Genomic DNA, 56,073 nt, shown 5'->3' with positions numbered 1-56,073 from the left:
GCTGTTTAAAGACAAACTCAACTTAGTGTATACAAACTTCTGACCCACTGGAATTGTGATACAGTGAATTATAAGTGAAATAATCTGTCTGTAAACAATTGTTGGAAAAATTCCTTCTGTCATGCACAAAGTAAATATCCTAACCGACTTACCAAAACTACAGTTTGTTAACAAGAAGTTTGTGGATAGTTGAAAAACGAGTTTTAATGACTCTAACCTAAGTGTATGTAAACTTCCGACTTCAACTGTATACTTTTTTTTAACATGTTGGTTCGCACATAATCACGTTTCTACCCTTTTCAGCTTTAGTTAATACGACTGCTTCAATGACTGCTTCAATGACTGCTTCAATGACTGCTTCGTCCTTTCATCTTAATATCCTATTATAAATAAATACTCTATTCAGAGAAGGATTTCTTTGAAGTACCCACTTGAACATTTTATAAAAAGTACCCTAATATCAGTGATTGCCTCAATCTGTTCAGGACAGTCAGTTTGTGGATTTCTGGACAACCAGTTTGGTCCATCTATATTCTCAGGTTATGGGCTGTCTGTTCTCTGGCATAAAGTAAGACACAGGCACACAGTAAACAGGTTAGAGCTTTGTATGCCAATGAGTCAGTCTCATGCATCACCCAGCAAACTGAGACTTGAATAAGAGACAAGCAGCGATGCTGATGGGGACAGGCATCCATGTCCATCTCCATTCCACATCCTGTGACTGTCTTATTAGTGAACGAATAACATTATAATGGAAAGGCTTTTCATGGCGGTTTGCTGTACGGTGATGCTATTGATTGATATAAGTATAAGTTGCTGCTGTTATGTATCTGTTCAGTGACAAGTTGGTTCTCCTGTGTTCAGATGTTTGCCAGTTTTGAATGGCAAGTGGCAATATATTAGTAATTCATTTATGCAGATTTTAATGTCAACCATGCATTTAAAATGGGCATTTACTGTTTGCTAAATACAGTGCCTTGCGAAAGTATTCGACCCCCTTGAACTTTGCGACCTTTTGCCACATTTCAGGCTTCAAACAAAAAGATATAAAACTGTATTTTTTTGTGAAGAATCAACAACAAGTGGGACACAATCATGAAGTGGAACGACATTTATTGGATATTTCAAACTTTTTTAACAAATCAAAAACTGAAAAATTGGGCGTGCAAAATTATTCAGCCCCCTTTAGTTAATACTTTGTAGCGCCACCTTTTGCTGCGATTACAGCTGTAAGTCGCTTGGGGTATGTCTCCATCAGTTTTGCACATCGAGAGACTGACATTTTTTCCCATTCCTCCTCGCAAAACAGCTCAAGCTCAGTGAGGTTGGATGGAGAGCATTTGTGAACAGCAGTTTTCAGTTCTTTCCACAGATTCTCGATTGGATTCAGGTCTGGACTTTGACTTGGCCATTCTAACACCTGGATATGTTTATTTTTGAACCATTCCATTGTAGATTTTGCTTTATGTTTTGGATCATTGTCTTGTTGGAAGACAAATCTCTGTCCCAGTCTCAGGTCTTTTGCAGACTCCATCAGGTTCTTCCAGAATGGTCCTGTATTTGGCTCCATCCATCTTCCCATCAATTTTAACCATCTTCCCTGTCCCTGCTGAAGAAAAGCAGGCCCAAACCATGATGCTGCCACCACCATGTTTGACAGTGGGGATGGTGTGTTCAGGGTGATGAGCTGTGTTGCTTTTACGCCAAACATAACGTTTTGCATTGTTGCCAAAAAGTTCAATTTTGGTTTCATCTGACCAGAGCACCTTCTTCCACATGTTTGGTGTGTCTCCCAGGTGGCCTGTGGCAAACTTTAAACAACACTTTTTCTTTAAGAAATGGCTTTCTTCTTGCCACTCTTCCATAAAGGCCAGATTTGTGCAATATACGAATGATTGTCTCCAACCTCAGCTGTAGATCTTTGCAGTTCATCCAGAGTGATCATGGGCCTCTTGGCTGCATCTCTGATCAGTCTTCTCCTTGTATGAGCTGAAAGTTTAGAGGGACGGCCAGGTCTTGGTAGATTTGCAGTGGTCTGATACTCCTTCCATTTCAATATTATCGCTTGCACAGTGCTCCTTGGGATGTTTAAAGCTTGGGAAATCTTTTTGTATCCAAATCCGGCTTTAAACTTCTTCACAACAGTATCTCGGACCTGCCTGGTGTGTTCCTTGTTCTTCATGATGCTCTCTGCGCTTTTTGACGGACCTCTGAGACTATCACAGTGCAGGTGCATTTATACGGAGACTTGATTACACACAGGTGGATTGTATTTATCATCATTAGTCATTTAGGTCAACATTGGATCATTCAGAGATCCTCACTGAACTTCTGGAGAGAGTTTGCTGCACTGAAAGTAAAGGGGCTGAATAATTTTGCACGCCCAATTTTTCAGTTTTTGATTTGTTAAAAAAGTTTGAAATGTCCAATAAATGTCGTTCCACTTAATGATTGTGTCCCACTTGTTGATTCTTCACAAAAAAATACAGTTTTATATCTTTATGTTTGAAGCCTGAAATGTGGCAAAAGGTCGCAAAGTTCAAGGGGGCCGAATACTTTCGCAAGGCACTGTATAAGTATCTGTCTGATGGTGTCATTTTGAGGTGTTTAAAAAACAGGAAATGTTGATGCAAGTGAGCGAGATACAGTAGGGTTGTAAACAGACAGGAAAATATGCCGTCACACAGAGAGTGGGAGTAGTAAACAGATAGATGTAGAGGGACAGAGAGAGGGGGGTAGAATGATAGGGGGAAAGAGAGAGAGAGAAAGAGAGGGGGAAAGAGAGAGAGAGAAAGAGAGGGGAAAGAGAGAGAGGAGAGAGAGAGAGGGGGAGAGGGGGAAGAAGAGGGGGAGGGGGAAGAAGAGAGAAAGGGGGATGGAGAGAGTCAGATAAAGAGAGTGAGGGAGTCAGCAAGAACGAGAGGGAGAATGGGGAAGGGAGAGCGAGCGAGTGAGAGTTGTTTGGAGAAGGGGGAGAAAGAGAAAGGGGTAAGGGGACGGTGGTACTTTGTTTCATTCGTGACACTCAGAGCCTCCCAGTCAGTGTTATTCTGATTTCTCTCTCTCTGGTTCTCTGGTTGGATTGGCATCACCCTGGGCTTTTCTTCCTGGCTACACTACGAGGACCCACTGCATCTCCAAGGAAATGTGTGCAGGCAGATGCACTGTCTGTCTGTGTATGTATGTGTGAATGAGTGAGTGTGTGCCTGTCTCTGTTAATGCATTCCTGGCTGGATGTTTGCGCTGTGAGTGTTTATGTGTCAGACGAGGAAGAGGCAACAGGGCTACCGTTGGGGTTCTGCAGTGTGAGTGACCTAGCTAGGGTCCAGTGTCTCCCGTGTAGCCGGGTAGGAGCTCTGTCCTGCTCTTCTCTCCGCCTGGCCTCCATGAGTTTATCTGAGGACACACATCTCCTCCCTGGAAGGTAGGTTCCATAGAAAGGCACGGTGTGGGGCTGCATGGTGTGGGGCTTTAGGCAGGGTGTGGGGCTGGTTGCATGGCGGATCCTGTCGGTCTACTGTCAGTTCAGTGTTGGGGATTAGAGGATTACAATGCTGGTTCAGGGTATCACTGTTGCTGATGCAGCTCGCTCTCTCCATCTGTCTGTCTGTCTGTCTGTCTGTCTACCTTCTTGTGCTCTCTCAAAGATGTTATAGTTTAAGCAATAAAGCCCGAGGGGGTGTGGTATATGTTCAATATACCACAGCTCATGGCTGTTCTTAGGCACGATGCGAGGCGGAGTGCCTAGATACAGCCCTTAGCCGTGGTATATTGGCCATATACCATAAACCCTGTGGTGCCTTATTGATGTTAAAAACAGGTTACCAACGTAATTAGAACAGTAAACATGTAGTTTTGCATCATACCCGTCTCATATATCACGGCTTTCAGCCAATCAGCCTCCAGGGCTCGAATGACCCAGTTTATAATGGTTAGTTTGGTACTGCTATAATTAAGTGTTTGTGACATATCACCTGATGTAATATTGTTGTCAGGGGAACGGCTGAAAAAGCAGGATTCAAAAGTGTGTCAGCAGTGCTGTATGTGTCCATGCATAAGTTAATATAACTGGATGTTATCCAATAAGGTTGAAGCACTATCTGGAGTAGATTTAGATGTTCTGTGTTGTGGGTCTCTACTGATTAGATCAAGGCAACAATGGACTGTGTCTAGCTGGACTTTTGTAGATTGCATATTTCATAAATGAAAAACGTAATGGCAGATGTTAGTACTAGCTTTTAGATTTCATGGACAGTTGCATGCTCCAATCTTACATAATGTCTGCTCACAAACATGAATAAAACCATTACACGCTTATTGACTGTGAATGTGGATAACTAACTGTGAATGCTGCATAACACCTGCAGTCTCCCTGACTACAAAACAAAACATTACCTCTCCTCTCGGTAGAAAGAAAATCCACTCCTCACCTCTTCGGGACCTCAATATGGGTGATATTGCCAAAGATAAGTGGGGCACTGATTCAGTGAACCCCCAACATCTGACCTCTCCACTGTCCACTGGCAAAGGATTCAAGCAGAATAATAACCTGAAATTGCACGTGAAGATCCACATGGGAGAAACCATATCATTGCAATCTTTGTGACAACTTTTCCAGCACTAGCACCCAGTCATGACTGAGAGGCTTGAGAGACTCAGTGGTATGAGAGGAGGCTGTTTTTGAGATGAGGAGGAGGAGAGCATTTGTTAGATGAGAGGAGGAAGAGGAGGCCGTTTTTTTATGGCTGATAAGATAAGGTAGGCCCTACTACATCGTAAAGCCCATTCAAATCATGTGTTTATAATAATCTAACGTAAAAGAGACATCACACCACATGCATACTAGGCAACCAGAGGGTTGACCCACGCTCCGGGTCATATTTAGATTCATGACTATGACTAACGCGACTACATACAGTAACTGCATATATATTTTTCATATGCTGACAGACACCAATTTCCAGCTGAGTATAGGCTACATGCAGTCGCAGCATTTGCTGGCCTATAGCCAACACTCTAGTCAACAATAACCCCATCAATCATATTCAAAACCAGCCATCATAACTGGCTTTGACCTCCAAAATGCAATGATCCATTCTAATGCAAGTGAAAACAAAATGAAAGGCATCCAGATGGACCGTATCATATGATTACCGTCTGAGCTGTAGCTCTTTTATAACTACAGCCAAGATGGAGACACCGTTTGAAGGTCTTGGCAAGGTTTTTTTATGGATGCTCTGCAAGCATAATCGTGTCACCGCTCACATGCTCATTCATGCGGCGAATGCCTCACAACCAAAATTGCACTGTACACGGCCACCACCATGCTTCAACAGGCACTGATTCCCCAGTTATCTCTGCTGAGTCAAAACAATCACACTGTTTGAGCGACATTTCTCATTAAAGTGGAGTCTTACGTCAGACTGAATCAATTTACCTGAAGAGGAAAAGGGAACGTTTGACAGACATCCAGCCAACAGTAAGATGAGAGCATCAGACAGACATAATCAGACCCCAGTGTCTGGAGTCTGGACCTTCGTCTCCGGAAATCAAACTCAAGTGTTTTAGAGACAACAGTCACAGAGCAAAAGAGAAAGTCTGAGAGTCACTGAGAAATGCAGGCAGATGTGACCATTCAATCACAGGGTTCAGTGTCTCTGCAATTATCAGCATTACTGCCTGTGTTCAAACAGGTAGAGACTAGAGACACATATAGGGAGATACAGGAAGGCATAGATACATTATGAAAAACAACACAGTAGTGTGTCAATTGTAAATCATTGATTTTCAATATGTGTGCAGGCCAATCTAAGTTTGGTTTGGATGTCTAAACTGGCTCTGTGGCAACGTCTAAAATGATAACCCATTTCCTATATAGTGCACTACTTTTGACAAGGGCCCAGTAGTGCACTAAATAGGAAGTAGGGTGCCAATTGGGATGCAACTGTGTCAGTCACTATCCAGGGCAGCCAGTTAACTACAGCTGACCATTAGCTGTTGCACAGTTCAGCTGGCCCACACAACATCAGATCAGCCACAGTTGACCAGCGCTGCAATTCAGCTGGTCTACCAGTGGTCATTCAGCTTTCTAATGTGGTGACAAGCATGCATGCATGGATGCACACGCACACATACACACAATCACACTTGTGCTGTACTCATGTAACAAAGGTTGGTTATGATTCCACTTCCCACTGCAGAAATATATATGTGATGTTTATGTATTCCTATTGGTTGACTGAAATTACATATCAATAAGGTGTTTTGCCATTGGTCATGCTTGCAGATAGGGGGAGATCGCTAACGTTAATTCTTCCCGGTCTGATATTGACATGTACGAGATCACTATGTACATTTCCTGATATACAGTATATAGACATGTGCCTTCAGAAGTCTCCAGCGCCAGAGAAGATGGCTGACGTTTTACGTGCTCCAAACCGATTGTGATTTTATGATCATTTTTTTGCGTTGTTTCTTTTTTTACTTATTTTGTACGTAATGTTGCTGCTACCATCTCCTATAACCGAAAATAACTTCTGTACATCAGAACAACGATTATTCACCACAAACTGGCAGAAGTTTTTTTTCCTTTAACGAGTCCGAAGAGCCCGACGTGAACGACATACTGCTTTTCCCAGGAACAGGCCCAAATCTCTGTCATTTGCGTGAAGAGACGACGGAGAAAAGAGGAAGGAGGTCGTCGGGTTGCCGTCTGAGAATTCGTAGGTGATCGAATAAACCCCCCCTGCCTTCCATTCTACTAGCTAACGTGCAATCATTGGAAAATAAAATCGACAACCTACGAGGAAGATTAAACTACCAACGGGACATTAAAAACTGTAATATCTTATGCTTCACGGAGTTGTGGCTGAACGACGACATTATCAACATACAGCTGGCTGGTTAAACGCTGTATCGGCAGGAGAGAACAGTGGCGTCTGGTAAGACAAGGGGTGGCTGACAATGCATATATGTAAACAACCGCTGGTGCATGATATCTAAGGAAGTCTCGAGGATTTGCTCACCTGAGGTAGAGTATCTCATGATAAGCTGTAGACCACACTATCTACCTAGAGAGTTTTCATTTGTATTTTTCGTAGCTGTCTACATACCACCACAGTCCAATGCTGGCACTAAGAACGCACTCAATGAGCTGTATTCCACCATAAGCAAACAAGAAAACACTCATCCAGAGGCCGAACTCCTAACAGCCAGGGACTTTAATGCAGGGAAACTTAAATGTTTTACCAAATTTTTATCAGCATGACCACCTTTACTCCACACACAGAGACGTGTTCAAAGCTCTCCCTTGCCCTCCATTTGGCAAATCTGACCATCATTCAAGCCTTCTGATTCCTTCTTACAAGTAAAAATTAAAGCAGGAAGCACCAGTGACTCGGTCAATAAAAAAGTGGTCAGATGAAGCAGATGCTAAGCTACAGGACAGTTTTGCTAGCACAGACTGGATTTGTTCTGGGAATCTTCCTATGGCATTGAGGAGTACACCACATCAGTCATTGGATTCATCAATAAGTTAATCGATGACGTCGTCCCCACAGTGACTGTCGCTTTCAAGGAGCAGGACTCTAACCCGGAAGCTTATAAGAAATTTCGCTATGCCCTCCGACGAACCATCAAACAGGCAAAGTGTCAATACAAGACTAAGATCGAATCATACTACACTGGCTCCGACGCTCGTCGGATGTGGCAGAGCTTGCAAACTGTTACAGACTACAAAGGGAAGAACAGCCAAGAGCTGCCCAGTGACACAAGCTTACCAGACGAGCTAAACTACTTCAAATCAAATCAAATGTATTTATATAGCCCTTCGTTCATCAGCTGATCTCTCAAAGTGCTGTACAGAAACCCAGCCTAAAACCCCAAACAGCAAGCAATGCAGCTGTAGAAGCACAGTGGCTAGGAAAAACTCCCTAGAAAGGCCAAAACCTAGGAAGAAACCTAGAGAGGAACCAGGCTATGTGGGGTGGCCAGTCCTCTTCTGGCTGTGCCGGGTGGAGATTATAACAGAAAATGGTCAAGATGTTCAAATGTTCATAAATGACCAGCATGGTCAAATAATAATAATCACAGGCAGAACAGTTGAAACTGGAGCAGCAGCACGGCCAGGTGGACTGGGGACAGCAAGGAGTCATCATGTCAGGTAGTCCTGAGGCATGGCCCTAGGGCTCAGGTCCTCCGAGAGAGAGAAAGAAAGAGAGAAAGAGAGAAAGAGAGAATTAGAGAGAGCATACTTAAATTCACACAGGACACCGGATAGGACAGGAGAAGTACTCCAGATATAACAAACTGACCCTAGCCCCCCGACACATAAACTACTGCAGCATAAATACTGGAGGCTGAAACAGGAGGGGTCAGGAGACACTGTGGACCCATCCGATGACACCCCCGGACAGGGCCAAACAGGAAGCACAGCCCCCACACCACTAGAGGGATATCTTCAACCACCAACTTACCATCCTGAGACAAGGCCGAGTATAGCCCACAAAGATCTCCTCCACGGCACAACCCAAGGGGGGGCGTCAACCCAGACAGGAAGACCACATCAGTGACTCAACCCACTCAAGTGACGCACCACCTCCTAGGGAAGGTATGAAAGAGCCCTAGTAAGCCAGTGACTCAGCCCCTGTAATAGGGTTAGAGGCAGAGAATCCCAGTGGAAAGAGGGGAACCGGCCAGGCAGAGACAGCAAGGGTGGTCTCTACTTCTATGCTTGCTTCGAGGCAAATAACACTGAAACAGGCATTAGAGCACCAGCTGTTCTGGACGACTGTGTGATCACACTCTCCGCAGCCGATGTTAGTAATACCTTTAAACAGGTCAACATTCACAAGGCCGCAGAGCTAGACGGATTACTAGGATGTGTACCACGAGCATGCGCTGACCATCTGGCAAGTGTCTTCACTGACATTTTCAACCTCTCCCTGTCCGAGTCTGTAATATCAACATGTTTTAAGCAGACCACCGTAGTCCCTGTGCCCAAGAACACTAAGGTAACCTGCCTAAATTACTACCAACCTGTAGCACTCACATCTGTAGCCATGAAGTGCTTTGAAAGGCTGGTCATGACTCACATCAACACCATTATCCCAGAAACCTTAAACCCACTCCAATTTACATACCGCCCTAACAGATCCACAGATGATGCAATCTCTATTGCACTCCACACTGTCCTTTCCCACCTGGACAAAAGGAAAACCTATGTGAGAATGCTATTCATTGACTACAGCTCAGCATTCAACACCATAGTGCCCTCAAAACTCATCAATAAGCTAAGGACCCTGGGACTAAACACCCTCTGCAACTGGATCCGGGACTTCCTGACGGGCCGCCCCCAGGTAGTAAGGGTAGGCAACAACATATCCGCCACGGTGATCCTCAACACAGGCGCCCCTCAGGGGTGCGTGCTCTGTTCCCTCCTGTACTCCCTGTTCACTCATGACTGCACAGCCAGGCACGACTCCAACACCATCATTAAGTTTGCCGATGACACAACAGTAGTAGGCCTGATCACAGACAACGACGAGACAGCCTATAGGGAGGAGGTCAGAGACCTGGCTGTGTGGTGCCAGAACGTCAACCTCTCCCTCAACATGATCAAGACAAAGGAGATGATTGTGGACTACAGGAAAAGGAGGAAAATGAGGACCAAGCACGCCCCCATTCTCATCGATGGGGCTGCAGTGGAGCAGGTTGAGAGCTTCAAGTTCCTTGGTGTCCACATTACCAACATACTAACATGGTCCAATCACACCAAGACAGTTGTGAAGAGGGAACAACAAAGCCTATTCCCCCTCAGGAGACTGAAGAGATTATGGCATGGGTCCTCAGATCCTCAAAAGGATTTATACAGCTGCTCCATCGAGAGCCTCCTGACTGGTTGCATCACTGCCTGGTATGGAAACTGCTTGGCCTCTGACCGCAAGGCACTACAGAGGGTGGTGCGTACGGCCCAGTACATCACTGGGCCCAAGCTTCCTGCCATCCAGGACCTATATAGAAGGCGGTGTCAGAGGAATGCCCTAAAAAGACCCCAGCCACCCTAGTCATTGACTGTCCTCTCTGCTACTGCACGGCAAGCGGTACCGTAGCGCAAAGTCTAGGTCCAAGATGCTTCTAAACAGCTTCTACCCCCAATTCATAAGACTCCTGAACATCTAATCAAATGGCTACCCAGACTATTTGCATTGCCGCCCCCCCCCCCCCACACCCCCCACACCCCCTCTCTCTTTTACACCGCTGCTACTCGCTGTTATTATCTATGCATAGCCATAACTCTATCTACATGTATATATTACCTCAATTACCTCGACTGACCAGTGCCCCCGCACATTGGCTCTGTACCTGTACCCCTGTATATAGTCTAGCTATTGTAATTTTACTGCTTCTCTTTAACAAAATGTTACTTTTATTTCTTGCTCTTATTCGTATTTTTTCAACTGCATTGTTGGTTAGGGGCTTGTAAGTAAGCAGTCTACACCTGTTGTATTCGGCGCATGTGCCTAATAAAATTTGATTTGATTTGAGAAAGTATTCAGACCCCTTGACTTATTCCACATTTTGTTGTGTTATAGCCTGAATTCTAAATGGATGAAATCTTCTTTTTTTGTATCACCCATCTACACACAATACCCCATAATGAAAAAGTGTTTTTCAAAATCTTTGCACATTTATTGGTAATTAAATATAGAACGTAGCAATAACCACCAACCAACTTGCCAGAGCTTGAATCATTTTTTAAAGAATAATGTGCAAATATTGTACAATTCAAGTGTGCAAGCTCTTAGAGACTCACCCAGAAAGACTCATAGCAGTAATCGCTGCCAAATATCTATTGGTATTTCTGTATTGCTGCTATGAGTTTTGAAAGGGGTGACACACGTCACATTGGTCTGTAATGAAGCTTTCCAATCTACTGTATATTCAACATGTTAAAAAAGGACCGAGAGGTTTTGGTTGTTTGCCTTAAATTTAAAAAAAAAACAAGAGATGAAATATTCATGTCAGACGGCGCCTGGGATGAGACGTGAGTGAGAGGGTCTTTTTGAAGTAGCATCATGATGGAGTTCTTATTGGTGTCTTTGTTAGAGTAGCAAAGCCTGGCTGTCTCTGTCTTTGAAAGAACACCCTCAGTCTCCGTTGTATGTAACATTTGAATGTTATAAGTAGGCCAATGATGTGAACTCAATGATCTTGGTGCTTGGTGTGGTTTAAATAAAGAAAACCTTCTTGTGATGGTTAATAGTTATGGCACACATGGTTTAATTTACCCCTGGCTCAAGTACCCAAGTGAGTCACTAGATAAACACTAAACTGACTTGAGATGAAATTAAAGATATAGGTAGGTATGACTAAACATGTTTGTTTATATTCACATTTTTCACCCACAAATTCATAAAGGTGAAATATGACTGATACATTAAACATACACAGTGCGTTGTCATGACACGACCAGCAAATTCAGACAACCAACCCATTTGCTAATGGTCTGTCAAGCATCCGCGTAACATTATAGCCTACATGTACCTGAACATATCTCATAGGGTTGTTATGCAATCCTGTGGAACATAATGTCAGTCTATTGGAAATTGATATTCAGGTCAAGGGGAAATGTACTGAGTAATGAGTTGTGTAGTGTTCCTCCTACCAGACTCAATTTCTGAGAATCACTATGTTATTATAGCCTTCCTTATACGGCACCGATGTTGTAATACATTAGAAGCATTTCCTAGAGTTGTGGTGACGTAATTATGTCTTGCTGTGTAAGATATTAAAATACTGATTGGAGCATGGCAACACGTTCAAGGACGCTCCCTATACGATTGAAAGGTGACCTAAAGGTTTATTTTTAACACAGTTCCCTATTGACTCTGCTGTCTGTCAGACTGGGAATGTAGCACTTCATATTAGGGTGTACTTTATAAAGGGGTTATAAATAGCTTATAACCGGGTCAGTTCTTTATAGATAGTTAATAATCTGATAGGCAATAAACTTATCCTATCCTTTATTCAAGTTCAGTTACTATATATGCCCTAGAAAAGTAAGCACACTTGGTAACTTACATAACCTCAAACCCATAAGGAGGGATGCTTGGTAACCTACATAACCTCAAGCCCATAAGGAGGGATGCTTGGTAACCTACATAACCTCAAGCCCATAAGGAGGGATGCTTGGTAACCTACATAACCTCAAACCCATAAGGAGGGATGCTTGGTTAACCTACATGACATCAAACCCATAAGGAGGGATGCTTGATAACCTACATAACCTCAAACCCATAAGGCGGGATGTTTGGTAACCTACATAACCTCAAACCTCTAAGGAGCGATGCTTGGTACCTACATAACCTCAAACCAATAAGGAGGTATGCTGGAGGAAGACAGCAGAGGGAGCACGCCCCCATCCACATTGATGGGGCCACAGTGAAGAAGGTGAAAAGCTTCAAGTTCCTCAACGTACACATCACTGACAATCTGAAATGGTCCACCCACACAGACAGTGTGGTGAAGAAGGCGCAATAGTGCCTCTTCAACCTCAGAAGGCTGAAGAAATGAGGCTTGGCCCCTAAGACCCTCACAAACATTTATAGACGCATCATTGAGAGCATCCTGTCAGGCTGTATCACCGCCTGGTACAGCAACTGCATCACCCGCAACCGCAGGGCTCTCCAGAGGGTGGTGCAGTCAGCCCAACACATCAGCGGGGACACACTGCCTGCCCCCCCAGGACACGTATAGCACCCAATGTCACAGGAAGTTTGACCTGTTCACCCTGCTATCATCCAGAAGGCGAGGTCAGTACAGGTGCATCACAGCTAGGACCAAGAGACAAAAAAACAGCTTCTATCTCAAGGCCATAAGACTGTTAAATAGCCATTACTAGCTGGTATCCACCCAGTACCCTGCCCTGAACTTAGTCACTGTCACTAGCCAGCTAGAACCCGGTTACTCAACCCTGCACCTCAGAGGCTGCTGCCCTACGTACATAGACATAACATCACTGGTCACTTTAATAATGGAACACTGGTCACCTTAATAATGTTTACATACTGTTTTACTCATTTCATATGTACAGTTGAAATCGGAAGTTTACATACACTTAGGTTGGAGTCATTAAAACTCGTTTTTCAACTATCCACAAACTTCTTGTTAACAAACTGTAGTTTTGGCAAGTCGGTTAGGACATCTAGTTTGTGCATGACACAAGTCATTTTTCACACAATTGTTAACAGATTATTTCACTGTATCACAATTCCAGTGGGTCAGAAGTTTACATACACTAAGTTGACTTTGTCTTTAAACAGCTTGGAAAATTCCAGAAAATGATGTCATGGCTTTAGAAGCTGATAGGCAAATTGACATCATTTGAGTCAATTGGAGGTCTATCTGTGGATGTATTTGAAGGCCTACCTTCAAACTCAGTGCCTCTTTGCGTGAAATCATGGGAAAATCAAAAGAAATCAGCCAAGACCTCAGAAAAATAATTGTAGACCTCCACAAGTCTGATTCATCCTTGGGAGCAATTTCCAAACACCTGAAGGTACCACATTTATCTGTACAAACAATAGTATGCAAGTATAAACACCATGGGACCACGCAGCTGTCATACCGCTCAGGATGGAGATGCATTTTGTCTCCTAGAGAGGAAGTGCAAATATGTCCCAGAACAACATCAAAGGACCTTGTAAAGATGCTGGAGGAAACAGGTACAAAAGTATCTATATCCACAGTAAAACTAGTCCTATATCGACATAACCTGAAAGGCCACTCAGCAAGGAAGAAGCCACTGCTCCAAAACCGCCAAAAAAAGCCAGACTACGGTTTGCAACTGCTCATGGAGACAAAGATCGTACTTTATGGAGAAATGTTCTCTGGTCTGATGAAACAAAAATAGAACTGTTTGGCCATAACGACCATCATTATGTTTGGAGGAGAAAGGGGGACGCTTGCAAGCCGAAGAACACCATCCCAACCATGAATCACTGGGGTGGCAGCATCATGTAGTGTGGGTGCTTTGCTGCAGGAGGGACTGGTGCATTTCACAAAATAGATGGCATCATGAAATAGGAAAATTATGTGGATCTAATGAGGCAACATCTCAAGACATCAGTCAGGAAGTTATAGCTTGGTCGTCAATGGGTCTTCCAAGTGGACAATGACCCCAAGAATACTTGGCTTAACGTTAAATGGCTTAACGACAACAAAGTCAAGGTATTGGAGTGGCCATTACAAAACCCTGACCTCAATCCTATAGAAAATTTGTTGGCAGAACTGAAATAGCGTGCAAGGAGTGTGCATGCAAGGAGGCCTACAAACCTGACTCAGTTACACCAGCTCTGTCACGAGGAATGGGCCAAAATTCATCCAATTTATTGTAGGAAGCTTGTGGAAGGCTACCGAAACGTTTCACCAAAGTTAAACAATTTTAAGGCAATGCTACCAAATACTAATTGAGAGTATGTAAACTTCTGACCCTGTAGTAACCAAAAAAGTGTTAAACAAATCAAAATATATTTTAAACTTTAGATTCTTCAAAGTAGCCATCCTTTGCCTTGATGACAGCTTTGCACACTCTTTTCATTCTCTCAATCAGTTTCATCTGGAATGCTTTTCCAACAGTTTGAAAGAGTTCCCACATATGTTGAGAACTTGTTGGCTGATTTTCCTTCACTCTGCGGTCCAACTCATCCCAAACCATGTCAATTGCCAGGTCGCAGTTAAATAAAGGTGAAATAAAATAAAAAAATAAAAATTGGGTTGAGGTCTGGTGATTGTGGAGGGCAGGTCATCTGACGGAGCACTCTATCACTCTCCTTCTTGGTCAAATAGCCCTTACACCACAAATGATAGTCCCACTAAACGCAAACCAGATGGGAGTGTGTATCGCTGCAAAATGCTGTGGTAGCCATGCTGGTTAATTGTGCCTTGAATTCTAAATAAATCACAGACAGTGTCACCAGCAAAGCACCTCCACATCATCACACCTCCTTCTCCATGCTTCACAATGGGAACCATACATGCAGAGATCATCCGTTCACCTACTCTGCGTCTCACAAAGACGGTTGGAACCAAAAATCAGACCAAAGGACAGATTTCCACCAGTCTAATGCCCATTGTGTTTCTTGGCCCAAGCAAGTCTCTTCTTATTGGTGTCCTTTAGTAGTGCTTTCTTTGCAGCAATTCGACCATGAAGGCCTGACTCATGCAGTCTCCTCTGAACAGTTGATGTTGAGATGTGTGTCAGAACAGAAATTACAAGATTATGTTATAATGCTGTTATTGCATCAAATGGATGTTTTAAGAAACATAATAGGGGGTTCTTAGAACACTTTCATCGGTGTGTGTTCTCCTGAGGATGGCCCTCTGGGAGGCTTAAAACTGAGAAAAAAAACGGAAGATTTACGATGTCTTTGGATGATAAGCCTAACAAGACCACATTCCATAGCATGAGTTAATGTTTCTGTTCTATAAGGTACCAGAGAGAGATGACTCCGGGGCCATACCCTGGTCTCTACATAATGAGAACAGTTTTACAGCAGATACTGTCTGCTGTGAACTATAAGTATCTTTCATACAAATCTTAACCTTGTGACCCATTCCATACACCTGTTGTTTGTCATGTAGACTGAAGGGGGTGTATCTTTGCTATATAAGGCCATGGTATCTTTTGTCGTTGGGATCTCAACGAATCACTTACGGGTGGTTTGTTGACAAGCTCCAATACTGCAGTAACTAAATAATAACGTTTACTTGTTTGAATAATTCCAATAATTTCACAACATCATCAAATCAAATGTATTTATATTGCCCTTCTTACATCAGCTGATATCTCAAAGTGCTGTACAGAAACCCAGCCTAAAACCCCAAACAGCAAGGTGGCTAGGAAAAACTCTAGAAAGGCCAAAACCTAGGAAGAAACCTAGAGAGGAACCAGGCTATGAGGGGTGGCCAGTCCTCTTCTAGCTGTGCCGGGTGGAGATTATAACAGAACATGGACAAGATGTTCAAATGTTCATAAATGACCAGCATGGTCAAATAATAATAATCACAGTAGTTATCGAGGGTGCAACAAGTCAGCACCTCAGGAGTAAATGTCAGTTGGCTTTTCATAGCCGATCATTGAGAGTATCTCTACCGCTCCTGCTGTCTCTAGAGAGTTGAAAACAGCAGGTCTGGGACAGGTAGCACGTCCGGTGAACAGGTCAGGGTTCCATAGCCAGAAGGCAGAACAGGGTTCCATAGCTATAGGCAGAACAGTTGAAACTGCAGGAGCAGCACGGCCAGGTGGACTGGGGACAGCAAGGGGTCATCATGCCATAATGAGGCATGGTCCTAGGGCTCAGGTCCTCCGAGAGAGAGAAAGAAAGAAAGAAGGAAAGAGAGAATTAGAGAGAGCATACTTAAATTCACACAGGACACCGGATAAGACAGGAAAAATACTCCAGATATAACAGACTGAACCTAGCCCCCCGACACAAACTACTGCAGCATAAATACTGGAGGCTGAGACAGGAGGGGTCAGGAGACACTGTGGCCCCATCCAATGATACCCCCGGACAGGGCCAAACAGGCAGGATATAACACCACCCACTTTGCCAAAGCACAGCCCTCACACCACTAGAGGGATATCTTCAACCACCAACTTACCATCCTGAGACAAGGCAGAGTATAGCCCACAAAGATCTCCACCACGGCACAACCCAAGGGAGGGCGCCAACCCAGACAGGAAGACCACGTCAGTGACTCAACCCACTCAAATGACGCAACCCTCATAGGGACGGCATGGAAGAGCACCAGTAAGCCAGTGACTCAGCCCTTGTAATATGGTTAGAGGCAGAGAATCCCAGTGGAGAGTGGGAACCGGCCAGTGGGAACCGGCCAGGCAGAGACAGCAAGGGCGGTTCGTTGCTCCAGAGCCTTTCCGTTCACCTTCACACTCCTGGGCCAGACTACACTCAATCATATGACCTACTGAAGAGATGAGTCTTCAATAAAGACTTTAAGGTTGAGACAGAGTCTGCGTCTCTCACATGGGTAGGCAGACCATTCCATAAAAATGCTTAGAAATTCTAGGGACAACTAGGAGGCCTGCGTCTTGTGACCGTAGTGTACGTGTAGGTATGTACGGCAGGACCAAATCGGAAAGATAGGTAGGAGCCAGCCCATGTAATGCTTTGTAGGTTAGCAGTAAATCCTTGAAATCAGCCCTTGCCTTAACAGGAAGCCAGTGTAGGGAGGCTAGCACCGGAGTAATATGATCACATTTTTTGGTTCTAGTCAGGATTTTAGCAGCCGTATTTAGCACTAACTGAAGTTTATTTAGTGCTTTATCCGGGTATCCCGAAAGTAGAGCATTGCAGTAGTCTAACCTAGAAGTAACAAAAGCATGGATACATTTTTCTGCATCATTTTTGGACAGAAAGTTTCTGATTTTTGTAATGTTACGTAGATGGGAAAAAAGCTGTCCTTGAAACAGTCTTGATATGTTCGTCAAAAGAGAGATCAGGGTCCAGAGTAACGCCGAGGTCCTTCACAGTTTTATTTGAGACGACTGTACAACCATCAAGATTAATTGTCAGATTCAACAGAAGATCTCTTTGTTTCTTGGGACCTAGAACAAGCATCTCTGTTTTGTCCGAGTTTAAAAGTAGAACGTTTGCAGCCACCCACTTCCTTATGTCTGAAACACAAGCTTCTAGCGAGGGTGTGTCATCCGCATAGCAGGGAAAGTTAACATTATGTTTTCGAATGACATCCCCAAGAGGTAAAATATATATTAAACACAATAGTGGTCCTAAAACGGAACCTTGAGGAACACCGAAATTTACAGTTGATTTGTCAGAGGACAAACCATTCACAGAGACAAACTGATATCTTTCCGACAGATAAGATCTAAATCAGGCCAGAACTTGTCCGTGTAGACCAATTTGGGTTTCCAATCTCTCCAAAAGATTGTGGTGATCGATGGTATCAAAAGCAACACTAAGGTCTAGGAGCACGAGGACAGATGCAGAGCCTCGGTCTGATGCCATTAAAAGGTAATTTACCACCTTCACAAGTGCAGTCTCAGTGCTATGATGGGGTCTAAAACCAGACGGAAGCATTTCGTATACATTGTTTGTCTTCAGGAAGGCAGTGAGTTGCTGCGCAACAGCCTTTTCTAAAATGTTGGAGAGGAATGGAAGATTCGATATAGGCCGATAGCTTTTAATATTTTCTGGGTCAACGTTTGGCTTTTTCAAGAGAGGCTTTATTACTGCCACTTTTAGTGAGTTTGGTACACATCTGGTGGTAGAGAGCTGTTTATTATCTTCAACATAGGAGGGCCAAGCACAGGAAGCAGCTCTTTCAGTAGTTTAGTTGGAATAGGGTCCAGTATGCAGCTTGAAGGTTTAGAGGCCATGATTATTTTCATCATTGTGTCAAGTGATATACACTGCTCAAAAAAATAAACGGAACACTAAAATAACACATCCTACATCTGAATGAATGAAATATTCTTATTAAATACATTTTTCTTTACATAGTTGAATATGCTGACAACAAAATCACACAAAAATTATCAATGGAAATCAAATTTATCAACCCATGGAGGTCTGGATTTGGAGTCACACTCAAAATGAAAGTGTAATACAGGCTGATCCAACTTTGATGTAATGTCCTTAAAACAAGTCAAAATGAGGCTCAGTAGTGTGTGTGGCCTCCACGTGCCTGTATGACCTCCCTACAACGCCTGGGCATGCTCCTGATGAGGTGGCGGATGGTCTCCTGAGGGATCTCCTCCCAGACCTGGACTAAAGCATCCGCCAACTCCTGGACAGTCTGTGGTGCAACGTGGCGTTGGTGGATGGAGCGAGACATGATGTCCCAGATGTGCTCAATTGGATTCAGGTCTGGGGAACGGGCGGTCCAGTCCATAGCATCAATGCCTTCCTCTTGCAGGAACTGCTGACACACTCCAGCCACATGAGGTCTAGCATTGTCTTGCATTAGGAGGAACCCAGGGCCAACCGCACCAGCATATGGTCTCACAAGGGGTCTGGGGATCTCATCTCGGTACCTAATGGCAGTCAGGCTACCTCTGGCGAGCACATGGAGGGCTGTGCGGCCCCCCAAAGAAATGCCACCCCACACCATGACTGACCCACCGCCAAACCGGTCATGCTGGAGGATGTTGCAGGCAGCAGAATGTTCTCCTGAACCTGCTTTCATCTGTGAAGAGCACAGGGCGCCAGTGGCGAATTTGCCAATCTTGGTGTTCTCTGGCAAATGCCAAACGTCCTGCACGGTGCTGGGCTGTAAGCACAACCCCCACCTGTGGACGTCGGGCCCTCATACCACCCTCATGGAGTCTGTTTCTGACCGTTTGAGCAGACACATGCATATTTGTGGCCTGCTGGAGATCATTTTGCAGGGCTCTGGCAGTGCTCCTCCTTGCACAAAGGCTGAGGTAGCGGTCCTGCTGCTGGGTTGTTGCCCTCCTACGGCCTCCTCCACGTCTCCTGATGTACTGGCCTGTCTCCTGGTAGCGCCTCCATGCTCTGGACACTACGTGGACAGACACAGCAAACCTTCTTGCCACATCTCGCATTGATGTGCCATCCTGGATGAGCTGCACTACCTGAGCCACTTGTGTGGGTTGTAGACTCCGTCTCGTGCTACCACTAGAGTGAAAGCACCGCCAGCATTCAAAAGTGACCAAAACATCAGCCAGGAAGCATAGGAACTGAGAAGTGGTCTGTGGTCCCCACCTGCAGAACCACTCCTTTATTGGGGGTGTCTTGCTAAATGCCAATAATTTCCACCTGTTGTCTATTCCATTTGCACAATTGCCAGGTCGCAATTGTAAATGAGAACTTGTTCTCAACTTGCCTACCTGGTTAAATAAAGGTAAAATAAAAAATAAAATAAACAGCATGTGAAATTTATTGTCAATCAGTGTTGCTTCCTAAGTGGACAGTTTGATTTCACAGAAGTGTGATTGACTTGGAGTTACATTGTGTTGTTTAAGTGTTCCCTTTATTTTTTTGAGCAGTGTAGTACTAAAACACTTGAGTGTCTCTCTTGATCCTAGGTCCTGGTAGAGTTGTGCAGACTCAGGACAACTGAGCTTTGAAGGAATAAGCAGATTTAAAGAGTCCGTAGTTTGCTTTCTAATAATCATGATCTTTTCCTCAAAGAAGTTCATGAATGTATTACTGCTGAAGTGAAAGCCATCCTCACTTGGGGAATGCTGCTTTTTAGTTAGCTTTGCGACAGTATCAAAAATAAATTTCGGATTGTTCTTATTTTCCTCAATTAAGTTGGAAAAATAGGATGATCGAGCAGCAGTAAGGGCTCTTCGATACTGCACGGTACCGTCTTTCCAAGCTAGTCGGAAGACTTACAGTTTGGTGTGGCGCCATTTCCGTTCCAATTTTCTGGAAGCTTGCTTCAGAACTCGGGTATTTTCTGTATACCAGGGAACTAGTTACTTATTAGATGTAGTTTTTAGGGGTGCAACTGCATCTAGGGTATTGCACAAGGTTAAATTGAGTTCCTCAGTTAGGTGGTTAACTGATTTTTGTCCTCTGACGTCCTTGGGTAGGCAGAGGGAGTCTGGAAGGACATCAAGGAATCTTTGTGTTGTCTGTGAATTTATAGCACGACTTTTGATGCTCCTTGGTTGGGGTCTAAGCAGATTATTTGTTGCAATTGCAAACGTAATAAAATGGTGGTCCGATAGTCCAGGATTATGAGGAAAAACATTAAGACCCACAACATTTATTCCATGGGACAAAACTAGGTCCAGAGTATGACTGTGACAGTGAGTAGGTCCAGAGACATGTTGGACAAAACCCACTGAGTCGATGATGGCTCCGAAAGCCTTTTGAGTGGGTCTGTGGACTTTTCCATGTGAATATTAAAGTCACCAAAAATTAGAATATTATCTGCTATGACTACAAGGTCCGATAGGAATTCAGGGAACTCAGTGAGGAACGCTGTATATGGCCCAGGAAACCTGTAAACAGTAGCTATAAAAAAAGTGATTGAGTAGGCTGCATAGATATCATGACTAGAGGCTCAAAAGACGAAAACGTCTGGGTTTTTTTGTAAATTGAAATTTGCTATCGTAAATGTTAGCAATATCTCCGCCTTTGCGGGATGCATGGGGGATATGGTCACTAGTGTAACCAGGAGGTGAGGCCTCATTTAACACAGTAAATTCATCAAGCTTAAGCCATGTTTCACATCAAAATTATGATCAGTGATTAGTTCATTGACTATAACTGCCTTTGAAGTGAGGGATCTAACATTAAGTAACCCTATTTTGAGATGTGAGGTATCACAATCTCTTTCAATAATGTCAGGAATAGAGGAGGTCTTTATTCTAGTGAGATTGCGAAGGCGAACACCGCCATGTTTAGTTTTGCCCAACCTAGGTCTAGGCACAGACACGGTCTCAATGGGGAAAGCTGAGCTGACTACACTGACTATTCTAGTGACAGCTGGCTAACAGCTGCACCCTATTTCGTTGTGGAGCTAGAGGAGCCCTGTCTATGTTGGTAGAAAAGATGAGAGCACCCCTCCAGCTTGGATGGAGTCCGTCACTCCTCAACAGGCCAGGCTTGGTCCTATTTGTGGGTGAGTCTCAGAAAGAGGGCCAATTATGTACAAATTCTATCTTTTGGAAGGGGCAGAAAACAGTTTTCAACCAGCGATTGAGTTGTGAGACTCTGCTGTAGAGCTCATCACTCCCCCTAACTGGGAGGGGGCCAGAGACAATTACTCGATGCCAACACGTAGTTCTAGCTGATTTACACGCTGAAGCTATGTTGCGCTTGGTGACCTCTGACTGTTTCATCCTAACATCGTTGGTGCCGACGTGGATAACAATATATCTATACTCTCTACACTCGCCAGTTTTAGCTTTAGCCAGCACCATCTTCAGATTAGCCTTAACGTCGGTAGCCCTGCCCCCTGGTAAACAGTGTATGATCTAATACGTCTACTACATGTCTAATACATCTAATTAAGTTTAATACATGTGTCTGTTACTTGAACTCTGTGAAGCATTTATTTAGGCTGCAATCTGAGGTGCAGTTAACTCAAATGACCTTATCCTCTGCAGCCTCTGGGTCTTCCTTTCCTGTGACAGTCCTCATGAGAGCAAGTTTCATCATAGCGCTTGATGGTTTTTGCGACTGCACCTGAAGAAACTTTCAAAGTTCTCGATATTTTCTGGATTGACTGATTAATTTTAAAATGAATACATTTTTTCTCCCTTTCATGGTAGTTACAGTCTTGTCCCATAGCTGCACCTCCCGTACGGACTCGGGAGAGGCGAGGGTCGAGAGCCGTGCGTCCTTTAAACACAACCCAGCCAAGCCGCTCTGCTTCTTGACACAATGCCTACTTAACCCAGAAGCCAGCCGCATCAATGTGTCAGAGGAAACACTGTACACCTGGCGACCGTGTCAGCGTGCATTGCGCCCAGCCCGCCACAGGAGTAGCTAGAGCGCGATGGGACATCCCTGCCAGCCAAACCCTCCCATAACTCGGACGATGCTGGGGCAATTGTGCACTGCCCCATGGGTCTCCCGGTCTCGGCTGGCTGCGACAGAGCCTGGATCTCTAGTGGACCAGGATCTCTAGTGGAACAGCTAGCACTGCGATGCAGTGCCTTAGACCACTGAACCACTCGGGAGGCCTTGACCTTCATGTCTTCAAGTAATGATGGACTCTTGTTTTCTCTTTGAGCTGTTCTTGCCATAATATGGACTTGGTCTTTTACCAAATAGGGCTATCTTCTGTATACCACCCCAGCCTTGTCACAACACAACTGATTGGCTCAAATGCGTTAAGAAGGAAAGAAATTCCACAAATTAACTTTTAACAACTTGTTAATTGAAATGCATTCCAGGTGACTACCTCATGAAGCTGGTTGAGGGAATGCCAAGAGTGTGCAAAGCTGTCATGAATGCCAAGAGTGTGCAAAGCTGATAAGGGTGGCTACTTTGAAGAATCTCAAATATAACATATATTTTAATTTGTTTAACACTGTTTTGATTACTACATGATTCCATATGTGTTATATGATAGTTTTGATGTCTTCACTATTATTCTACAATGTAGAAAATAGCTTATTTCCTGCAATTTTACACATTTTTGGCATGTGGTGCAGAGAAAATGTTGCAGTTTTAAAGGTAATTCCAATGTGTATTCATGTGATATTTGAGTGACTCGAACATTACTACAAAATCGATGGGCTAAAAAACCTAACTAAAAAACGTTAGCTGAAATAGACTAGTTGATCTGGACATTTCTGAAAAGTTAATAGCTCTCTAAGGTATACAATGACTGTCATGACACGAGGAAAACTGATGGTGCACTACCCAATTTAGAAATTGCATCTTGTGCATTCTACTATTACAACTATCAAGAGTAAGTTGAAAGCCAGACTCAGTTCCTTAAAAAAACTATGTTTTCTGGAGGGGAGCACGCGCCCTCCCTGCCGACTCGTCGGGCCCCCACAGTTTGGGAACCACTGGTCTAGAGAGAGATTGTAGCCTCTGGAGGACTGGGAGGCCCACTCAGAACACAGTGGTGCTCCAGGGGCTTTGTGGTCTGTATGGAACATGTGTCTCTGATTACTCTGATATACAGTTTTGAGAATGACACAAATATTCGCTGCCTCAGTGTCTTTAGATATTTTTGTCAGATGTTACTATGGAATACTGAAGTATAATTACAAGCATTTCATAAGTGTCAAAGGCTTTTATTGACAATTACATGAAGTTGATGCAAAGAGTCAATATTTGCAGTGCTGACCCTTCTTTTTCAAGACCTCTGCAATCCGCCCTGGCATGCTGTCAATTAACTTCTGGGCCACATCCTGACTGATGGCAGCCCATTCTTGCATAATCAATGCTTGGAGTTTGTCAGAATTTGTGGGTTTTTGTTTGTCCATCCGCCTCTTGAGGATTGACCACAAGTTCTCAATGGGATTAAGGTCTGGGGAGTTTCCTGGCCATGGACCCAAAATATCGATGTTTTGTTCCCGAGCCATTTAGTTATCACTTTTGCCTTATGGCAAGGTGCGCCATCATGCTGGAAAAGGCATTGTTCGTCACCAAACTGTTCCTAGATGGTTGGGAGAAGTTGCTCTCGGAGGATGTGTTGGTACCATTCTTTATTCATGGCTGTGTTCTTAGGCTAAATGTGAGCCCACTCCCTTGGCTGAGAAGCAACCCCACACATGAATGGTCTCAGGACGCTTTACTGTTGTCATGACACAGGACTGATAGTAGCGCTCACCGGACAAGCTTTTTTCCGGATGCCCCAAACCATCGGAATGGGGATTCATCAGAGAAAATGACTTTACCCCAGTCCTCAGCAGTCCAATCCCTGTACATTTTGCAGAATATCAGTCTGTCCCTGCTGTTTTTTCTGGAGAGAAGTGGCTTCTTTGCTGCCCTTCTTGACAACAAGCCATCCTCCAAAAGTCTTTGCCTCACTGTGCGTGCAGATGCACTCACACCTGCCTGCTGCCATCCCTGTGCAAGCTCTGTACTGGTGGTTCCCCGATCCCGCAGCTTTAGAAGACGGTCCTGGCGCTTCCTGGACTTTCTTGGGTGCCCTGAAGCCTTCTTCACAACAATTGAACTGCTCTCCTTGAAGTTCTTGATGATCCGATAAATTGTTGATTTAGATACAATCTTACTGGCAGCAATATCCTTGCCTGTGAAGCCCTTTTTGTGCAAAGCAATGATGACAGCACTCATTTCCTTGCAGGTAACGTGGTTGACAGAGGAAGAACAATGATTCCAAGCACCACCCTCCTTTTGAAGCTTCCAGTCTGTTATTCGAACTCAATCAGCATGATCGAGTGATCTCCAGCCTTGTCCTCATCAACACTCACACCTGTGTTAACGAGAGAATCACTGACTTGATGTCAGCTGGTCCTTTTATGGCAGGGCTGAAATGCAGTGGAAATATTTGGGGGGGATTCAGTTCATTTGCATGGCAAAGAGAGACTTTGCAATTAATTTGAACACTCTTCATAACATTCTGGAGTATATGCTAATTGCCATCATACAAACTGAGGTAGTAGACTTTGTGAAAATTAATATTTGTGTCATTCTCACAACTTTTGGCCAAGACTGTACAGTCCCCTTAACACATCTACCCCAACATACTCCACATGGAAATCAACAGCTACTGGCTGAAGCGCACACATTCGAACTCTTAACAAAAGGCTTGGTTCAGTGCTCAACCCAGTTGTTGTTTCAATTCATTTCAAGGCCCAGTGCAGTCAAAGTTGTTTTTTTTCCTGTGTTTTATATCACATTGTACAACAGCTGATGAAACTAACACTGTACAATTGTGAACAATTTTGATCAGTGTTATTTCCTGATTGTAGATTGTATTTTCAACCAGCAACTAAGGACCATCAAATCAGCAGGTTTGCATGGGCAGGAGTTTTGGCTTTCCTTGTTGACATCACCATGCGGTACATTTTTTATAGACCAATAACAAAGAGCATTCCAAACCTCCAATAACAGCTAGTTTTCCCCTCCCCACTAAAACCACTCCCAAACAGTCCTAGCAAAATTCTTGCTTCAGAAATAGTGTTTACCCATTTTAACAGAAATCTTTCACAGTAAAGTAATTAATTGCTACCCAGAAATGATTTGATATATATAGTAAAAAGGCTGCATTGGGCCTTTAAACATTTCCAATTCTGATATTTATCCAAAGCAGATAAATGTAGACCAGATGGAACAACAAAAATAGTGTAGCGAATCCTTTGTTGTTGCTCACCTTCATGATCTTTTTGTCCACTCTCTGATGTTTTCCCTCCTCACACATTCACTGATTATTAAATTAGTTGATTCAAAGAGAACTTGTGGCTGTAATTAACGCTAGCAAACATTACGTAATGACATAATTGTCAATTAACTGTGCTACTGTTCTCTGACTAACAGCTACACTCCCTTCTGTCCACCCTCCTCCACTCCTTCTCTCTCTTTCTCCAGATGGGAAATGCTTCAGACACAGCCCTGTTTGTCTCCACAATCTCAAAGGAGCTTGACTTCCTCATGGGCACACTCTACAGCATATTCTGTGAGTTCATATTCACTGACAAGAGGTCATATTTACTCACTGTTTATCCATTCACAACAAATTCTCACATTTTAGTCAATTCAATTCCAACTAGCTAGTCATCCAGTCACAGCCACATGCAGCTCAAATTAAGAGAAAAGGCATATACAATCAATCCATTCACAGAGTACTGGATATGCTTTTATGCCTGGATGTATACCCTCCGATTTTCACATTCATAATTCTTCATCTATGTCTTCAGTTGTCCTTCTCTCTTTTTCATTTTATCATATTTCATTCTCTTTCTCTTCTAGGTGTTCTGTCTCTCCTGGGGAATGGCATCTTGATGCTTGTTGCGTATCGTAAGCGCTTGTCCTTGAAGCCGGCCGAGTTCTTCATCATTAACCTGTCCATCAGCGACCTTGGGATGACCCTGTCTTTATTCCCTCTGGCCATTCCCTCTGCATTCGCTCACAAGTTCGTCCTATTCTTTCTCTCTTCTGGCTCATGGAACAAAAAAAAACACTTGTTTCTCTCTCTCAGTGTTATTCTGAGTTATGATAATGAAGGAATATAACATTTTATAATGCCTAACTCTCATCTCTCTCTCTGTGTTATTCTGAGTTATAATAATGAAGGAATATAACATTTTATAATGCCTAACTCTCATCTCTCTCTGTGTTATTCTGAGTTATGATATTGAAGGAATATAACATTTTATAATGCCTAACTCTCATCTCTCTCTCACTGTTATTCTGAGTTATGATAATGAAGGAATATAACATTTTATAATGCCTAACTCTCATCTCTCTCTGTGTTATTCTGAGTTATGATAATGAAGGAATATAACATTTTATAATGCCTAACTCTCATCTCTCTCTGTGTTATTCTGAGTTATAATAATGAAGGAATATAACATTTTATAATGCCTAACTCTCATCTCTCTCTGTGTTATTCTGAGTTATAATAATGAAGGAATATAACATTTTATAATGCCTAACTCTCATCTCTCTCTGTGTTATTCTGAGTTATGATAATGAAGGAATATAACATTTTATAATGCCTAACTCATCTCTCTCTCACTGTTATTCTGAGTTATGATAATGAAGGAATATAACATTTTATAATGCCTAACTCATCTCTCTCACTGTTATTCTGAGTTATGATAATGAAGGAATATAACATTTTATAATGCCTAACTCATCTCTCTCTCACTGTTATTCTGAGTTATAATAATGAAGGAATATAACATTTTATAATGCCTAACTCATCTCTCTCTCACTGTTATTCTGAGTTATGATAATGAAGGAATATAACATTTTATACTGCCTAACTCTCATCTCTCTCCACTGTGTAGGTGGTTGTTTGATGAGATCACCTGTCAGTTCTATGCTATGTGTGGAGTTCTGTTTGGTCTGTGCAGCCTGACCAACCTCACAGCTCTCTCCTCCATCTGTTGCCTCAAAGTCAGCTTCCCTAACTATGGTGAGTTAGATGTCAATGCGTTAATCTCTGAGATGGTGAAATAGTCTGTTAAAACGGATGCTAACTAATTTGCCCTTTAGAGATGAATAAAGCACAATCTTATCTTATGTCAAAATGCACATTTCTCTGCCTTCCTTTTCCCCCTTTGTCCCATTTTCCATCCCCAGGTAACAAGTTCTCCTCGTCCCATGCCTGCGTCCTGGTGGTGGCTGTGTGGTGTTACGCCTCTGTGTTCGCCATCAGTCCCCTGACACAGTGGGGACACTACGGGCCCGAGCCTTATGGCACTGCCTGTTGCATTGACTGGCACGCGCCCAACCACCAGCTGTCAGCCCTGTCCTACATCGTCTGCCTGTTCCTTTTCTGCTACGCTCTGCCCTGCACCATCATTTTCCTCTCCTACACCTTCATCCTGCTGACGGTGCGCGGCTCTCGCCGGGCCGTCCAGCAGCATGTGTCATCCCAAACCAAAACCACCAATGCACACAGCCTCATTGTCAAGGTCAGAGGGTATCCCTGTGTCATCAGTCCAGTTCACAACAACAACAGTTCAGGGATTATGCAATTCTATGTGTGGATAGACGAGTATAGTTTGCAGGTTCTGTGGCAAAGTTATAATGCATTATACCGGCAGACTTTAAGTAAAGTAATATTGAACATTCATTTAATGTTTATGCCTATTTATATATGCAGAAATGTTTTTAATTATGTGTGTTTCTGAACAGTTGTCGGTAGCAGTATGCATCGGTTTCCTTGGTGCATGGAGCCCTTACGCCATAGTGGCCATGTGGGCGGCATTTGGTGATGCCACCATCGTGCCTCCTGCTGCATTCGCCTTGGCGGCCATCTTTGCCAAATCGTCCACCATCTATAACCCTATGGTCTACCTGCTGTGCAAACCCAACTTCCGCAAGTGTCTTTGCCGAGACACGTCCACATTCCGCAATAGGATCTGCAGGGGCAGCCCCCGGCCTGAACAGAAAGACCCCTTTGGATCCATATCACAACCATCCCAGAGAAACAACAAGGAAATGAGCATCTCATACGGACAGCCAGAGAGCCCCGTGGCTTGTCTGCACTGTGCTGAGGATGGAGCTCCTTGCCAAACAGGAACCACGTCCCAGAGGAGTGCCTGCATACTGACCGGCTCCACCTACGGCGAGGTGACTGTCAGTCAACTCTCTGCCAATCTGCAGGCTGATTTCCTCTAGTGTTGCATCAGAACTGCATCCTACCCTAATCGTTCAGACAGGGATGGCGAGATTGCCAGGTGGAAAGAGATGGCCAGGAAGGGAGAGACTGACAGTAAAATGGCAAAAAGTATTGGTTGAATCACATGTTGCAATCTGGCACACAAGCCAACATGACAGTATCTGTGTCAGTGAGAGATGATGGGCCCATCTTAACTCATCATTATTTTCTGACATCTGTATGTACCTCAGCAGCTGTTGCACTCATTCTTACCACAGCAAACAAGATAATATTGCTAGAGTCCAATGTCTTACAAGTTGGTCGCACAAGCATTTCGCTACACTCGCATCAACATCTGCTAACCATGTGTATGTGACAAATACGATTTGATTTGATTTGGTCAACCCAAACAACCAAGAATATTAAATTGTACAAGATGACAAAACACAAAAGTGTTAACTGAACTATTTAAATATATTTATAAAAGACAACATTTATTATTATTATTATTAAGTGCAGTGGATTTATCCAGGAAAATTATGTGGCAAGGAGACAGAACTAATGAAAATAGGTGCCCAATGATCCCACACATGATGCAATGTTCACATCTGTGTAGCGGGGGCGATATGAACATATTAAAGCTAATCATCATCAACTCATCTGGTTATACTGTGCCGGTGAAGAGAGAGACCTTGGCTGAATATTTCCTGACATATTTCCAATACATTGCTGATAGAATTGGGCTGTAAAGTAGCCCTGGTTTCCCTTCAGACCATTGTGTTGCTGTGCTGTAGACCTTGACGTGTATTTGTAATAAGAGAGCATATCTATAGTATCATTATGACCTTATTGTAACTGTGAAACAAATGTTTGAGGAAGTTGCTGTAATTATCAAATTTTATTACAAAACGTTGAAACAACCAGTCTGGTGCTTGGTTATAATTGTTTGAAATGTAACTCATGTTTCAAAATTGTAAATCAAAACTGGCATACCTTTTGTTCTAATGCGTCAGTAGGTTCAGACACTCTGGATGCCATGGGTCAGGTAAAAGAACCTCATGATTTGCAGTATTTCAGAAGTCTGTAATGACATTAGGTAAACCATCGTCTCTGCTTTTAAGGTCATATTAGTATCTGTGTCATTCAGAACTACAAACCTGTTTCAACAACAGTGGACAATGGACAGTTGGACGCAACAAACTGTGACTGAATATTTCATTTGCCTGTTAGCATGGTTCCAGGTTGATGACCTTTGGTGACCTTAATTGCCTTTGGCATTATCTGTTGAGCAGATCCAAAGAGCGGAACCAACAGAATCTCTGAGAACTTCTGTTTCAGATAATTCCAATATTACAAAGGCAGTTGTGATGCAACTCAAGTAATTCTGGCACAACATCAAGGATAGGTGGAAAAGTATTGCTATGGAACCTCAATTCACAACTTTCAAAATATGTTCCTTTTGATAGAATTTCCAACATATGCCTGCTAAATGCAGATAATATATATATTTTTTGGGAAGGGGAAAGTCTGTGAATCCTAAAATTAAATAAACATAAAACAAATTATTCTGGCAGGTGGTTTGACTGTGTGTTGGCATACAGCGTTTTGTGTGGAGTATTTTATGAGCAGAGTCAATCTAGCTAATCAGTCAGAAATCTCCATTCTCTCAAAAAGGGGTTGCGGTGATGGTGTGCAGGACATGACATCTCGGCTGCAGTCACCTCATTTTTCCACTTGTTTGATCTGAGATGAATCAGAGTGAACAGGAATTTGCATTTTGTACGAAAAGTGGTAATTCTATATGAGTGCCCCGCATAGTTGTGTTTCTTAAGGCCTACAACAACCCCACTGACTTTATCAAAGCTGACAGACTAAATAATAATGAGTGGTTCACAGTGAAAGCAGTTACATAACAAACAGATGTAACTCTAACATGCAGTGAAGCTCAACATCTGATTAGGTCATTTTTTGTCATGCGTACATACTGGACAAGCTTCCCCACTGTTACAATTCTTACATTAGTACAGTAAAAAGTATTAAACGTAGTGGAAATTAAAAACATGCAAAACAGACAGTCACGCTGTCTTTGTAAGATACCTTGCTACTCATTAAATACAAGCTGATTAATCTGGCTATTTACCATTTGTTTCAAAATGAACTGCAGTGAACCATTCAAGACGTTCATCCCTTTCACTCCCTTCCCTCATCACTGTTCACTCCCTCTCAACTGCTCTTTCTTTTTCCTCCCATCTCCCTTTATTATCCCCCTCTCTACACTCTCCCTCTGATGAAACCCTCAAGTGATTATAGTGGGTCATGGGGTTTGGATCCTCTTGCTACACCAGCTGTTCCAGAGCTTCCGACTGCTCATGGCACACAGTCAGCGCACAATGCAAATTTATTTTGGCGTGTTTATTTCTCAGCCTGCTGTCCACGCCTTAGAAGATACTGGGGGGCATTTCTGCTCTGGTGTGTGGTGTGTGTGTGTACGCTGGAGTTGGTGTGTGTGTTTGTGTGTGTGTAAATGAGTAATTCCATTTCGCCTTGTATTTATACAAATGTCAGTTATATAATTAGTATGTCAGTAGTAAGGTTTGTCCTGCTCACTTGACGGGTGGCTTGGACTTCTTCAGATAATATTTTTTTTAGGGGCTTATTTGAGTACCTCAGTGAGTCATTAATGCTATTTCATGTGCTTTTAAGTTACTGAAATAGTAGTAGAGGTAGATGTATTTCAATGAAGTCAAATTAAGAAACAATACAGTTTCTACGCCCAGACGAGAGCACAAAACATTACTAAAGAGGTATCATTTATAAGCGACAGGAAAAAGAAAGTCTAGGATTTACCGAGGCAAGAGAGTAACAGTGCCCCCAGCTGGTTATAACAGGAAGCACACTGGAGTGAATATATTTAAATAAGCATCACATGCCAAAACAATTATGGTTCAATTTAGCTAGTTACTGTAGTTAATCAATGAACTGCCACAAACTTTGGATGTCATAATAAAATAGTTTGTATTCGTTCTAGGGTTGAGCAACTTCCAACGTTTTAGTTGGCGCTGGCATGCTCTAGCGCTCACGCAATTTCGGGATAACGAAACATGATCTGTTCAAATTGACACGTTTTACTGTAGCTATTTCAGAGATGTTTTATTTTTATGGTTACAATCAAAACTGTAGCATAAAAACGTTTAAACCTCACGCATGTCACCCGGTTAGACTAAAACCACACGATGTAAGTAAATTGGTATATTTTGCTCGAGACAGGTTGCTCCACTCTCGTGCCATGTTGGTGCCAAATACGCGGTAATGTGAGTAAATATGGTTAATCTCGCGCCATTCCATTACTTATTTTGGACTGAAACGTGTGAGTATCAAATTATTCTATTTTATTTGGAAAAGGGTGGTAAAATGATTTAGACATTTTCTCCATCTAGTTAGTATTAGGGACACATGTAAACGAAGGTAGCTAGCCAGGTCAGAGGTTAGCTCCAGTTGGTTGTCAACGACGCGTTCGATAAAGAGGCTTGTTTTCATACCATGAGCTACAGGAACGTTAGCTAGCCAATGCTTGTTAAACAAATATTTTGCAAGTGAATTGTGCCGTATCCCATATAAAATGAACCACATGTATTGTATTATCAAACCAAACCTGCAGCAATATCAACAGTGAGGACCAGATAGACCACCAAGGCTTTGACCATGATGTTCTACACTCAGCTCCTCACTTCCAAGCGCGGGCCTCTGGCCAAAATCTGGCTAGCAGCGCATTGGGAGCGCAAAATCACCAAAACTCATGTGTTTGAATGCAATTTGGAGAGCACCATCAAACACATAATCTCCCCACAGGTAACAGTACACTTTGTTTTGTCTTCCAAAATATATAAACAGTGAGAAAATGTATTTGCCTCTGACTGAGTTAGCTCACCATGTTATTTTTGTCTACAGTAACTTACTCCGTTATCCAATGAATAATACCTTGCCTTTCAGGTTTCGTGGCCATAGCTATATATATGTCTCAAAGTATATTAAATTGTTTCTGATACAGCTCTCCACATTAGAGGTCGACCGATTATGATTTTTCAACGCCAATACGGATTATTGGAGGACCAAAAAAGCCAATACCGATTAAATCGGTTGATTTATATTTTAAAAATGTATTTGCAATAATGACAATTACAACAATACTGAATTAACACTTATTTTAACTTAATATAACACATCAATAAAATCAATTTAGCCTCAAGTAGATAATGAAACATGTTAAATTTGGTTTAAATAATGCAAAAACAAAGTTTTGGAGAAGAACGAAAAATTCCAATATGTGCTATGTAAGAAAGCTAATGTTTCAGTTCCTTGCTCAGAACATGAGAACATATGAAAGCTGGTGGTTCCTTTTAACATGAGTCTTCAATATTTCCAGGTAAGAAGTTTTAGGTTGTAGTTATTATAGGACTATTTCCCTCTATACCATTTGTATTTCATTAACCTTTGACTATTGGATGTTCTTATAGGCACTTTAGTATTGCTAGTGTAACAGTATAGCCTCCGTCCCTCTCCTCGATCCTCCCTGGGCTCGAACCAGCAACACAACGACAACAGCCACCACATCGAAGCAGCGTTACCCATGTAGAGCAAGGGAAACAACCACCCCAAGGCTCAGAGTGAGTGAAGTTTGAAACGTTATTAGCGCGCGCTAACTAGCCAAGCATTTCACTTCGGTCACACCAGCCTCATCTCGGGAGTTGATAGGTTTGAAGTCATAAACAGTGCAATGCTTGACGCACAACGAAGAGCTGCTGGCAAAACACACTTATGCGCCTGCTTCTGCCTACCACCGCTCAGCCAGATACTTAGATACTTGTATGCTTGTATGATCAGTCAGATTATATGCAACACAGGACACGCTAGATAATATCTAGTAATATCATCAACCATGTGATTATGATGGATTGTTTTTTATAAGATAAGTTTAATGCCAGCTAGCAACTTACCTTGGCTTACTGCATTTGCGTATCAGGCAGTCTCTTTGTGGAGTGCAACGAGAGAGAGGCAGGTCATTATAAAGTTGCAAGATTGTATCCCCCGAGCTGACAAGGTGAAAATCTGTCTTTCTGCCCCTGAACGAGGCAGTTAACCCACCGTTCCTAGGCCGTCATTGAAAATAAGAATGTGTTCTTAACTGACTTGCCTAGTTAAATAAAGATTAAGTAAAGGTGTAATTAATCGGTCGACCTCTACTCCACATACAGTGGGGAGAACAAGTATTTGATACACTGCCAATTTTGCAGGTTTTCCTACTTACAGAACATGTAGAGGTCTGTAATTTATATCATAGGTACACTTCAACTGTGAGAGATGGAATCTAAAACAAAAATCCAGAAAATCACATTGTATGATTTTAAGTAATTAATTAGCATTTTATTGCATGACATAAGTATTTGATCACCTACCAACCAGTAAGAATTCTGGCTCTCACAGACCTGTTAGTTTTTCTTTAAGAAGCCCTCCTGTTCTCCACTCATTACCTGTATTAACTGCACCTGTTTGAACTCGTTACCTGTATAAAAGACACCTGTCCACACACTCAATCAAACAGACTCCAACCTCTCCACAATGGCCAAGACCAGAGAGCTGTGTAAGGACATCAGGGATAAAATTGTAGACCTGCATAAGGCTGGGATGGGCTACAGGACAATAGGCAAGCAGCTTGGTGAGAAGGCAACAACTGTTGGCGCAATTATTAGAAAATGGAAGAAGTTCAAGATGATGGTCAATCACCCTCGGTCTGGGGCTCCATGCAAGATCTCACTTCGTGGGGCATCAATGATCATGAGGAAGGTGAGGGATCAGCCCAGAACTACACGGCAGGACCTGGTCAATTACCAGACGAGAGCTGGGACCACTGTCTCAAAGAACCATTAGTAACATACTACGCCGTCATGGATTAAAATCCTGCAGCGCACGCAAGGTCCCCCTGCTCAAGCCAGCGCATGTCTAGGCCCGTCTGAAGTTTGCCAATGACCATCTGGATGATCCAGAGGAGGAATGGGAGATGGTCATGTGGTCTGATGAGACAAAAATAGAGCTTTTTGGTCTAAACTCCACTCGCCGTGTTTGGAGGAAGAAGAAGAATGAGTACAACCCCAAGAACACCATCCAACCATGAAGCATGGAGGTGGAAACATCATTCTTTGGGGATGCTTTTCTGCAAAGGGGACAGGATGACTGCACCGTATTGAGGGGAGGATGGATGGGGCCATGTATCGTGAGATCTTGGCCAACAACCTCCTTCCCTCAGTAAGAGCATTGAAGATGGGTCGTGGCTGGATCATCCAGCATGACAACGACCCGAAACACACAGCCAGGGCAACTAAGGAGTGGCTCCGTAAGAAGCATCTCAAGGTCCTGGAGTGGCCTAGCCAGTCTCCAGACCTGAACCCAATAGAAAATCTTTGGAGGGAGCTGAAAGTCCGTATTGCCCAGCGACAGCCCTGAAACCTGAAGGATCTGGAGAAGGTCTGTATGGAGGAGAGGGCCAAAATCCCTGCTGCAGTGTGTGCAAACCTGGTCAAGAACTACAGGAAACGTATGATCTCTGTAATTGCAAACAAAGGTTTCTGTACCAAATATTAAGTTATGCTTTTCTGATGTATCAAATACTTATGTCATGCAATAAAATGCAAATTAATTACGTAAAAATCATACAATGTGATTTTCTGGATTTTTGTTTTAGATTCCGTCTCTCACCGTTGAAGTGTACCTATGATAAAAATGACAGACCTCTACATGCTTTGTAAGTAGGAAAACCTGCAAAATCGGCAGTGTATCATATACTTGTTCTCCCCACTGTACCTTTAGCCACACAATGAGCACATCATCTGTAATATATGATGTAGCCCGACTTAAGCTTGCCCCTCTTGTCTGTTTTTATGTCTCTGTGCTTGTGTGAAATCATCTCAAGACAAAGATCGGCTTGCGGACTTTTGGCCACCTACTCCTGGGAGTAGTGAGGATATACTTCAGAAAAGCCAAATATCTACTTGCTGACTGCAATGACGCTGTTGTCAAAATTAAAGTAGCCTTCAGACCAGGTTAGCCAAGCATCCTTTTTGTGGAGTCAATGTCAACATTTCAAGGTGCTGCAAAATATACCATATTAGGGTCTGGTGCCTGGCCTTAAATGATAACAAATAAAGTGTATATATTTATTTAACAAAAAAATCATTTAAACTTTTTTTTAAACCTGGTGCTGCAGCCAGTCCACAAGGGGGCACAGCAGCCCTCTTACATGCTTTGTGTAGAACCCTGCATTTTAAAGACAGGATATCCATGTTATTCTGATAATTGGAAACATATATCAGTTGACGTCTTGTATAAAATGTATTTCTGTCACCATTAGGACAGACTGACATGCCTGTTGAAGGACTGGAGGCCACACTTAAAGCCATCACGTTGATGGAGGATTTCACTGACTTCGATTCCCAGCTACCAGACACAAAGTACTTTTGTTTTCCTTTCTCTCTCATTTAACTCACTCACATTCAAAACCAAAATGTATGCTCCCAATAAGCCCTACCCCCATTAAGGCTAGTGTCAGTGTTTCAATTAGTGATGCACCGATATTACATTTATGCCCGATACCGATATCCAATATTTTCCTTGCCAAACAATCTGATGCCGATAACCGATATAAACATTTTTAGCAGCCTTTTAAGGATTCTAGTACAGTTAAATAGTAAACACACACACATGGACGCAGCGGTCTAAGGCACTGCATCTCAGTGCAAGAGGCGTCACTACAGTCCCTGGTTCGAATCCAGACTGTATCACATCCTGCCGTGATTGGGAGTCCCATAGGGCGGCGCACAATTGGCCCTACTTCACCCGGGTTTTGCCGGGGTAGGCTGTCATTGTAAATAATAATTTGTTCTTAACTGACTTGCCTAGTTAAATAAAAGGTTACACACACCACCACATTGACCAAAAAGTTATTTTGTTGGCATTTACATATGTCCCCATTACCAGTAAAACATAATCCAAAACCTATTTCTTTCACTTACTTGCTGTGCTGTTTCGTTGTTAATTCGTTCAGTCGTTTCATTCTCAACCAGGATTTCTATGCAACGCCATTTGGGTCTTTGCGTGTCAAATAACACTTGTTGACCAATCAGGACCTGAATATGATTGCACATCACACATCACATTTAATGCTTTCATAATTTTTTTACGTAGTTATTACACATTGATTACACTATCACTCGTATTTCATATATTCCAACGATTCATCACTATGTTATGATGCTGGTAAAGTTGTCTCGCACATCTACAGTGCTGGTCATAAAAAAAGCTAGCTCATGGATGCAAACAATGTTCTTTGCCAAAAACATAGCAAAACTACATACTCTGTTTCAGTAGCTATAGTTAGCTAGCTAACTATATAGCTAGGTGTCATCTAAAATAACCCTAATTTATAAGACCGTTCTTATTTGATTAATGGTGTTCTGACCCATCTATGTGAAGCTAGCCACAATAAGGATTATCCACAATAGTGGACTTTGCGGTTAGTCTTCAAAATAAAAGTATGTTATAATTCTACTATTTGTATTCATTTGCATCACTGTCAATGACATGCTTTTATTTTGAAGGCAAACCGCAAATTCCACTATTGTGCGTGATCCTTATTGTGGCTAGCTTCACAACACATAACCTGGTCAGCCTCACCAGCCAGATTAAGCTAGCTGGCTGCTTATAACGTTAGCTTTGGGCAACAAGGTTAAGTAGCTGGCTAGCTAAACTCAGCAAAAAAAGAAATGTCCTCTCACTGTCAACTGTGTTTATTTTCAGCAAACTTAACATGTGTAAGTATTTGTATGAACATAAGATTCAACAACTGAGACATAAACTGAACAAGTTCCATAGACGTGACTACAGAAATTGAACAATGTGTCCCTGAACAAAGGTCAAATGTGGCCACCAGCTGCATTAATAAGTACTACAGTGCATCTCCTCATGGACTGCACCAGATTTGCCAGTTCTTGCTGTGAGATGTTACCCCACTCTTCCACCAAGGCACTTGCAAGTTCCCGGACATTTCTGGGGGGAATGGCCCTAGCCCTGACCCTCCGATCCAACAGGTCCCAGACGTGATCAATGGGATTGAGATCCGGGCTCTTCGCTGGCCATGGCAGAACACTGACATTCAAGTCTTGCAGGAAATCACTCACAGAACGAGCAGTATGGCGGGTGGCATTGTCATGCTGGAGGGTCATGTTAGGATGAGCCTGCAGGAAGGGTACCACAGGGAGGAGGATGTCTTCCCTGTAAAGCACAGCGTTGAGATTGCCTGCAATGACAACAAGCTCAGTCCGATGATGCTGTGACACACCGCCCCAGACCATGCGGACCCTCCACCTCCAAATCGATCCCGCTCCAGAGTACAGGCCTCAGTGTAACACTCATTCCTTTGACGATAGACGCGAATCCGACCAACACCCTGGTGAGACAAAACCGCAACTCGTCAGTGAAGAGCACTTTTTGCCAGTCCTGTCTGGTCCATCGATGGTGGGTTTTTGCCCGTAGGCAACGTTGTTGCCGGTGATGTCTGGTGAGGACCTGCCTTACAACAGGCCTACAAGCCCTCAGTCCAGCATCTCTTAGACTATTGCGGACAGTCTGAGCACTGATGGAGGGATTGTGCATTCCTGGTGTAACTCGGGCAGTTATTGTTGCCATACCGTACCTGTCCAACAGGTGTGTTGTTTGGATGTACCAATCCTGTGCAGGTGTTGTTAAACGTGGTCTGCTACTGTTGGGACGATCAACTGTCCGTCCTGTCTCCCTGTAGCTCTGTCTTAGGCGTCTCACAGTCAGGACATTGCAATGTATTGCCCTGGCCACATCTGCAGTCCTCATGCCTCCTTGCAGCATGCCTAAGGCACATTCACGCAGATGAGCAGGGACCCCGGGCATCTTTCTTTTGGTGTTTTTCAGAGTCAGTAGAAAGGCCCCTTTAGTGTCCTAAGTTTTAATAACTGTGACCTTAATTATCTACCTTCTGTAAGCTGTTTGTGTCATAATGACCTTGCCACAGGTGCATGTTCATTAATTGTTTATGGTTCATTGAACAAGCATGGGAAACCGCGTTTAAACCCTTTGCAATGAAGATCTGTGAAGTTATTTGGATTTTTACGAATTATCTTTGAAAGACAGGGTCCAGGAAAAGGGACGTTTCTCTTTTTGCTGAGTTTATTTATTTGCATGAATTGAAGTTCAATTTCAATAGGCGAACAACAAGTGGCAACCTAGCTTAAACTTACTCACAAGGATTCCTAAATCATTGCTAAGAATAATGAAAACGACTGCAGTTTCTACTGGTAATTGTTTTCAGGCTGGTTGTATTGGTGCTAGCTAGGTACCAAGCTAAAGCTAGCTACACCAGAAGTTACGGTCGAACAAATGATGCTTTATTACCAACGTGGTATTGTAAACACATCGTTCATAGCCGGTGTTTGCTTGTTTGCAGACTTTTTTGTGCAGCTTTGACAGTGCTACTGTATTTTTTTTTTACACTTAAAAGACCCAAATGGCATTCCATAATATGACATTTTGTTGTGAAGCTAACAGCAGTGATGCTATTACTGTATAATTCCAGTACGGCAACGGGCAACATCTGAAAAATAGCGCACTTGGTGGTGTGTACCGGTGCTCAACCAGTTGGCAGAAGCCAACATCACCCATGACAGAGAACGGTTGATTGTCAAGGTCAATGAATTCCATTATCTTGGCTTTAATGGACTTCGCCTTTGAGTTGTCTTGTTGAAAATGTTCTACTCTTTCATAATGACTGCTCGACTTGTTGACTGCTCGATCCACACAGCAGACATTGTGGGCTAGGTTAGGAATGCTTTGTTGCACGTGTAGCGCAACATTTTACGTGGTGTCATTCGTCATGTATTTACTTTATATAGGTATGCATGTCAGCTTTGACATCGGTTTTGCACATCGGCTTTAAACTAGACATTTGCAGATATATGTTCACCGATATATCGAGCATCCCTATATTCAATAGATCATGGTGGTGTGGAAGCTTCACATAGCAGTATTTATGATGTTTATATCGAAAAGTAATTTATTTTCTCTCCCCTCTCTGACCCTAGTGCCATAGGTGTTGTGGACCATTTTTTACTGAATCAGTGCCGAACAGAGGACATCACCCTCAAAGAGGATTTTGGAAATAGCTTTCTCACATTTGATGACTTTGGTAAGAGTTAGGGTTGCTACTCTACAGTGCCTGCCTGTGTCTCTTTCAATGTTATTTTCCTTCTCACCATAGCCCACCTTTCTCTCCTTCACTCACATTTCTGTCAGTAACTTACTCTGACTTACTCGGTTTCTAATATTTGTAGGTGATGAGACCCAGTCTCACCAAGGGGGCATGTTAGATGTGAGTTTCCTGAGCCTGGCCCAGCACGGAGATGCTTTTGGCGATGAGGACAAAGGCATTGACATCTTGGGTAATGTCCCAACCTGGATTTTTAGCAGCAGATTCACTTGAAGATAACATATCTGTTGCACATCTGAACACATCAAGAATGTTTCAAAGGCAAACCTATGCAATGTCTCAAACCCCTTTCCAAATCCTGAATAGACTTCATGGCCAGTTCCAGTGAGAATGCTTTTTTGATGGACCTTTTCCCAGCCGAACCACAAAATGTGATGCCAGAGATTGCCCCCATGAACATTAACCAAGAAGGTAATTTTTTTGTGTTTATTTTGGTAGTCTTTTAGGAAACTTTATACCCTGTCTAAATATTCAGTGTAATTGTAGATTGGTATGAAGGGGTCTACATCTGTATGAGACTACCAAAGACAGTACGGTATGAAGATGAGCAGAAACTGCTTCTCCAATAGATATCCCCGGTAGCGCTTGTAGGCGATGTCATGGCGTCGTTGGCTAGCTAAGCTCATGCGCAGAAACACGTCACCGAGTCTAACAATCGGCTTGTGCCGAACTGCACGAGCAGTTCCTTTGATGTAAAGTTGTTTTTGACAAAAATGAAAACGGGTCAGTTTGCTACTTTAACGAGGTTGTAGTAATAACTTTTTCAACTACTTAAGACATTGGCTCAAATCTAGGTTGTGACTTTTGATTTAGAGGAAAATTTACAACTAAGGAATCATTTTTCACTTCTCTCATTGACTTCTCAAACCCCAGCCTGGTCTGCTTGGTCTGTTTCACCAGCGTTCCCAGAGCTGTTCCCAGAAGTCTCGCGATGTTGCGCCTCTGGGTTTAGAATCTCTGTGGTTATACTTTGTGCAAGCATTGAAGCACCCTCTCTCACAGCAAGAGACAATGCATACTAGAAAATTATAATTTCATTATTCATGTGCTAATTCCACTTTGCTGTAAACTTTGCAGGGAGTAAATTGGATTTTTCGTTCTTGAAACTTTTCCCAAAATTGGGTGCTTTATCATTATTACGTTATACAGTGAAATATTAATCAATTGTATGTTGTCCGTGTCTATTTTATGTTATCACAATAGTAGACTGAGACAGCATGCCCTTCATTCCACCACCCTGCATTGCAGGTCGTCCAGACTCTCCTACATCTGTACCCATGGAGGAGGATCACCCTGTCCTGAATGAGACAGCACCTGTCCTGAATGAGACGACTCTGTTGGTCAATGAGGAGGAGTGCTTCTCTCTGGAGCCTGTCGCTGTGACCCGTAAATATTTACCTGCCTAACAAGCAACATCTTGACACCACAAGGCCTTTCTCCGAAGCACACTTACTGTCCCTCAAACACAATTATCTAACTGGACACAACCTATATCATATATCAAAGCCATAAGTAACACATTACCTTCTTACTTATTATCTGTGGTAGAAACTCCCAAGTGTGAAAAGCACAGGTAAGGTAAGCCATTGGAGTTAAAGTTTGTCCTTAGCGACCTTAGAGAGGAAGAAGGGGAAGTGGAGAAGGAGACTGGTGGTGGACCAGGCCAAGGAGCTGTCCAACCAGGCCATCAGGGAGCAGCTCACTGACTATTCAGATCTCACTGCCCCACTGGACATAGCCCCACCCACCCACCAACTCATGCAATGGAAAGAGAGTGGAGGGGTGGACATGCTCTTCAGTCACCTCTGTGCCCATGTCATTCATCCACACCTTCAACAGGTAAGCAGGGTGTGAAATCAACATATGTCCCATCATAGGTTGACATATTTACCTTTAATCAAGTCAAATTGTATTGGTTGCAAACACATATTTAGCAGCTTGTGTTTATAGCTCCAACAGTGCAGTAATATCTAACATTACACAAGAATACACACACATCTAAAAAGGAAAAGAATGGAATTAAGAAATATATAAATATTAAGATGAGCAATGCCAGTGTCCGGAGTATAAATATATATACTGCATGTGATTGCATGTATATACAATATGAACAGTATATGAATGGAATATGTAGTATATTTGAAAAATAATATATGTACAACAATAGTTAAATAGGATAGGCCTCGGAAGTTTACGTACATTAACTCGTTTTTCAACCACTCTACAAATTTCTTGTTAACAAACTATAGTTTTGGCAAGTCGATTAGGACATCTACTTTGTGCATGAAACAAGTAATTTTTCCAACAGACAGATTATTTCACTTATAATTCTCTGTATCACAATTCCAGCGGTCAGAAGTTTACATACACTAAGCTGACTGTGCCTTTAAACATCTTATAAAATTCCAGAAAATGTCATGGCTTTAGAAGCTTCTTATAGGCTAATTGACGTCATTTGAGTCAATTGGAGGTGTACCTGTGGATGTATTTCAAGGCCTACCTTCAAATCAGTGTCTCTTTGCTTGACATCATGGGAAAATCAAAAGAAATCAGCCAAGACCTCCACAAGTCTGGTTCATCCTTGGTAGCAATTTCCAAATGCCTGAGGTACCACGTTCATCTGTACAAACAACAGTACGCAAGTATAAACACCATGGGACCAACCAGCCGTCATACCGCTCAGGAAGGAGACACCTTCTGTCTCCTAGAGATTATTGTACTTTGGTGCGAAAAGTGCATATCAATCCCAGAACAACAGCAAAGGACCTACCAACAGGTAGAAAAGTATCTATATCCACAGTAAAACGAGTCCTATATCGACTTAACCTGATAGGCCGCTCAGCAAGGAAGAAGCCACTGCTCCAAAACCGCCATAAAAAAGCCGGTTTGCAACTGCACATGGGGACAAAGATCGTACTTTTTGAAGAAATGTCCTCTGGTCTGATGAAACAAAAATAGAACTGTTTGGCCATAATGACCACTGTTGTGTTGGGAGGAAAAAGGGGGAGGCTTGCAAGTTGAAGTACACCATCCAAGCCATGAAGCATGGGGGTGGCAGCATCATGTTGTGGGGGTGCTTTGCTGTAGGAGGGACTGGTGCACTTCACAAAATAGATGGCATCATGAGGTAGGAAAATTCTGTGGATATATTGAAGCAACATCTCAAGACATCAGTCAGGAAGTTCTAGCTTGGTCACAAATGGGTCTTCCAAATGGACAATGACCCCAAGCATACTTCCAAAGTTGATGCAAAATGGCTTGAGGACAACAAAGTCAAGATATTGGAGTGGCCATCACAAAGCCCTGACCTCAATCCTATAGAAAGTTTTTGGGTAGAACTGAAAAAGCATGTGCGCGCAAGGAGGCCTACAAACCTGACTCAGTTACACAATCTTGAGGAACCGATGTTCCATGACTATGTACATAGGGCAGCAGCCTCTAAGGTGAAGGGTAGAGTAACCCGGTGGTAGCCGGCTAGTGACAGCGACTAAAGTTCAGGGCAGGGTACTGGGCAAACGCCGGCAAGTGGTGACTATTTAACAGTCTGATGACCTTGAGGTAGAAGCTGTTTTTCAGTCTCGGTCCCAGCTTTGATGCACCTGTACTGACCTCACCTTCTGGATGGTAGCGGGGTGAACAGGCTGTGGCTTGGGTGGCTGAGGTCCCTGTTGATCTTCTTGGCCTTCCTATCTCATCTGTTATACTAAAAAGTACACGTTTAGCTTAAGAATGTTGTTCCACTTAAGTCAAGCCTTCAATATATAAATGTTGGATTCCATACTTAAGTGAGGAAATTGAGTTCACAGTGATGTATAGAAGCAGTGCATTTAGTTTCAACAACTGCCCCCATTCTGCCTCTGCAGCTCTATTCCAGTGATGTGTTTCGGGGGAAAACAGATCGAGTGGGCAATGAAGATGACCGTGAAGAGATGAGACATGAGGGTAGGAGGTCATATTCACACAGAGCAACACCATGTTATAGAAATGATCGTCTGAGAATACAAGTCATTACATTTCATGAAATTGGGAGAATTGAATTTCATATTACCTTTGAACTGTTATCTTTCCTATTTGGGTTTATTAATTTTATATGTGTGTGTATACAGTGGAAAGCGACGTGAGCGACCTGCCCGGTGAGTTCAGTGTCCTGCATAAGACTATGGATCCTGAGAGAATGGGACACAATGTGGAGCTCACTCCTCTGCACCACAATGGGACTGACAACCCACCTGAGGACATCTGGGACACAGTACATGTAAAGAGTTCAACATGAACACTAAATAAGATTTTTTTCACCATTAAAAAGTTTTTATATATTTATTCAACCAGGTTTTCCCATTGTCTATAACTTTTTCTGACAACATTCCTTGTTCCCCCTTTCTCCTTTTCTCTCTTTTTCTTGTCTCAGGATGAGAGTAGATTTGAGGTTTCTCACCCTGAGCTTCCTTTGGAGGATTCCATGCATGTCCATCCTTCTGGAATGGAGAGGGAAACTCCATCGAATGTGACATGGAACACACAGGTTCTTTCACATGCATTGAATACACACACATACTCGCACGCTTACACACAGAAAAGCACAAAGGGGCCTCCTGATTGGCGTAGCGTTTTAAGGCGTTACTACAGACCCGGGTTTGATCCCTGGCTGTGTTACAGCCAGCCGTGACCGGGAGACCCATGAGGCGGCGCACAATTGGCCCAGCGGCGTCCGGGTCATGGGAGTGTTTGGCCGGACGGGATTTCCTTGTCCCATCACGCTCTAGCGACTCCTCCTTTTGGTGGGCCGGGCGCCTACAAGCTGATTTCGGTCGCCAGCTGGACAGTGTTTCCTCTGACACATTGGTGTGGCTGTCCTCCGGGTTAAGCGAACAGTGTGTCAAGAAGCAGTGCGGCTTGGCAGGGTCGTGTTCCGGAGGACGCATGGCTCTCGACCTTTGCCTCTCTGGAGTCTGTAGGGGAGTTGCAGCGATGGGACAATACTGTAACTACCACTTGGATATCACAAAAAATGGGTAAAATAAATAGTGTGGTGTGATGTGATGTACTACGGTACACTCTGTAATGTGTTGTTATACCACACTACAGTCTATGGTGGACAGCCAGGATGACTTTGAGGAGAGGAGGATGACCAGCCGAGCTCAGAAACTACTAAACGCTCTCAAAGTAAGAACTCAGTACCCCTATGCAGCAGGGCATCCATTCTTACCCTTTGTCATCTTGCTAGCTTGATTACAATCAGACCCAGAAATCCACCGAATCACAGATGACGGATTTAAAAGATTAAAGGGCATGATTAGGGGACAGTTGGTGGAAATGAAATTGCTGCAATGTGCGATTGTGTGTTGTGTTATAACAAACTGGGATGGGATTTTCCCTGCTTTTCTGACATTTATCCTTTATATAATCAATCCGTAACTGACCTATCCCCTATAAACAAAATTCAGATTTTTCTATGTTGTCCTGATGACATCCCTAAACAGATTCAGAGCAGCAGAAGCAACGCCATGTTCAGCCTGCAGATGCTGTGTGAGAGGAACAGTCGCTCCCAGGCCTCGGCTACCTTCTTTTGCCTCCTGGTGCTGAAGAAACAGCAGGCCCTGGACCTGCACCAGAGCGAACCTTACGCTGACATTATAGCCACACCTGGACTCAGGTTCTAAGAGGTGAAGACACCTGCTAATTGTGCCTTGTTCATAGACTCACTGCTATCTGTCAATAACTGCACAAAACTCCAGCGGTCTAGACACCCTCGTCACACGTCTCATAGCATGGACACTAATTAAGAACTGATTACACCAATAAATATTATTTGGATAATATTTATCAAACTGGGTTGTGATATCCAGCACTAATGAGATAGTTATGTCACCTCTATGAATCTCCCAGGACCCAGACCCAAGTCACTCTCTTTGTGAGAAAGAATCCTGCTACAAGACATAATTTGGACAGGGTTAACATCTGATTTGTCTCATTGGGTCAGAGTAAAGGTTTTGGAATGTTCTGTTGTTGTTTTGTTGAGGAGCTTTAGGTTTACTTTACTTGTTTGAATAAGATGGTTTTGTTATTGTTCCATTATGCCGACAGACTAGGATTTGTTGGATTTACCAATTTCAGTAATTTAATAAGGGTAGTTTTAGTTCAGTGTTTCTAATTAAGGAATTGTTTTTATTCTTAACGATCTGTAAGTATAACAGTGAATTTTATTCAATGAAATGTATGAGCAGCCTTCTTCAATGTTTGTAAAGTATGTATTTCAAGTCTCAATTAAAAGAAGTACAAGTTCACCATAGAAGGATGTTGAGCTAATACGTTGAAGAGAAATGAGGAAACAATGGAAATGATTTTAATGAATCTATTTCATTACACATCTACATACAACACTGTTGCCCTGGCCTGATACATTTTTGGTTCCAAACACCCATGCCCCTTGTAAATAAACATGTTGGCAAGATACTACCATCAGACCATCCCCAGATGCCCCACCATCGGTAGGTGTTAGATAATTGCCGAATGGTGCGCCATGATTCATTGTGTCTTTACGAGAATCCGATGCATTGTACGTAATTACCAAAATATCTTCGTAGCAGGTTCTCAGACCTGTGTGAAGCTAGCCACAATCGTGGAATTTGAGGTTTACCTTCAAAATAAAAGGCTGATACCCCATTTCATGGACTGAAGAGCCATAGGTAAGGCTGTACATTGCAATATGAATGTTCATTACTCACAATAGGCTGAATATTGAGGTGATTTCCCACATTTGAAGTTCCTTAGTATGACATATGACGCTATTTGTGTAAACGTCAGAATTGTAATCCTTGGATATCACTGAGTATTTTTAGTTACTGTCTTGTTGAATGTATATAATAACATTCCGACCTTGTTTAGCATTGGATTATTGCGTGATTCCACTTATGTTTGAATCACAATGGAGAACTTTTATTTTGAAGGCGAACAGCAAATTTCGCTATTGTGGCTAGCTTCACACAGGTGGCTCCCGGCATGGACTCTCATCAGCAGCACAGTAACCATCTACTTGCCACTGGTGACGGTTCTCAAGCGTCCATACACAAGTCCGGAGGGGACATATTCTACTCCACAATGTAGGACTATTTATCGGCCTGCAAAAATGGTAAATGTTGGGAATCGTATCATCTTGTTAGTGTACTGCTATGTCAGAGATCACAGAGTCAGGTAATCGCTGCATCAGAGAGGAGGCTGGTGTATTGAATCCCAGTAGCCTATGTAGGGCACAGCCAGGCTAAATTCGATTGTCACCTATTTCTGCCTGGTCCCGAAGATACCAAACGTTGGATGGAATGTTTGTGTTCACCGGAAAGTGATGTTGGCTGGTAGGATTTTGCTTTTAGATATGCACTGTCATATAATCTATGGTATAGTAGTTGTTTTCTATAATGTCAATGTCTCTCGTAGTGACGCACGGAGATGCAACTGATATTTTTAGTGCTAATGGCTTTCTGCGTCTTGCCCATTCATCAACAGCGCACGCGTCTATAGGAAAAGAAGACATTGATTAAAATATTGCCAATTGTAGTGGTAATGCTCAGTTTGTTCATGAGCGAAAAGCCTGTACAGCGCTCCTTGCCCTTCTGCATTGTACAGATGACGTAAAGCACCATGCTCAACCTTATTCAGTAATTCCCCAGAAACCTAGGTAGGTGGTATTACTGAGAATCAAATGATCAGCCAACATTAAACCTTATTCCCGTTAATTCACCCTCATCCTACAACCCAGTTATGCCGTCTGCTGCTGCTCACAATTACATAAGAAGTACATTGCTTGACCCACCACCTGTTGTGCAGAGGCTCTACATTATCCACTGTAGGGTAGGCGTAGTTGTGATCCCTGGCTCTCCTATGCTTTCCTGTATTGATCAATTGTACTGTGTCCTCAAATGTCCCATTGGCGCAGTGACAGTAGACAACCATATCACATGGCATATCACAGACATGCCATGTCTTTGTATCTCTGAGCTGCTTTGTGCTCAGCAGGGATTTTGTCTTTGATCATACTTTTTTGCTCTATTATTGTTTGAGCTAGGCTGCTCAGCTCAGTCAGCCACAGATGTGCTGATGCTGCAATTCTGTTTGCACAACACTTGTTTCTGTACCAACTGGTCTGGTTTTGTTATGTTATTTGTTATTTTTGGCTCTTGGTTCATTGGATTTTGCCGGTGGATATTATGATTTCTGTTTATTCCCGTCTGTCTGTGGTTACCAGGGATGGGTTGTGCAGCAGTGAGATGGGCAATGGACTCACAGAATGCCCTGTGTCTGTCCTGTGAAAGGCTTCTTTATCTGTTGAAGGGCTCCTGATGGCCAGACTGGTTTACTCATCAATGGGCTCCTAACATGCAGGGCAGTCAGGGCCACAACAAACAGTAGGCCTACAACACCCCCCCCCCCCCCCCCCCCCCCAAAAAAAAACAACACTTTATTATCTTATGATGAATGTGTTTTTTTAATACACAGCTTGAGACCATGACACAGGATTATGTCCTTGCCCAGGGATTAAAAGTGGTATGTGGTGGGTAGAGGAAATGTCAACAAAATGGATTGCTGTTCTATGTTCGTTTTTAACGGATTATCTCCTGTCTATGTCCATTCTGTTTTCTCTATCTTTGTACATTATGTATTGTACAGTCCAACTGTAAGCCATCTTCCTAGACTTCATCTTGGAGCCAGCAGCAGAGCGATAGTGGTGGTCCACACCCATGTCACTCCCTCCCAGTCGGAAGCCCTCTGCAGGTCAGCGCAGGTACTGCTGCTGCCTTCTCTCGCTATTATTTTTTTGCTGTGTGATGATCCCAAGTGATGATGTATGAAAATGTTAGGGTAATATAGTTCCACATGTATAGTGAGTGAGTTTTCGGAAGCAATCCATTGATTTTGTTTGTTTTCTTAATGTTTTTGACTGAAGATAAGAGTCTCATCAATGTGTAACATTAACGTAGCCTCTCTGTTACAGGCGGTCAGTGGCTACTAGCAGTGGGCGCCATTCCCATAGCAATGCCTCCAATACCAACACTTACCCCACCAACACTTATCCTGGCAGGGCTAGTGAGGGCAGTCCTACAGCCCGGACATACCCTGGCACACCCAGGTAAGACACAGCATCTGTACATCATACGCAAGACACAAGCAAACATAGTTTTGTTTTAGGAATTTGTTTTTTTAAGGTTGAGCCCAAAATATCATGCAATAAAAATGATTCAGAAGAATACCAAGCAAATGTTTTCAGAAAAAGGTGTAGCATCTGCCTTGCAATAAAAGGGGGGGAAAGCATTTCATGTAGTTTTGAGATTCATAATTTATTTTAAAAACCGAAAGACCCCACTGATATCTTCTAGCCTCTTCCTCAGCCTCTGTTATGATGGCAGTTTTTATCTGATGATTGATCTCTGATGCAAAACTGGTAATCACTATACACTCTCCTTCACACCCCTATGCAAACCCAGGTGTCAGAAGAAGCACACCACCTGCAGTGATAACCATGGGATCTGTCCCCCCACACCAGAGCAGTACCTCACACCCCTGCAGCAGAAGGAGGTGTGTATCAGACACCTGCGAGCCAGGCTAAGGGAGAATGTTGAGATACTGCAGCACAGGTGAGTCCGGAGGGATGCGTTGTGACAAGCAGAATGTTCCTGATCAATGTGATACTTCAGATCTAATGGCCAATAGAAGTGTCTCATTCACAACCCAGCTCTTGGGTTGCATTTAACCACACTATGACTCCAAAAATAGCAACATCAATAACGGTCTTCCATTTCACTACAGAAACTGGGATTGTATCTCAGACTTCTCATGCCTCTCAAGGCAAACCACACATTGATTACTTTTCCTTGGGAAGCCCTCATATTCTCAAACCCCTCCCCCTCTCTCCTTCTCTCTCTCAGGGACAGTGAGATAACTGAGATGAGGACCCAGCTGTGTCGGATGCAAGAGGACTGGATAGAGGAGGAGTGTCATCGTGTGGAGGCCCAGCTTGCTCTAAAGGAGGCGCGCAGGGAGATCCAGCACCTACATGAGGTTGTGGAGACAGTACGATCAAATCTCGGCACCCCAGAAAAATCCCCCCACAACCAAAAGCCATACCTTTCACCGCAGGGACCCAGACCAGTCAAGTCCCGCTCATGTGGTTGCTCCCCAGCCAGCACCATGAACCGCAGCACCACCTACACCCGGCTGAGCAGTGAGGGCCTGCATCTGGACCGCAACGGAAACATCCCAGGGCCTGACCTGCGTGCAGCGGCACGGGCAGAAGGGGGACGGACCCACCTGCTCCTGGAAGCAGCCCTTCTGTCAGAACAAAACCCAGTCGGCTCCGCCCGTGGCCCCTTCTCCTCCACCATGCCACACTCCTCCACCTACGAGAGACTGTACAGCGGGGGGGCTGTCCTGCCCGTCTCCCACTCCTGCCATTCCCTAGGTAACAGCTGCAGATGCAGCGGACACACCTGCCTCCCGCATCACCACCTCTTCCTGCACCTCCCTCAGGAGGAGCCCCCGGCTGCAATGGCAGCGGCTGCTGCTGACCCCGTGACAGATGTGAAACCAGAGGTCCGATCCCAGGCCTGCAGCCCCACCATGACCTGGGTCTCAGAGGAAGGAGGGGGAGAAGAGCTAAGCATCATCTCCCTGGCAACAACCGACATCACCCCAGCCTACTCTGAACAACAACCGTTTCCTCCCTTCTTGTCTTCCTCCCCTCCTCCCCAGCTCTCCTACAACCTAGAACCACTGCCTCCAGATGGCCCAGTGGAGATGACAATAATGCCAACAGTGGCCCAAACCTGCCAGCCCAAGCCTGTGTCATTGTATTCACTAGAGAGGCAAGGGAGTGTGACAGTGGTGGAGAAGGAGGAGGCTGTTGAAGTTGAAGGTGAAATTGTTGTGGAAGGGGAAGAGGGCGAGGAGGGGGCTCCCCAGCGGAACTTCTGGAGCCGATACTTCCTGGTGGACCTGTTGGCGGTGGCCATGCCGGTAGTGCCGACAGTGGCCTGGCTGTGCCATGGGGCCCCTCGGGAGGTCATGCCTGTCTACCACATTGGCTCTCTGCTACGGGGTTGCTGCGCTGTGGCCCTTCACTCTCTGCGACGCAGGGGATGTGGCCGGGGCCATGATCCCACAAGTATGAATGGGGCGACCGATATCTGACAACTTTACTCTTTAGCCTCCTGACTCCCCTCACAGTAACCATGCAACCCCAACCTCTTACGAGCCACAGCCACAAAGGCAATTATACCGACTTTGATTTGGACTTAAACTCCTATTGCTTTTTATTCTCCACCCACCACGTCTGATTTGAGGATGAACTTGAGATTTACATTATCCGATTGTATTGCAGTTGACCTTTGTGAATTTTGTTTATTGGTTACAGCAGACAGGAATTAGGCTAATTGTATAGTTCAAGCCTGTTTCTGTTAGATTTGTAATCATGCCTTGCTATCAAAGAAAATCTAATGCAATAGTGATTTGATGGGGAATGCATGAGCCTGCTTAAATTGACTTTTTGACACAGGTCTACAGTGTCTCCTGTAACTGTACATTGCATGTAACCCTGAGAAATGTTCAGCCTTTTGCGATTACCTCACTTTGAACAGACTTACTACATTTGAACCTTGAAGACTTTAATGTATGCTCCATGAATCTTCTAGTGTTGTCTTTGAAATTGGGGTGAATATGGTTCATCTTGTTAGAAGCATCAGCAACATTTTATTTTAGTTTCTAGAGCTAAGTGAATGAGGGATCTGAGTAGGAGTTCTAGTTGAATGTCTTTGAATTATTTTTGCACAACGACTGAGAGATAGAGAATCTATTACATTTCAGGGATCCAAAGTTTATCTTCTGGTTTCATTCATTTTTATTTAGTCCAAGGATAAGATAAACATTCTGAATAAGACTAGCACCGTCACTATCCATGCAAATGCTGAATGCCAGTGCAAGTCATAAAAAATGCAGGCTAGGTATTTATTATTAAGGCACATATACCATTTACTAAATTTCGCAATTTACAATATTAAGAATATGATCAATAGTTTGCCTAGATATTTGTTTCAAACATTGCATTTTTTTCCCCACCTTTGGGACTATACTGTACTACTTTAAGTTTGTAGTGAATTTGCATGTCATCAAAACATTAACCATGCCAGTCTTCTTTTGAGCCACATCGTGCCGCTAAAGCTACATTGACGACAATTGTTCAAATTCAGTAGTCAATATCAATGAGAAAAAGCAATGATGGAATGTCTTTACTTGGGTTGATAAATTGCACAAAAAGCTGTAGAATGCAAAGTGTAAATAGCTCTGGATGTATTTCCTCTTCCCTTTGAAAATAAACTGAAAGTTGCCTTTGTCTGTGTGTCATCTATTGAAGTGTGCTCTGAGAGAATTAGAGACGCATTAGAGATGCCTGGGAATCAATATGAAATAAAAATACATTAGGGATGAGGAACAATTGTTTTCAACCAATGGGGTGAGAGTTGACTCATTGTGTGTTTGGGGAAATTTAACCTTACAGATGCATAGCTTGCTGAACAAGTTCCTTCAAATATGCTTTTAGCACTTCACTAATCCTCTGAAAACAAAATCATGCAACTTCACAAATCTTATGGTACAATTATGGAATAATACTGTGAATGATATTTGGCCCAAAACAAAGGGTCTCTATTTTGCATTCCCTTGTGATTACTAATGGTGTTCAAATATGCCCTCAGCACTTCTCAGAACAACACTAGAAATAATTGGTATACAGTTGTCAGATACTGTGCAGCATTAAATCAATGATACAAGAAAAATTATCTATCCTAGTTAGAGAACAAGGTCAAGCCTACTGGGGGATAAAGGGTGATAATTTTGTTGAAACATACCATAAAAAATTCACCCATTTTGTCACTCGAGAGGACAACTACACCTGCCGGCATGCAAGTTCTGCACTACAACAATGACCATCTTTAATTACACATGTAATATTTGGCCTTACCAACAGTATGTGCCACGCTTGTCTGTCTACACAGTGTTTAATTCAGAAAGTTAACATGACTGGGAAAAATATATATTAACCAAATCATTAAAAAATTAATTTAAAATGAAAATTCCACCCCAAAAAACTATTTAGATAGTCCATTGTTGGTAGTCCCAAAATATTTTGAATGTCAGCAATCATACCAGCAGTATTTATGTATTTTGAAAGTTTTATCTCAAAAACTTGATTGCTGACTTGGAAAACATTTTGGGTGGTTCTCATTTCAGTAAACTTCTGCAATCCAATTACATTAATCCAATCCATTTGGGGAGTCATTTATTCATAGTTTTTTTCTCAATTATCATGTCCACAATAACACATTTTCTGAAAAGCAAGGCCACTCAGAGCCACAAGAATGAGATCAAATTGAATATTTGTATAATGATACTTTATCCAAAATTGTGTCAGTACCTACCCCTGATGGCAGGTATGACTTACAAATTTCACAACAAAAAAGACCATAAAAACATACATAACAATAAAATGACATCTGAAAGGTATGGCCTATGACTTGTTAGGGTGTTCTACTACAAGATATATCAAGAATAATGTATTTTAAGCAAGTGACACATTTGAATATAAATGGAAAGGAGAGTGAAGTGGTGAAGCTGTAGATGCGAGTCTTTTACAGGAGTCAAGTGCATTTATCTTCCTTTTGCCTTTTCATCCATGTTCCCGAGATAGGAGTCAACCTGTAGAAGGGGACAGGGATGCAATTCTGTGGTTAACAGAACAGACACGCCCGAGGGGATTATGGGAGATGAGCACCAAAGCTTGTTAAACACACCAATGAGCACTTAAGCTCATACAACTATAATGTACTCCCAACAATGTAGTAGTGCAATTTGAACAGGCTATTTGTCTGCAGAATTGTCTCACCCTGAAAATCTGAGTGGAATTAAACATGTAGTAAGTGCACACAAACATCACTCCAGGCCCATCAGCTCCACGTCAAAGATGAGGGTAGAGTTGGGTGGGATGATACCAGGGTGCCCTTTGCTGCCATAGGCAAAGTCCGGCGTGCAGGTCAGAGTTGCCCTCTGGCCCACACTCATCTGTGGGGAAGGTGAAACAAAAAGAGAGGTCATAGTATTATTGTCGAGACACCGCTAATATAACCCTATAATGGCTTGTGTCCTTGCAAATCACCCACAAGCCAATTTTTGATTTTCTAAATTATTGAAACAAGTGGTGCAATCGTACAAGAGAATAATGGAGATATCTAATGCAAACACACCCAGGAGACCCTTCTTACCTGGCCAACCCCCTCCTCCCAGCCACGGATCACCTCCTGCTTGCCAATCTTGAACTTGAAAGGCTTGCCTCTGTCCCGGGAAGAGTCAAACTTGGTTCCATCAGTCAGTGAGCCTGCGATAGGATTGAGAGAAGATAAACGTTAGTTACACTTGACGAGTTAAATCAAATTAAATAAATACAGCCGTGTACCTAAATTACATTCTGTCCCCTCCCAAATTGCTAGCTAGCATCCATGGATTAAAATATTTAATTACAGTCCACTGGACAAACATTATCGGCTTCTGGCTAACTAGCCAACTTATTTGCTAACGATACATTCATCTTAATTAAATCCATTCTCACGGATTTGAGAAAACTGTCAATTAGCTAGCAAGTAGTAGTATGGCAACTAGCTACAAACGTTAGCTTAGCTAGGGTGTAACAACTACTTTAACCGTAGAAAATACTTTATTTAATTAGCTAAGCAAATATTCGAACTAATTGTTAGTTATGAGAGATAATATCCGCTTGGCAGATTACACACATTATAAAAATAACGTACTTGGTTACCGAAGCAAGTGGATAACTGACAATAGCTAGCTAAGCTATCAAGCTAGTGGCTAGCTTGCTGACTCACCGACATAATGCACAACGCATGTCTGTCCTTTTTTGGGAAATGTCTGTCCTAAAGGATGGAAGAAATTGAAAGAATTAGCTATGTATTGTGTTAACGACTTAATATTTTGAATTTAGCAACATCCTCTTGACTAATGTAATCATATTTACAGTTTTTTCCTTACCATCACCCGGGGTTATGGTCTCGATTTCTACTCCCATTTTACTCTCCGACGCACTACAATGCAAACGGAAACTGGAAGTCAAGCTCATTGAATTCAAGAAAGGGGGGGGGGGGCAATATAAAATGGCCAATACCAGTTATATGATGAGAATTCGTGTATGCCTACTTGGTCATATTTTAGTCGCATATACATTGATGTAGTGGCATTTTTCAAGGGAGATGATGATAACATAAAAATAACAACTGGTTGACAATCAAACATTTCTAGAAAGATACAATAATTAAAGTTGATGTCATTAACCACGTTTGCAATCTAGTTATGCGAGTAGTCATACCATTAAAAAAAAGATGAATAAGACAACCGTGATGCAAACATGACGTTTGTTATAAGTGCCAACAGATAACTTGTACGTTCGACATCTTTTTGTGTCGGTAAAATGTATTATGAAAGAAAAAGGCGGTGGAAACGCCTTTATGCGCAAATATTGATATAATAACCATAATTTTGAAGTAAACTTGGAGTCACGCGATGATTTCATAGATAGAACAGATATCCCACCGGATGTATTAGTGTGAAGCATCCGGTTGGCGTTTCTACTCACTACCAAATATGGTGATGAGATGAAGCTCTGTAGCCGGCAGTAGGAGTAGATGGAGCAATATGGATTTCTGCCGACATTTTCTCAATGATTAAACATTTGATCTCAATACCGTTTTCTGTTCCCAAAACTATAATCTGTTACGAACAGAGTGGACTAAGTTTTGTAGATTTTACACTTTGCCCAAGTAACCAAAAAAAAGTTGTTTAGGGGTGCAAAGGCAAATTGATTTATTGCACATGTGCACTTCATGGAGTAGGCGTTATACAAC

General features: G+C 42.9%; 4 protein-coding genes across 4 annotated transcripts; 3 read left to right on the top strand and 1 right to left on the bottom strand.

Annotated features, from left to right (window-relative positions):
- Nucleotides 1–2,705: 2,705 nt before the first annotated feature.
- On the top strand, nt 2,706–29,697 carry LOC110532501 (opsin-5). The gene is made up of 6 exons (XM_021616462.3): nt 2,706–3,424; nt 26,037–26,124; nt 26,418–26,580; nt 27,461–27,588; nt 27,756–28,090; nt 28,314–29,697. Exons 2-6 carry the CDS (start codon nt 26,037–26,039, stop codon nt 28,797–28,799), a joined length of 1,200 nt encoding a protein of 399 aa, XP_021472137.1. The 5' UTR covers nt 2,706–3,424; the 3' UTR covers nt 28,800–29,697.
- A 1,975-nt stretch (nt 29,698–31,672) lies between these two features.
- On the top strand, nt 31,673–46,412 carry LOC110532499 (double-strand-break repair protein rad21-like protein 1). Its single transcript, XM_090184987.1, has 13 exons — nt 31,673–32,628; nt 35,744–35,873; nt 36,182–36,281; nt 39,939–40,042; nt 40,188–40,295; nt 40,430–40,534; nt 41,372–41,509; nt 41,733–41,962; nt 43,987–44,065; nt 44,230–44,378; nt 44,532–44,645; nt 45,209–45,286; nt 45,604–46,412. Exons 1-13 carry the CDS (start codon nt 32,482–32,484, stop codon nt 45,781–45,783), a joined length of 1,662 nt encoding a protein of 553 aa, XP_090041113.1. The 5' UTR covers nt 31,673–32,481; the 3' UTR covers nt 45,784–46,412.
- Nucleotides 46,413–47,124: 712 nt separating this feature from the next.
- On the top strand, nt 47,125–52,505 carry snpha (syntaphilin a). The gene is made up of 5 exons (XM_021616457.3): nt 47,125–47,252; nt 48,785–48,899; nt 49,110–49,244; nt 49,600–49,749; nt 50,041–52,505. The coding sequence occupies exons 2-5, from the start codon at nt 48,856–48,858 to the stop codon at nt 51,299–51,301; spliced, it is 1,590 nt and encodes a 529-aa protein (XP_021472132.2). The 5' UTR covers nt 47,125–47,252; nt 48,785–48,855; the 3' UTR covers nt 51,302–52,505.
- A 908-nt stretch (nt 52,506–53,413) lies between these two features.
- fkb1a (FK506-binding protein 1A) lies at nt 53,414–55,251 on the bottom strand. Its single transcript, NM_001160652.1, has 5 exons — nt 55,205–55,251; nt 55,042–55,089; nt 54,424–54,536; nt 54,048–54,223; nt 53,414–53,860 (listed from the first exon to the last, which is right to left on the bottom strand). The coding sequence occupies exons 1-4, from the start codon at nt 55,239–55,241 to the stop codon at nt 54,095–54,097; spliced, it is 327 nt and encodes a 108-aa protein (NP_001154124.1). The 5' UTR covers nt 55,242–55,251; the 3' UTR covers nt 53,414–53,860; nt 54,048–54,094.
- Nucleotides 55,252–56,073: the final 822 nt, after the last annotated feature.

The sequence above is a fragment of the Oncorhynchus mykiss genome, chromosome 9 (assembly GCF_057628025.1).
Source record: "Oncorhynchus mykiss isolate SJ-2025 chromosome 9, ASM5762802v1, whole genome shotgun sequence".
NCBI classification, from domain to species: domain Eukaryota; kingdom Metazoa; phylum Chordata; class Actinopteri; order Salmoniformes; family Salmonidae; genus Oncorhynchus; species Oncorhynchus mykiss.
The sequence above is the reverse complement of the archived record's forward strand: the minus strand, read 5'-3'. Positions and strand labels throughout refer to the sequence as shown.

What these genes read in the sequence shown, in the direction of transcription:
- snpha (XM_021616457.3), top strand. Translation starts at nt 48,856, where the DNA reads ATGTCACTCCCTCCCAGTCGGAAGCCCTCTGCAGGTCAGCGCAG. An exon ending in CCCTCTGCAGGTCAGCGCAG is followed by an intron (nt 48,900 to 49,109) that starts GTACTGCTGCTG and finishes TCTCTGTTACAG; the next exon opens with GCGGTCAGTGGCTACTAGCA. An exon ending in ACATACCCTGGCACACCCAG is followed by an intron (nt 49,245 to 49,599) that starts GTAAGACACAGC and finishes ATGCAAACCCAG; the next exon opens with GTGTCAGAAGAAGCACACCA.
- LOC110532499 (XM_090184987.1), top strand. Translation starts at nt 32,482, where the DNA reads ATGATGTTCTACACTCAGCTCCTCACTTCCAAGCGCGGGCCTCTGGCC. An exon ending in CAAAGGCATTGACATCTTGG is followed by an intron (nt 40,296 to 40,429) that starts GTAATGTCCCAA and finishes AATCCTGAATAG; the next exon opens with ACTTCATGGCCAGTTCCAGT. An exon ending in ATGTGACATGGAACACACAG is followed by an intron (nt 44,646 to 45,208) that starts GTTCTTTCACAT and finishes ACCACACTACAG; the next exon opens with TCTATGGTGGACAGCCAGGA.
- LOC110532501 (XM_021616462.3), top strand. Translation starts at nt 26,037, where the DNA reads ATGGGAAATGCTTCAGACACAGCCCTGTTTGTCTCCACAATCTCAAAG. An exon ending in CCCTCTGCATTCGCTCACAA is followed by an intron (nt 26,581 to 27,460) that starts GTTCGTCCTATT and finishes TCCACTGTGTAG; the next exon opens with GTGGTTGTTTGATGAGATCA. An exon ending in CACACAGCCTCATTGTCAAG is followed by an intron (nt 28,091 to 28,313) that starts GTCAGAGGGTAT and finishes GTTTCTGAACAG; the next exon opens with TTGTCGGTAGCAGTATGCAT.
- fkb1a (NM_001160652.1), bottom strand. Translation starts at nt 55,241, where the DNA reads ATGGGAGTAGAAATCGAGACCATAACCCCGGGTGATG. An exon ending in GACCATAACCCCGGGTGATG is followed by an intron (nt 55,090 to 55,204) that starts GTAAGGAAAAAA and finishes TCCATCCTTTAG; the next exon opens with GACAGACATTTCCCAAAAAA. An exon ending in GGGAGGAGGGGGTTGGCCAG is followed by an intron (nt 54,224 to 54,423) that starts GTAAGAAGGGTC and finishes CCTTCCCCACAG; the next exon opens with ATGAGTGTGGGCCAGAGGGC.